Source organism: Pinus tabuliformis, chromosome 3_2, assembly GCF_031772625.1.
Source record: "Pinus tabuliformis cultivar Carrire ecotype Pingquan chromosome 3_2, CPIR1, whole genome shotgun sequence".
NCBI classification, from domain to species: Eukaryota; Viridiplantae; Streptophyta; class Pinopsida; order Pinales; family Pinaceae; genus Pinus; species Pinus tabuliformis.
Genome location: NC_142302.1, coordinates 920,327,971 through 920,400,059, shown reverse-complemented (window position 1 = coordinate 920,400,059; position 72,089 = coordinate 920,327,971).

Here is a 72,089-nt window from a genome sequence, read left to right as displayed (position 1 = left end):
CAATTTAAGTTTAAGAATAAAGGCCAATATTTTCATCTTATATTTAACATATTGTTAAAAAAAATTGGTTTGCAAAATAGGAGTGCTATAGTTATTAATGCACGGGTGTTTGCTGATGTAGAAAGCCCTCAAGGATCTTCTTAGGATCCTCGACAGATAGTCAAATTAGCTGCTTCTGTCACAAAGATACGTGCATATCTATGTTTAACAAACAAATATCAAAGCAAGAAGGAAATATTACCTCGAGTCTTTGCGTGGTGTTGCTAGAGAGTGAAATGCAGCAAGGCGGAAGACCCCTGAGTCGGCTCTAGATCAAAACCTGCACATAGCAAATACAAGCATAATATCACAGTATAAAACCTTGATAAACAAATGCATGAACATATAAAAGATATCTAGTTCCATATAACTAAGCCACTCATGCTAGAAGATATTAGATAAGCATCTAAACAAGTTATACTAACAACATCACAAAGTGAACAACACAAATGCAATTCTATATTGATGTAGAAAGAGTGATTACAACCATCAGTTGCATCACCCTTCCCTTATCCCTCCAGCTCCTCTCTCTCTCTCCCTTCTTAACCTCTTTTGATGCCTTAGTCTGAGACTCTACTTGACAGTCAAATAGGAAATCCTTTCAAATGGTTTCACCTCTTTCACAATGGCTCAAGCCTTGCATATATAACATGTAGGGTTAGGGTTTCCAAGTGCCTCATGAGTTCCCTTAGGCAAAAGAAGTGATGTTTCCATGATTTAGTGCTCCTTCCTATTTGCATACTCCATTAGCAATTAGTAATTCCCCTAAACAGGCCAAGTTATGATGTTTCCCTACTTTTATGAGCTAACATAAGAGAGAATCTAGGGATATTTTCTTTGTCAATACGCTCCATTGACCCATAGAAACTGATGTAGGGTCACTAACATTGTTCCCGAGGTATCAAGTAGAGTTACCCTAGGCACTAACATACCCGTAGGCTTGCTAAGAAGCTTTATAAAGCATGTTGATGGTGTCTATACAATGTTAGCTTGACCACTAGGCCTGTGAACTTGGTCAGTCCTTCAGTCATCATGTGTTTGTCCTCTGAGCTAACGAGGAGGTCATTTTCCTGTATAATAGATGTCCCCTAAAGTGTGAGATCAGAGGCTGCGATGATGGCCAAAATACTTTGTATTTAACTGTCCTTTTCTTTGGAAAAAAGAGAGAGAGGATCGGAGCTTCGGGCTATACAAGAAACCTGATACAACACACACACACACACACACATATATATATAAACAAAAATCATGTCCTGAGTCAGGCATTCCCACGCTCAGTAGCTATTTCAGAGTGATTTCTCAGAAAATAGATATGGTGATGCTCTCCGCTGATAAGTACAATGCGGAGCCTGTGTCATAATAGGGTCATTTTGATGAGTTGTCTCCAAAAAACAATAATCGCAACTTGGGAGAGGAAACAAGGTTGAGTGATGCAAGCCTCTACCCAAGGTCTCGATTTTCGCTTCACTGAACAACATAGATCAATACATGTGAATATTGGTGTTGATGTCGAACATGCAAGAAATTTTCTGATTACCAGTGAATAATGGAGATCGTTAACAGACACGAGGATGGCGACCAATAATGTTGACGGTCTCCAAGATGCACAGTACAATATAGCGAGTGCGAAAAATGTTTTTGTCATCAAACACTCGTAGAATCTTTTAACTAGGAGCCAATAATGAAAATCCCTGATCAAACACAAGGTCACCTACGACTGATGTCTGCAAGTACCAAGGAACTAAATTGTTTTTGGGTATTCTTCCTAGATAGAGTGTTGAAGTCGATAGGAAGAGACTTGTTGGAATGTAGGAAATAAGGTGTCCTACATCAGTCGACACGAAATGGGACAAGAATCATTGTTTTTTGAGGAATACTTTAAGCATTGGGTCAAAGAGACAAAGGGAATGATGGTAGGAAATGCTTGATGGTTTTATGGAGGAAACAAAAGCTAAATGTTTTCCCTTGAGCAATAGAAGGAAAGACAACAATTTTTTACCATGCAACACTAGACTCATGAACACCAAAGAGTGTTAAGATACAGAGATGCAAGAACATCAGGGTATATAAGCTAAACTCATAATATGGTAAGATTCATATTGAGAGGCCATCACAAGGAAGGTTTATATAAGGGAGCGCCATGTTCAAGGGAGTGACTGCTGCCAAAGAACTCTTTCAAAATATGGAACATAACACAGTTTTATTTTCCACTTTCCTCGTCTGATTAGTTTAGTGAGTCAATACGGGTAAAATCATCGACATTTTCATGTTTTAATAGTCTGAAAAGGACCATAAAAAGAGCAACTCTATGCCATATCTGATTAGTTTAATGAGTCCAGTCAGGCAAACTCGTCGATCATTTCATGTTTTAAGAGTCTGAAAAGGATCGTAAAAAGAGCGACTCTATACCTCATCTATGTAATTTAATGAGTCGATATGCGATAACTCGGTGGTATTTTCATATTTAGAGAGTCTGAAAAGATTGTAAAGAACGACTCCATGGTGTTCCCTTTGTCATAGTTTTTAACCAAGTGCGACCAAAGTTTAATAGTATACCCGGAATGGTTCCTTTTCCATGAGTTAATATATTGAGTTTGGATAAAGAGAAAGCTATGCTCAATAGATGTTTGCCTCATTTTGTTATGAGTACGAGGAGACAGAGTAAATTGAATATTCATCATGAAATTTTAATGAGTCACGTGACGACAAACTCAATACCTTCATTGAATTTTAATGAGTCAAATGAAGAAAACTTAGGGTATCTTTTTCAGTTTCGTGAGTGAGGAAAAAGAGGTAAAAGAACTGCTCATTCCTTCTTCATTTTTTTAACAAGCCCAAAGAAGGGAAAAACTTGGGTATTTTTTGAATTAAGAGCAAGAAATAGTCCAAAAAAGAAAGCGCTCATATCTCCGTCGTAAGTGTTTAATGAGCCCAATGAAGAAAACTCGGGGTTTTATCGATTTAACGAGAGAGAAAAGTTCCTAAAAATAATACTCGAAGCTTCTTCATAAGTTTCTAATGATCCTAAAGAAGGAACTTAGGGTTTTTTCAGTTTTATGAGCGGGAAAAAAGTCCTAAAAAATAATGCTCAATTGATCTTTTTCAGTTTAGTGAGCTAGAAAAAGAGGGAAAAAGAGTTGCTTTGACCATTGTCGTAAGTGTTTAACGAGCCTAATGGTGAAAATCTTGGGTATTTTTCAGTTTTAGAGCAAGAAAACTGTAGGTTTTAACCCTGTACAAAAATTACCTGCATACGAATTCTTAAACAAAGAAAATAAACAATGCGAGAGCATAACCCATAAAACACATATGCACAGAGATTTTTTCCTAGATCCCAAAACCAGGACTACCAGCTTGATTTTTCATTATGTTCCTTTCAATGTTACAATACATATTTATACATGCCGAAGCATCCAATACCATGGACCGAAAAACCATCGCGTCGAATACCATGTGAAAAAATCATGCACAAAACCATAGGTAGGTTCACCCAACCTAATATAGGGTCCAAAAAAAAAAAAAATCCTGGGGCGCTGCCCCGGACCCCGTAGAGGGGGGCTACCCGCCCCCCTCAAACCCCCCGGACAGGGGGGGCTGCCGCCCCCCCTGTGACCCCCCCGCTACGTAATCGGCGCAACGAAGGGGGGCTACCACCCCCCTCTAACCCCCCATTCAACTACGTAGGTTAGTCGTGGAAAGAATATAACACAACCCAACAATCTCCCACTTGTTGTTTTCTTTCCACAGGGGGCCACAAGAGAGCCTACTCATTTTTCCAGCCCTGAAACACCCATTGTTTCTCTACACCAAGAGAACTTCTCAGAGCTCATAGATTTTGTCAATGCATCTGCAGTATTCTTCAAAGTGTCCACCTTTACCAGCAACACCTTTTTGTCTTCTATCATATCCCTCACAAAGTGATACTGAACATCAATGTGCTTTGTCTTTGAATGATAAGCAGGGTCCTTTGCCAAGAAAATTGCACTTTGGCTGTCACAGTCTATTCTTATAGCTCCTTGTACTAACCCCATACTTGAACACAATCTCTGCAACCAAACCGCTTCCTTGCTTGCATGAGTGGCTGCCATGTATTCTGCCTCTGTAGTTGATAGTGCCACTACAGATTGTTTCTTACTCATCCAACTGACTGCACCTCCAAATAGGTTAAACACATACCCACTTGTAGATCTTCTCTGACCCAGATCTCCAGCCCAGTCTGCATCAACAAAACCATGAATATCCAACACTCTATCCAATCCTGGTCTTCCTTGGTAGCACAAACCATAATCACTAGTGCCACGCAAATACCTGAAAACCCGCTTCACTGCTGTCCAGTGCTCCTTCCCAGGTTTTGACATAAACCTGCTCAATACTCCCACTGCATGTGCAATGTCTGGTCTAGTACAGACCATTGCATACATCAGGCTACCGACTGCACTTGCATATGGAACACGGGACATGTCCTCTTCCTCTTCTTGTGTCTTGGGACACTGTTCAGCAGATAACCTCAGACCTACAGGAATAGGAACCTTCACCGATTTACTATCCTGCATATTAAACCTCTGCAGTATTGTCTCGACATACTTCCTCTGGTTTAACCAGAGCTTCCTCTTTGCCCGATCTCTTTTAATTTCCATGCCCAAAATATAGTTTGCAGCACCAAGATCTTTCATGTCAAATTTGGAGGACAATTGGGTCTTCAAATCTTGGATAATTTCTTTGTCATTTCCAACTAGAAACATATCATCCACATACAAGACCAGATAAATAACATGGTCACCAATTAATTTGAAATACACACAATGATCTGCTTTGCTTCTGGTGAAGCCAAGTCCCCGTATAAATGTATCAAATTTCTGATACCACATCCTTGGTGACTTTTTTAACCCATACAGAGACTTCTTTAACTTGCATACCAGTTCTTTCTTACCCTTCACCGCAAAGCCTTCAGGTTGCCTCATGTAGATTTCCTCTTCCAAATCCCCGTGAAGAAATGTTGTCTTCACATCCATCTGTTCTACCTCAAAATCAAAAGCAGCAGCAACAGATAAAAGTAATCTAATAGAAGCTACCTTGGCAACAGGAGAAAAAATATCACCAAAATCAATTCCCGGCACCTGGGAATAACCTTTTGCTACTAACCGAGATTTGTATTTCTCCACCTTTCCTTCTGCATTAGTCTTCTTCTTGAACACCCATTTGCTGCCAATGGGTTTCCTTCCAGCCGGCAAATCTACCAGATCCCAAGCCTCATTTTTGTGCAAAGATGCCATTTCATTAACCATGGCCTCTTTCCAGAGTTTTCCATCCTCTGAATCCACTGCTTCCTTCACAGTTCTGGGATCATCATCAGTAACAGACAAAGCAAAATTTGAACTGAAAGCAGATGGACTATACCTTTCTGGCTGCCTTCTTTCTCGACCTGATCTTCTCAGAGCCGGAGTTTGTGGCTCTTCATCTTCTGATTCCTCCTCTGCTGCAGAGTCTGATTCTTCCTCCTTTGGCTCAAACTCTATCTTCTCAAGTTCCTTTGGTTGGACTTCAGATTGAATAACATCTTTTACCTCTCTGAACACCACATCTCGGTTGTACACAACCTTCCGTGTGACTGGGTTCCAAAGCTTATAACCCTTTAAACCATCCTTATACCCAATAAAGATGCACTTTTCAGATTTACTATCCAACTTGGTTCGTTTCTCCTTTGGAACATGTACATATGCATCACATCCAAATACCCTCAGATTTGAAAGAGAGGGTTTCTTACCAGTCCATACTTCTTGTGGAGTCTTATCCTCCAACACTGATGAGGGTGATCTGTTGATCAGGTAACGTGCAGTATCCACCGCCTCTACCCAGAATTCTTGTCCTAACCCGACACCACTGAGCATGCTTCTTGCCCTTTCCATCAACGTCTTGTTCATTCTTTCTGCGACTCCATTTTACTGAGGTGTATATGGAGTATTCTTCTGCCGTGCTATACCACACTTCTTACAAAATTCTTCAAATTCCTTGCTGCAAAATTCTCCACCATTATCTGTCCTCAGCACCTTTATCTTCTTCTCTGTCTGATTTTCCACCAGAGCCTTAAATTCTTTAAACTTGTCAAAGACTTCAGATTTCTTCTTAAGGAAATATATCCATGTATTCCTTGAGAAGTCGTTTATGAATGATACATAGTACACAGACTTACCCAGTGATGGAACCTTCACAGGTCCAAACACATCACTGTGCACAAGCTCTAATATTTGTTTCGTCCTCTTACCACAAGAGGGGAAACTCACTCGATTCTGCTTCCCATACACACAATTTTCACAGAAATCAAAATCCAGATAGCTATCATTCATACCTTCTACCATACCTTTACCATGAAGTATTCGAAGGCCCTTCTCTCCAATATGTCCAAGCCTTTGATGCCACAACATGGTCTTCTCTCCAGAGACCACTAGATTTTCTACTCCATTTTCAGGAACCATAGAACTATTGCACCCATCAACAATAGTGCTACCATGCAGCTTGTACAGAGTTCCAATCCGAACTCCCCGCATCAATATTAGTGCTCCTCGAACCATCTTGCAGGTATCTTTCTCGAACACCGTCTTTACACCTGCATCATCCAACTTGCTTACAGAAATCAGATTTCTGCCCAATGCAGGAATATGTAGAACACCCGGAAGTGTTCTAACCCTTCCACCTTGCAACTTCAACTTTACTTTTCCCCGACCAATGATTCTAGCCTTCCTATCATCTCCTAAGAAGACATCACCACCATCGTATTTCTCATACTCGCAGAACCACTCTCTATGGGGAGTGAAGTGAAAGGATGCACATGAGTCAATCAACCATGCCTCATGATCTACATGTGTACTTGAAGAAGCCAAGTACACATCCCCACCTTCATTTGAGGTGGTTTTCGCCTCTGCAGAAGGAGCATCATCAGATCCCTTTCCTTTATCAGGAGCTTTAGATTTACAATCCCTTCTGAAGTGCCCTTCCTTTCCGCATTTCCAGCACACCACCTTTGTAGGTTTTCCTGGAGATTTAGATCTCCCTCTAGATTTAGATCTCCCACTCGATGACTTATTTTTGTTTCTGTTCTGGGACCGTCCTCGTACAGACAAGGCATCACCATTCTGGTTGTCCATATTCTTCCATCTCATCTCCTCCGTCAGCAAGGCTGAGAATATTTCATCAAACTGCAAAGCAGTTGCATTGCTACCTATTGCAATAACCAGACTATCCCACGAATCTGGTAGAGAACACAATAGACTGATGCACTTATCTTCATCTGAAATTTTAATATCAACAGATAATAATTGACTTACCATAGTATTAAACGCATTCAGATGCTCTATCACTGAGTCTCCATCTTTCATCCTCAGGTTATACAGCTTTTTTCGTAGGAACAATTTATTCACCAGAGACTTAGATTGGTACAAAGTCCCTAACTTGACCCACAAAGCCTTTGCCGTAGCTTCCCCTGATACATTTAGCAATACTGAATCTGAGACACACAATCGTATTGTGCTCTTTGCCTTCCGATCCAATTTCTTCCATTCTTCATCGGTCACTCCCGATGGTTTAGTACCCGGATCTACCGCGATCCACTGATCTTTATCGACCAACAGATCCTCCATCTTGAGTTTCCGCAACTCAAAACTCTGACCATTGAACTTCTCAATCTCGATCTTTCCACTGCTCGCCATCTTCTTTCACCACCAGAATCGATCTCGCAGATCTCCCACTGAACAGGGTCTACCACAGGCCTGAGCGAAACCCCTCAGCAACAAAGGCGTCCCCTTGAAGCCAAAACAGCTCTGATACCAAATGTAGGTTTTAACCCTATACAGAAATTACATGCATACGAATTCTTAAACAAAGAAAATAAACAATGCGAGAGCATAACCCATAAAACACATATGCACAGAGATTTTTCCCTGGATCCCAAAACTGGGACTACCAGCTTGATTTTTCATTATGTTCCTTTCAATGTTACAATACATATTTATACATGCCGAAGCATCCAATACCATGGACCGAAAAACCATCGCGTCCAATACCATGTGCAAAACTCATGCACAAAACCGTAGGTAGGTTCGCCCCTCTAACCCCCCGTTAAACTACGTAGGTTAGTCGTGGAAAGAATATAACACAACCCAACAAAAACATCCCATAAAAGCAAGTGCTCATATCTTCTTTGTAGTAGTTTAACGAACCTAAAGAACGAGACTCGAGGTTTTTCAGATTAAAGGAAAGAAAAATACCATAAAAATAATGCTTGATCTTCTTCGTGGTAGTTTAACGAGCCCGAAGAAGGAAAATCAAGGTTTTTTCAAATTAACAAGCAAGAAAATTACCATAAAAGAATGCTCAATCTTATTCGTGGTAGTTTAACGAGCCTGAAGAAGGGGACTCGAGGATTTTTTGGATTATCAAGCAAGATAAATACCATAAAAAGTAGGCTCGATTTTTCGTGATCTCATGCTTGAAAATAGAAGGGTCTATTCCATGCATGTCCTCATAAGACCAAGGGAAAACATTGCAGAAGTCCTTAAAAGGGTAGTTGAAGCTCGTAGTTTCCCCAGGATTACGATTAGCTCCAATCTGTATATTTTCCATGATGCCTGTCTTGACTGAAATATCGATGAGCAATGCCTTGGAAATATTGCCCATGTTCCCTCTCGGATCTAAATTTTGGATAGTCTTATAAGGTGAGGGAACGATTTCACGTGTGTCATAAGACAGGATTTGAATGGGCATCATGTCCAAATAAGATATCGAGACATGATGGTGAGAGTCCTCCCAAAGTCACTCTTCAAAACACATGATCTCCCGAATAGCTTCATCCGTAGGTAGGAATTGATTGAGGAGATCAAGAGAAGGAGCATTTATGGGAGGGGCAGTGGTACCGTTGGCCGTGACCAAAGTGACCAGAGATTCAGATACAGATTAAATAGCCTGGTAGGCCAATTCAGCTGGTGACAGTGGCATTTGTTCTCCGTAAGTGTCAATGTTTAAAGGGGCCAGTAGGATCCAAGAATTGGTCAGTTCATCAAGAATGGATGAAACCATATTGACTGTTTATGGAACCGTGGGCAGTGGAGGAGGGAAAAAACCCATCAGGGAAGATCCCTTCAATAGACCGGTACTGATACTGACATAAGAGTTAGGTACACCACCCACTAAGGGTACAGAGCTGCTGGGTAACGAGGAATAATCAAGGGTGCAAAAGGACAGCTGGTCCAATGTGACTATATTTCCATCCAATGGAAATAGGATGATGTGAAAGATATTAGAAACAATGGTGGTCATGGCGTAAGTCCAACTGTGACCCAACAATAGATTATAGTCGAGCTTTCTATCTACAACTTCGATGTCCATTGTTACCATTTTCCCATTCAAGGTGTTGGGGTAGCTATCTAGGTAACCTTTTGGGATGAAAGTGTGGCCATCGAAAGCTTTAAGGGAATTCGATGTCGGGGATAGGGTTGGAGAACCCAAAGCGAGCCAACATGAAGCCAACATGACGCAGGTTGAAGCACCTTCGTCAATGACAGTTCTATGTATAACTCGCCCTTTCGAATATATTTTCACCTAAAATGCAATCTGGTGTGAAATGGGAGGTTTACATTTGTCCATGTCAAAAATTGCAAGCATGGAATCTTGAGGGTCGATACCACCAATTGCGAAAACCAAAACTTTCCTTTACGCTAGAAAGGTTTGTAATACTTCAAGCATCGACATAGCAAACGACGCTTGTGCCAAATCTTCTACAATACTGTAGTTTTGGGTAGCACTTGTAGATGTATTATGAATTGTGCGACGAAGTTCCCCTTTTGGGGGGCGAATTACAAGATCAGCAACTGGCCTTTAGATATGAAGATCATCAGGCGGTAGTGGGTTTTGACTTGAGGAGGCTTCCTTGGTATCAACAACTGGAGTTCCATACAATTTGGCTCTAGTTTTTAGATCTATTGTTTCAAAGGTGTAAATAGTAAATGGCTCTTCACCAGCTGAAGGATGTTGTGAACTGCCATTTCCCCCTTGGGAGGTTTGGGGTTGGTTTTCAATAAGATGCTTCTACTGCTGAGTAGGGAAAGGATTATTCAGGATAACCAAGTTCATTCCAGTGTCTTTTTTAGAAATGAAATTTGTGCATTCCTGAAGACGCGGACAACGATATGTCATGTCATCTTTGGCACAAATTTTGCAAGGGAATCTGGAGGGTTTATCTTTTCCATCATTAGAGGACGCAAAAACTTTCGTCTTTGGGTTGTGCTTCTTTGTTGGCTGCTCTTCAGAAGGAGTGGTATTTTTCTTATTCTTCTTGTTCTTACCAATGGGTTTTTGTGTAGACTGCACAGAGTTTATCGTGGTGTTAGGAAGAGTAGTCAATTTAGTAGAGGGGTCAACTGACATTTGGGAAATGTGACCAGTAATTTGTTTTACAGCAACCATGGAGGTTGCGCCGATAATCCCATCAGCATGTGCTCCAGGTTGCTGAGTAGAGGGAGCATTGGAGTTGCGAGGGGAATTGGGAATTATATCGTATAGAGTGCCAGAGTGTGAATATATCAAATCTAAGTGCTAGGGACAATGAATGGATTGGTCTTCTATGACCGTACCACCTAAGGCGACATATTTAGCAATTTGGGGGAGTAAAGACTTGCAGAACCAATCTGCTAATAGAAAACCTAGGAGGGGAGCCTTGAATAGCCTCCGCTTACGTCTCCATTCATGTATATGATCAGATATGTGGGTGGTGGTATCCTTACGTAATGAAGTTAGGATTTCTGTCCCAGTTTCATAGCGGATGGGTATCTAGAAGTGCTTTAAGAATTCAATCACTAAAACGTCGAAGGTATTGACTGACGCACGTGGTAACTCGATGTACCACTTGGCTGCATTTCCAGTAAGGGTGTTGGGAAAGAGACATAGCCGATACTAGCATCCACCATGGAGTTAGAAACACACTATAGATGATAAGTGGTGATGTGTGTACCCGGATCCTCCCTTTTTTCCCTTCAAGCATCGGGATCTCTGTTGATGCTTTATGTGGGATTGGTGGCCAAGGTAAGTTATGGTAGATGGGGTTATTTGTAAGTTTGTACAAGTTGGGGATATCAAGTGTTGCCAAGAAAGGAAAGGTGTTTGATGCCCCCGAATTGGACCAAGGCGGTGACATATGAGTTGAGGATCCTTGCGGTCCTCCCATTGTGTTGTTTCCAATATTATACACAAGTTGCATGGTATAGTAAGTGCCTTGGGATATGGTATTGTTTTGTGGGTTTCCATAGAGATTGTTAGGTTGGGGGATGGAAGTGCCCCCAGGATAAGGAGTGCCCGCTTGAATCATTGAGGTTGTGAGTAGGGTGCCCCTATGGATTGATTGGGACCTTGTTGAGGGTTCTTTCTCACTGCATAACTAACCATAGCTCCTTAACTGACATAAGGATGGTTCATTTCAATCAATGATTGACCATGCATACCTGAAAACAAAGGTGGAATTGTGATGCTCCCGGCTGGTATATGCATATTGGGAACAATGCCACTAGATACTTGAATCTGGGAGTTAGAACTACATAATGGATGCCAACCATATTGCTGGTTGAAGGGACTTGTGCTAACCATGCTATATTGAGCGTTATAAGGAGCGCTATATGTAGCACTTGTTGAAGATCCTGGGGCTGACACAAAAGGGGCGGAACCTGGAATGTACTGGGTTCCACTCGTGGTGGGTGTCACCATAGGGTTTGAACATGGGATAGATGGGATAGCGGAGCTCGCCATCAGAAGTGTGGTACTGACTATTGACTGGGGAGGCAGTGGTGGACCAAAAGTGTCCACAAAATCCCATGACCTGTTAGTCATCAACAGAATGGGTGGAAATTGTCCAACTGAAGATAACAAAGGTACAAATGCAACAGGAACTAAGAGTGGTCCCAACAGATTCGTGATCGGAGGATTGTATGGAGGAAGAAATTCTCCAATAAAGAAATCCTCTAGTAATCTTGAATCATGGGATGTCCAAACTGATTTTGTGTTAGATCTCGGAGACTGGTTTCCCAAAGACGAGGTATCCAGTTCACTGGAGCTCGGTGGATCCTCCACATTGAGTGGGGGAAGTGTAGAAATTCCCACTGTAGATCACCTGATAATGCAATGTACTAAAGAAAAATACTTGATCTACTTCTAAAACAAACTTTGCGAAAGCTTAATAAGTTTGAGTAAGATCAAATAGAACACATATAACAGAGAATGAGAAATCAATCACACATGAACACAGAAGAATACTCTGGGGAAAGCCTCAACTAAAAACCCCGATCTCTGTATTATCATACAAGTGGAAATATCTCTGGATTACACAAAGCTTTAGCTCACAAGCTATCCACCTCTCAATACAATCCCCTGAATACAGTTCATAGACTAAATAGACACAACATATGTCTTCCCTCAGTCCTCCAAGTCTCCTATTTCCTTGTGCAATTTTTCCTGGGGTCCAATGATGCCACCTGTGTGAAGTTTGGCCTCACACAACTCACTAAACTTAGAAATAACTGTGCAATCCTCAAGGAATGAATTCCTTCTGCATGCAAGAGATATCCTCAATGGAATATTCCTGCAACTGATAGTATACTATCCCACCATTTGATCTCAACTGGGTCTCTGACATAACTAACATGCATGAGTTATTTATGAGAGAATATTTAGTTATCTGAAGTGCAGTAGTTACATGCATGCATGCATTAACTAACTGAACTCACAATCAGTTCCTCCAACCATTGGAACTAATCTAACTAGACTTAACTCAGCTAAACTGAGCTAACTATTACAACTCAAATTAAAACTCATCCTTATTTCTTTAACTAAGGGATAAATTCCTCGATCAAAGGAATAACTGTTGCATGTCCTGACATAGACTTCATGTTTGATTTTCTCCAACTAATTAAATCAAGATGAATTAATTAATTATTTTTCAAACAATTGCCAAGATCAAATTCAAATTTTAATTCTCAATTCTATTTCAAGGACTAACTAAAATTGGAATGTATCTTGAAATGCTATTTATAGCAATGCTATTTTTAGCACTTATATATTTATCATTTCTTGTTACTATTTTCAACTCTCCCTCTCAACAAGAAAGGTATTATCAGTTACCCCAATCCTGTCTCTGTGGAACTTGAACTTGCATTTTGACAATGCCTTAGTCAAAATATCTGCATCCTACTCCTCGATCGAAACATACAGCAACAACATAATCCTCTTCACCACACAGTCTCGAAGATGATGGTACTGGATATCTTTGTGATTGGACCTATCATGAAATATTGGATTCTCTAAGAGTTTGATACAACTCTAATTATCACAATAGATCACTGTTGGATCCATCCTCTAACCAAACAATCCAATTAGAATCTTCTGCATCCAAATGGCCTCACATGCTGCCTGACTGGTAGAGATGTATTCAACCTCTACTGGGTTAAGTGCAACTAACCTATGTTTCGTGCTGTACCAGTAAACTACACCTGAACCAAGGTTGAAGATTCCTCCAGAAGTGCTCTTACGGTCTGATGAACTCCCTGCCCAATCAACATCTGTGAAGCTCTGAAGCTTCACTCCCTCTGTCCGTTTGTACCACAATCCATACTGAGATGTGCCTCTAAGGTATTAGCACATGCTTCGCTGCCTTCCAAAATAACTTGGTAGGCTAAACCATAGCTTGACGCATTTGGTTCACCGCAAAGAACATGGTCATGTGTTCACTAGATATATCAATGAACCCATAAGCTTCTGATAAACAATAGCAGCTACTACCTCACCTGAAATAGCATCCTCCTTCCTCCAGTTACCAGCGAGAGGAGTCTGCATGGGCCTGCACTTCTCCATATAGTATCGCCTGAGTATCTCATTGGCATACTTGCCTTAAGACACAAACACTTCCCTATCCTTTTGCCACACTTACGTGCCTAGAAAGTAGTGCATAAAACCCATGTCTTTCATATCAAAATCTCTTTTAAGGTCCTCCTTGCAAGACTTGATCAACTGATCATCACTTGTCAAAATCAGATCATCAACATAAAGTACAATGATCAATGGCTTCCCTTCTACCATGATGTGGTAAAGGTTCTCATCTACTTCACTCTTTGTGAAGCCCAACCCAGTGAAATAGTTGTCGATCTGGGTGTACCAAGCACGAGGTGCTTTCCTCAGCCCATACAAAGCTCTCTCAAGTCAACACACATGCGACTCACGATCGAAGGTCTCAATTCCTTCCGACTGCTCAATGTACACCTCTTCCTCAATATTACCATTGAGGAACGCAGTCTTCACATCCATCTGATGGATCTTCCAACCCATCTGAGCTGATAGTGCCAACATCGATCTGATAGATGAGTACCTTTCTATAGGAGAAAAATTCTCATCGTATTGAATCCCCTCGACCTATGAGAAACCACGGGCAAAAAACCTTGCCTTATGTTTCTCAACACTACCATTAGCTGCCTACTTTACCTTGTAAAGCCACTTGGAACTTACCACTGACTTGTCCTCTGGTCTTGGGACAACATCCCACACACTGTTTCAAATGATAGATTCGTACTCCTCTACCATAGCATCAACTCAAACTGGTTTCTGCACTTCTTCCTTGAAAGAAGAAGGTTCGGTCGCTACACACTCCCCAAGCAGGGTCATGTAACTAGTGTACCACTCGGGTGATCTCCTTTGTCTGTGTTGAGAGGATGGTTGTCCCACATTCTCTCTCACATTCACATGGGAATAAATCGATGATCCAAATATCCTGAAGTGACTCACATCTGGTTGCTTCCCGGAAAAGGCTACCATTGGTGTCTTCATCCCCAGTATACGGTGCCGGCTTCTGTTCTGCAAGTATATTGCTTTATTGCATGCCTCAACCCACAAATGAAGTGGTAGGCTTTGGTCACGCAACATCGCTCAAGTTGCTCCCACAATCAATTTGTTCTTCCTTTCGGCCACCCCATTCTATTGTGGGTTATGCGGTGCTGTCAACTCCTGTTTAATTCCTTCTACTGTGCAAAGTCCTTAAACTATTGGGAGACATACTATGCACCATTGTCACTTCACAAGGCCCTTATTTTATTTCCAGATTCTTTCTCTGCTAAGGCTTTGAACTCACAAAACCTTAATAAGGTCTGATCCTTATTTTTCATAAAGTAGATCCAACATCTATGAGAAAAATAATCAATAAAAATAACATAGTACCTGTGTTTAGTGGTGGAGGCTATAGAGAATGGTCCAAACACATCTGTGTGAACTCGCTCTAGGATTGCTCCAGCTCTACTGTCTCGATCCTGAAAGGAATATTTTTCATACTTACCCAAGGTGCAACCTTTGCATGTATCCTCTTGCTCCAATTTTCCCTTGGGTAGTCCGGTAGAAATCTGTTGCATGATCTTCAAGGGCCCATGGTGCAAGTGGCCCAGTCTTCTATGCCATAGCTCACCAACATCTTGGCTTTGCACCAACTCTGCTTTGGAACTAAATGCAACACAATTGTCTACTTCTAGATTGTAGATATTATTCACTCGAATCCCAATTCTCTTGGTCTGTCCAGTATCGATATGCCTCAAGAATACCTATCCTTTACTAAAGACTACATCATAGCCTTTATCTTCCAACATAGCAATGGACACAAGATTCTTCTTTAGACCTGGTACATACTTTACATTAGTGAGGGTGAGAGGATCTCCATGCTCCCTCTGAAACATAACCGTAGCTTCACCTGAAACACAATACTTTCCATCATTGCCCAGCTCGATGCACATCTAGAGATCCTTCTCCTCCAAGGTGCTGAAAAGATTATTGTTGCCAGACATGTGGAATGAGGCTCATCTGTCCAAGTACCAAACACATCCCACCATGGATGAAACCATGCATGTGATGAGAGAGAAATCTAATTCGAACTTTGAGGCCAGTGCCTCACCATCTGATCCCTTCGAGGATCCCTTCTTGGATTTCTTCTGTGGACAATTTGTAGCATAATGGCCCACCTCATGACAATGAAAGCATCGCACTTGCGATTTGTCAAACTTCTTCCCACCATGGGAAGAACTCAATTTGTAATGGGACACCTTCCATTTCCCTTTCCTAGCCTTACTCGCTAAGGCTAGATTTTCTTCATCATCTTGCTTTGATGAAGATGAATCTCTGGTGCTTCTTCTTATCTCCTTTTGCATCAGATATGACCAAAGTCATTCCCAATCTGGTAGTTTCTCTCTTCCATTTACTGAGTCTTGGTAGCTATGCCAGCACTTAGGAAGACCGAGGAGAGCAAGACTCACCATGTCATCATCGACTGTCATGATCCCTACACTTCCAAGCTCATCCCTGCAGGTGGTGAGCTTGTTCAGATATGTAGAGATCATGTCACCCTTTTCACACTTGATTTTCCAAAGCTTGTTTTTCAGCGCCTACTCCCTCTGGTCATTGTTGTTCTGATATAGATCCTTCAATGTTTTCAACATTGAAAATGGTGTCTCCTTCCCATGTAGGCTCGAGACAATGTGGTCTCGAACTCCCTTCAGGAGGATTCTCCTCGCTCTAGCCACACATTTCTTCCATTCTGCCAATTCTTGGGCATTAGCTGTTGCAGGCTTGGGGACTTCTTGATCAATGAAGTAATTCAAACTGTTGTCCTCTAATACCACTTCCATGCAATCCTTCCAGGCTATATAATTCGAGTTGCCATGAAGGGCATACTCGAGTCTCAAACCAGTGAATGCCATTGGTGAAATTGAGATGTGATAAGAACTCGATTTCTATAATGAGGAACTTCAAACTTCAAACTTCTCCCTTGTTTGTATAATGTTCTTCGCTTTGATCACCTATGCTCTGATACCATGTAGAAATTCCCACTATAGATCACTTGATAATGCAATGTACTAAAGAAAAATACTTGATCTACTTCTACAACAAACTTTGTAGAAGCTTAATCAATTTGAGAAAGATCAAATAGAACACATATAACAGAGAAGGAGAAATCAATCACACATGAACACAGAAGAATACTCTGGGGAAAGCCTCAGCTAAAAACCCTAATCTCTATATTATCATACAAGTAGAAATATCTCTGGATTAGACACAGCTTTAGCTCACAAGCTAGCCAGCTCTCTGTACAATCCCTCGAAGACAACTCACAAACTAAATAGACACAACATATGCCTTCCCTCAGTCCTCCAAGCCTCCTATTTCCTTGCGCAGTTTTTCCTGGGGTCCAATGATGCCACGTATGTGAAGTGTGGCCTCACACAACTCACTAAACTCAAAAATAACTGCACAATCCTCAAGGAATGAATTACTTCTGCATGCAAGAGGTATCCTCAATGGAATATTCTTGCAACTGATAGTACATTTTCCCACCATCTAATCTCAACTGGGTCTCTGAAAAAACTGACATGCATGAGTTATTTATGAGAGAATATCTAGTTATCTGAAGTGCAGTAGTTACATGAATGCATGCATTAACTAACTGAACTCACAATCAGTTCCTCCAACTGTTGGAACTAATCTAACTAGACTTAACTCAGTTAAACTAAGCTAACTAATTACAACTCAAATTACAACTCATCCTTATTTCTTTAACTAAGGGATAAATTCCTCAATCAAAGGAATAATTGTTGCATGTCCTCACATAGACTTCATGATTTTCTCCAACTAATTAACTCAAGATGGAATAATTATTTATTTTTCAAACAACTCCTCAGATCAAATTCGAATTTTAATTCTCAATTTTAGTTCAGGGACTAACTAAAATTGGAATGTATATGGAAATGCTATTTTTAGCACTTCTATATTTAGCATTTCTTGTTGATATTTTCAACAGGAAGTCCTAAACACAACCGTCTAGATTGACAACAAGGGTCGGATGTGGCCACAATGGCTGATAATTTTTATCATTAAATTTTACAGTGATGTTTATTAAAGTCTCAGTGATAACACTCTAGCACTTAAAAAATAAAAAATACACTAAGGAAATCAATCAAAAAGAAGATGGAAATGACCCTTTCTGACAAGCATCGATCACTAGAGATGAAACTTAATATCACAATGAATAACAAAGAGAGCTGGCCAAATGTATAGTTACAATTACTCTTGAGCTTCACCGAAACCTTATATTAAGGGGCCAAGTACTCTCGTGAAGATGAGTACCCTCCCAAAAACTGAAGACATAATAGGTTTGTATTTGTTAGGTACCAGGGCAGCTCGCCCCAGTCACCTTGTGTTCATCCCTAAAAGTATTGCCACTAAGGATACCTCAAATCATAGACACTACTGAGGGGGACATAGTCGCAGGAAATACGTTGTGTGGGTAGGATACTTGAGTCCCCGACTCAGCTCCGATATCCCCGAAGGGATCTTTGATACACATAATACTTAAAGGAGATGTAATCAAAGGAGGGCTACCTTCACTTACAATCTGATGTTGTCTCATATTTAGCTCCACTTTTACTGGAGTGATCCTAGATAGTATAAGCACAAAAGGATTTCTCTCTTTAATGACACTAGTTTCAGTGTATGATCTTGGGCAGTTAACTCACACTGCCTATCCCAAGATCCTAGCCTAAACTAAATAATGTTTACTCAAAAATGTGTTGTTGATTGATTTTATTTGGTTGATTTTAAATGTACTTCATTAGAGTCTTCGGTAGGGGTGTTGACGTATGAAATTATATGGGACTCTGACTCAAATCATGCAAAACCAATCCTTGTAAATTTTCGCTTTCGATGAATAAGATGCTTCTACAAAGGGAGAGTCATTCATACATCAATATATATATATATATATATATATATATATATCAATATAAACACTATCATAACCGACACAACTTCAATGCTCACTAACAACTATTGAAACCAAATAATGCAGATCTAACCAGCTAAGTAGAAAACAATAAAAAATTTGTATTTTTTCTTTAATGAAAAAAAAAACTTTAAGTACTAAAGCTATTTTCTAAAAAAAAAGGTTTGTTCAGGATACAGACCAATCAAAAAAGTGTAGCTACAGATCCCTGATCAGTCTACAAGTAGATTTTCCAACCCATGAGTTTATAGGGTAAGTTGTTTATCAAGAAATGGTTGACTAACACTTTGTACTATAGGCTATAGAGAGTTAGTTTCAGCACTAATGCTCTGTTTGTGAGGGAAAAATGCTTTATAAAGCACCTTTTTCACTGGTAACCTGCATTAATGAGGGAAAGTACTCAAAAAGTGGGTTGTGGAGATCAGATCTAGGGTTGTGCAATGAGAGAAGGGTGTTGTATGGTCCTGAGTGGTTGGAAAGGGAATGAAGAAATACAAGAAGGCTTGGAAGAAAGAGAGTTATAAGAACTTTCTAGGAAAACAGGAAACTAAGTGTAGTCCCTAGTGGAGTCACTAATTTTGCTATAGGGATTAATACACGGGTGTTTGGTGATGTAGAAAACCCTCAAGGATCTTCTCGACATCCTCAGAAGACAATCAGATTAGCTACAACTGTCACAAAGATACATGCATACCTATGTTTACCAAACAAATATCAAAGCGAGAAGAAATTATTACCTCGAGTCTTAGTGTGGTGTTGCTAGAGAGCATAATGCACCTAGGTGGAAGATTCCTAAGCCAACTCTAGATAAAAACCTAAACATAGCAAAGGCAAGCGTAGTATCACATTATAAAACCTTGATAAACAAATGAATTAACATATAAAAGATATCTAGTTGCATATAAATAAGCCACTCATGCTAGAATATATTAGATAAGCATATAAACAAGTTGTACTATGAACATCACGGAGTGGAAAACACAACTTCAGTTCTATATTGATTTAGAAAGAGTGATTACAACCATCAGTTGAATTAGCCTTCTCTTACCCCTCTAGCTCCTCTCTCTCTCTCCCTTTGATCCAAAATGGATCCAGTTTTGCATCCATCTCAAAGTTTTCAAATTCAGTTGAAAGTAGGATCAAGTTGAAGTGCTCATCGATATGATTCCAATGGTGTGAAGGACACGTAAATCTGAGTCTGGGTGAAGAAGTTAGAGCCAGTAAAAGTTTTTCGAAAAATTAGGGAAAAAGTCAAAAAGTCAAAGGTCAATGGTCAACCAGGTCAATGCCTATGTCAACAAGGACACGTGTCAACCCGAGAATGAGCCACGGGTTCTGGATGATGTCAGCAAAGGAGGTGACATGGCAGATTCTGATTGGTTGATATGGGCCAATTTGGCACTGACACGTGGTAGCCCAGATTTTACCCAATATCACCTATTTTCCAAAATTTTTGGGATCAGGGAGGATCGAACCCCTGACCTCCTCGAAGAATGGGTTTTCGCTAGAGGGGCTGGACCGGATAGGCTACAGTAATTCTTGATAAGGTTGCACATTATGTTATATTTATGGTTTTACGGAAGGGTTTCCAGAATAAAAGGCTAACGACCGGGGTCAACCCACTGGCCATCGGTCGTCTTGGTGAGTTATAGCACATGAAATAGAAATTATTAATCGACGTACCATATATATCATAACAGAACCATATATCAGCAATAGCAAGCGAAACTATATCAGGCTGAACCATAGTCTATGCATATCCGATGTAAAACAGCGGTAAGGTCGAGCAATGGATTCGACCCGCCGACCTCCTGTTTATACAAACAATTTCACACAAGGTCTCTTTTCAATGCGCTAAGCTAGATGGACTTGTCAACAAGCTGTCACAAACACATTTTAAATTTTGTTGCAAGTACAATCTGCCAAAAGAAGCGAACATGTTTCCGAGGTGGTTTTTCCTCCACAGAGGAGGTTTTATGCAGGAGAAAGGTGGTTTTTCCTAGATAGAGGTGCTTTTGGACTTTCCAGGGGGTCTAGAAGTCATAGAGGCTGAATATGGTCAATTTTATACTCGTTTGACTCGAAATTTTGAGCTGAACGCGATGGTCAGATATTTTTTCTCATTTGAGTCTTTGTTTTTGAGCTCATGTCTATAAAAGAATTTTGACGACTAATAAAGCAATCACACTGGAAGCTAAGGACCCGTAGAGGTAGCTAGGAAGCCTGGTGAACTTCGTTATCAAATTTTTGCTATGTTGATGCATATGTTTATGTTTCAATTTGCTTATTTGTTTATGTTATTCGCAATGTTTTTGATCCATTGCACTAAGTAACATAAGAAAACTTCACATAAAGTCTATAATACCTTATTCATTAATGGATCAAGTGGTATCAGAGCAGCAAGGCTTTTAAGGTCTGACAAGATTGTGTGAAGATTTGAATGCTTACTAGATTAAGGCTCGAATGAGGTGAAGGTGAACTTGTTGATGCGAATCCAGAGATTGGAAGGGTCTTTTCACAAAGAAGGATGACAGATGAAACCCCACTTGGGTCAGAATCTCAATTTCTAGATAGTTTCATGATGATACGCAGAATGGTGGAAGAGATGTATCGCGAGTCTAAGAAGAACAAAGAATAAGGCACTTCATCACCTAAAGACCAAGAAGATAAGGGAAAGGGAGAAATGCCTCCTCCACCATCTCCTCCATCATCATGATCATCGTCATGATCATCATCATCTTCCTCTCATAAATCTAGTCCTTCTAAGAAGAAAAACAAGAAATCCTCTTTGATCAAATTAGATGTAAAATTTGATTTACCAATTTATGATGGAGAACTTAATGCTAAAAAGCTTGATAATTGGATAAGACAAATTGAAGTGTATTGTAGGGTACAAAATGTTTTTTCAGAAAGGAAGAAGATCCAGCTTCTTAGCCTTCGACTTGGAGGAACAACACTTGTATGGTGGGAAGGTAAGACATAAGCAGATCTAAAAAAGCATGGTAAAATCATTTCAAGTTGGAATGAATTTGTTTCTGCTATTAAAAATCAATTTTATACTTTGGCTTATATGCAATAAGAAATGATGAGGTTGAAAATACTACGTCAATTAAAAGGTCAAAGTGTTCAAAGTTATACTCAGGAATTCCGTAAAAGAGCTTTAACATTAGGCATATCATTGGACTCACCAGAGACAGTGTTGAAATACGTAGGTGGCCTACATAGTTATTTGAGGCATACTATACTTATGTTTAATCCAACTAGCATAGATGATGTATCAGTACAAAAACTCATCTAGAAGCTAGAGGAAAAAATGTAACCCATGATGTTGGGAAATCATCCAAACCTATTGAAAGCATGAATAAAGAAAAGAAGAAATTAAATGAAAAAAAATGAAAATGAACACTGTGAAGAAACATAAACCTTCATGCACTCATTGTAAGAAGGAAGGCAACGATGAGGCACATTGTTGGTCATTGCATCCGGAATTGAAGCCTAAGAATTTTGGGAGTAAGGAGCAGAAGAATGATGCTGCTATTCAAAAGGACTTGGGATCAGATTCAGGTGATGAGACAACAGTTACAGCTACAGGTATAAAAGGTAAAGATTCTAAAGAATCTACAAGTTCTTCTTCACAATCTGTTGATAATGATAATGATGAGAGGAAAAGAAATGAGCTATTTCACGTTAGAGTCATTTCCAAGCATACTAAAATTGATACTTTATTTGATAGTGGTTCACAAGTTAATTTGATTTTTGAAACAATGGTAAAGAAGTTGAGTCTAGAAACAAAACCTCATAAAAATCCATATCCATTAGGTTGGGTGTGTGATAAAGCTAAGCTACAAGTTACGAAACAATGTAAACTTCATTTTATTATTGGGTCAAAGTTTGTAGATGAGGTTGAGTTAGACATAGTACCATTGGACATATGTCGAATTGTATTAGGATGTCCATACTTGTACGATAGAAATCCTATCTTCTATCGAACTGAAAATAAGTATCAACTCACCAAGGATGGAATTGAATATATTGTAAAGGCTCATAAACTCAAAGATAACTTCTCTCTCATAAATTCAGGACAGATGAAAAGAATTGTAAATTCAAGTAAACAATTTTTACTTATGATTGTACAAGCAAAGGATGTTGATAAATCCGTTGCTTTACAAGGTTGTAATCCTAAACAGAAAGCATATATAGTTAAAATTGTTTTCGATTATGATATTCTATTTCAAGAGCCTAAAGGGCTTCCACCCAAGCAAGTGGTAGAACATAAGATTTATTTGGAGAAAGATGCTCCACTACCTAACATTGGAATGTATAGGTTATCAGCTCTAGAGAATGTAGAAATAAAGAAGAAGGTACAAGAGTTGCTCGATCAATGGTTTATTCGACCAAGGACATCACCGTGTGGATCACCTATTTTGTTAGTGCGAAAGAAAGACGATTCATGGAGAATGTGAATTGATTTTAGAGCATTAAATAAAATCACAATAAAGAATCATTATCCTCTTCCTCGTATTGATGATTTGTTAGATTAGTTAAAAGATGTAATTTACTTCTCTAAATTAGACTTGCGAAGCGGCTACCATCAGATCAAAGTTGAAGAAAAGGATGTATGGAAGACTTCTTTCAAAACAAAGCAAGGACTCTATGAATGGATGGTTATGCCTTTTGGCTTAACTAACACTCCAACTACATTCATGTGAGTCATGAATGATGTATTTAGACCATTCATTGATCATTTTTTAATAGTTTATTTAGATGATATTCTTGTTTTCAGTAGAACATGGGACGAACATGTAAACGATGTAAAGCAGGTTTTAGATGCTTTGCAAAGAGAAAATCTCTATGTAAACTGTCAAAAATGTGAATTTGGCAGGACATCTTTGAATTATTTTGGTTATATTGTATGGGGTGGTGAATTGAAGATAGATCCCTCTAAGGTCGAAGTCATTGTAAATTGGCCTAAGCCCAATATTGCTACAGAATTTAGAAGTTTCTTAGGGGCAGAAAAATATTGGAGAAAGTTTATTGCTAACTTTTCTTTGATTGTAGCTCCCTTACATGCTTTGACAAGTGTGAAACAAGTGTTTCAGTGGGGAGGAAAACAAAAAAAAGCCTTTAATAGATTGAAAGAAAGGATCAATGCAACGCTAGTAGTAGCATTGTCAAATCTTCAACATCCATTTGAGATTGAGACATATGGTAGTGAATAAGCCGTGGGGGCAGTGTTGATGCAACACAGAAAACCTATATGCTTTCATTATGAGACATTCACATCAGCAGTAGTTAACTATCCTACATATGATAAAGAATTCTATGAATTAGTTCAAAGTGTTAAAAAGTGGAAACATTACATAATGGGTAAAGAAACAATCATACACATAGATCATCAACCACTACAAAGCTTACACTCACAAACTAAATTGAAACAATCAAGACATTATAGGTGGATGGGGTTTCTACAACAATTTCATCTTGTTATCAGATATAAGAAGGGCATACATAATAAGGTTGCAAATATGTTATCAAGACCAATTATAAATTTATCCACAATACTTAAGCATAATTCAATAATTCAGGAAAGTTACATTGAACAATATGCTCAAGACACAATTTTTAAGGATGTATATGCAACTTTAAGTCATGGTAAGAAGGTAGAAGAATTGGATTATTTCATAAAGGACAAACTCTTATATCATTTGGGAAAGTTATGTATTCCAAAAAATGAAAGAGTTAATATAATTCGAGAAGCACATACTTCTCTCATATTAGGTCATTTTGGTGTAAGTAAAACAGTTTCACAATTACAAAGATTGTGCTATTGGCCATGAATGAATGAGACAATTTCTAGATATATTAAAGGATGTACTATGAGTGCTACAAGAAAGCCAAGTAATAGAAAATTAGGCTTGTATACTCCACTTTTGTATGTAGTTGTGGATAGGTTTAGTAAGATGTGTATTTTGACACCATGTAATAAATAGGTCACAACTGAAGAAATTGCAAAGTTGTTCTTTCAAAATATATGGGCTCATTTTGGATTACCCACTTCTATTGTATCTGATCAATATTCTTGATTTGTCGGGAAATTTTTGTCAAGTCGATGGGAGTTAATGGACACAAAGTTAAATAAGAACATGACATTTCATCCGAACACATATGGTCAAATAGAAGTGGTCAACAAAACAGTGATACAGTTGCTTCGAGGATATTGCAGCAAGCATCCCAAACTTTGGGTTGAGAATTTTTGTTATGTGCAGCATGCTTACAACCATGAAAAACATTCTTCTACTTAGAGATCTCCTTTTGAGACTTTTTTTGTTTTTATACCAAAGTCTCTGTTGGATTTTGTCTTTGGTAAAGACATAGCAATTGATGGACACAGTGATGTGGACAAAGAAAATAAGTTCATTGAAAAAATCCAAGAAATTTACCAGGTAGTACAGGAACAATTGGAAAGAAGGCAATCAAGGTATAAGGTGTGACATAAAAAGCATCAAGTTGAGCATAGTTTTCAAGTTGGTGATCAAAACTAGTTGTACATCAGCAAAGAAATATTGGAAGGGGAAGGTAAGAAGTTTAAACCAATTAGATATGGTCCTTTCAAAATACTTGCCAAAACTGGTGAAAATGCTTTCCGCCTAGATCTACTAGCTTATATGCAGATCTATTCCATCGTAAATGTTGAAAACTTGCGATTGTATGAGCCTGCATTGATTGAATATCCCGAAGAGCAAGGTTAGTTACCTTCCGTTGAATATTTTTTGCCCATGTATCTCAATAAGCTACAAGAGGATACTGTTCTTGATAAGAGGATAAGGACTTCATGACGAGGAAATGTTGAGTATCTTCGAGTGGGACTCAAAGGTACAAATCCAGGTAAAGAATGATGGATAGAGATTGGAAAAGTGAGGGAATCATATCCTCACATTTTCAACAATTAAAACCAACTTTTGGTGGTTCAAAATACTCTAGTGGGGAGGAGTGATCCAAAATGGATCTAGTTTTGTGTCGATATAAAAGTATTCAAATGCAGTTGAAAGTAGAATAAAGTCGAATTTCTCATCAATACGATTCCAACGGTGCAAACAGTGCGTAGATCTGAGTTCGGATGAAGAATTTAGAGCGAGTCAAAGTTTTTGTGAAAACTAGGGCAAAAGTCAAAAAATCAAAGGTCAATAGTCAACAGTCAACTAGGTCAACACCTATGTCAGCAAGGACATGTGTCATCCCATCCCAGGAATCATCCATGGGTCCTGGATGATGTCAATAGAGGAGGTGACGTGGAAGATTCTGATTGGTTGATATGGGCCAATCTGGTGCTAACACATGGCAGCCCAGATTTTGCCCAATATCACCTATTTCCAAAATTATGCGGATCAGGGAGGATCGAACCCCTGACCTCCCGGAAGACTGAGATTTTTCTAGAGGGGCTGCACTGGATGGGCTACGGTAATTCTTGATAAGGTTGTGGATTGTGTTATATTTATGGTTTTACGAAAGGGTTGTCGAAATAAAAGGCCGACAACGGAGGTCAACCCACCGGCTGCCGATCCTCTTGGCGATTTATCCCACATGCAATGGAAAGTATTAACCTACATACCATATATATCATAACGAAACCATATATCAGAAAAACAAGTGGAACTATATCAGGCCAAACCATAGTCTATGTATATCCAATGTAAAACAACAGTAAGGTCGGGCGGTGGATTCGACCCACCAACCTCCCATTTCTACAAACGACTTCACACAAGGCCTCTCACCAATGTGCCAAGCGAGATAGACTTGTTAACAAGCTGTCACAAACACATTTTAAATTTTGTTGTAGGTACAGTCAGGCCAAAGGAGCACGCACGTTTTCCGAAGTGGTTTTTCCTCCACAGAGGCAGTTTTGTGTAGGAGAAAGGTGGTTTTTCCTAGACATAGGTGGTTTTGGACTTTCCAGGGGGCTTGGAAGTCACAGAGGCCAAATATGGTCAAGTTTATACTCATTTGACTCAAAATTTGGAGCTGGACGCAATGGTGAGATCATTTTTCTCATTTGAGTCTCTGTTTTTGAGCTCATGTACGTAAAAGCATTTTGAAGAATAATAAAGTGGTCACACTGGAAGCTAAGGACCCAGAGAGGTAGGTAGGAAGTTTGGTGAACTCCATTATCAAATTTTCGTTGTGTTGATGCATATGTTTATGTTTCAATTTTTGTATGTGTTTATGTTATTCACAATCTTGTCGATCCATTTCACTAAGTAACATAAGAAAACTTCACATAAACTCTATAATACCTTTCTCATTAATGGATCACCCTTCTTAACCTCTTCTGATGCCTTAGTCTGAGACTTTGCTTGACAGTCAAATATGAAATCCTTTCAAATGTTTCAACCTCTTTCACAATGGCCCAAGCCTTGCATATATAGCATGTATGATTAGGGTTGCCAAGTCCTTCATGAGTTCCCATAGGAAAAAGCAATGATTTTTCCATGCTTTAGTTATCTTTCCCATTTGCATACTCCATTAAGAATTAGTAATTCCCCCAAACAGGTTGAGTGATGATGTTTCCCTACTTTTATGAGCTGACATAGGAGAGAATACAGGTATATTTTCTCAGTCAATTCGCTCCTTTGACCCATAGAAACTGATGTAGGGTCACTAACACTATTCCCAAGGTAGAAAGTAGAGTTACCCTAGGCACTAATGCACTCTTAGGCTTTCTAAGAAGCTTTATAAAGTAGGTTGATAGTGTCTAGACAACATTAGCTTGAAAACTGGGCCTGTGAACTTGGTCAGTCCTCAATCATCATGTCTTTGTCCTCTGATTTGATGAGGAGGTCATTTTCTTGTATAACAAGGAGGCCATGTTTGACATGAAACCCATGAAACAAGAGTGCAATGGAGGACTCCATGACATAAAGAGCCATAAATTAGAAACATATCTTAAATATTGTTGAATGGATAAGTAGCCAGCTAAAATGCTACAAATTAAACTAGCATAAATATTAATGAAAATGTATGTATGAGGTAATGAATTTGGGTATTCATATGTGGATTTAAGTGTATGAAATGGATACCTAAAGGTAACCTTGAGTACTTTTTCTAACGCATAGAATGGATGGATGGACGTTGGCATGACTCTTGTCGTATGGTCACAGATGAAAGTAGATCTTGATACAATTGAAATCCAATTATGTTGTATATTAAACCTATTTTAATATATCCATACCTGAAGTTAACCTTGAGTACCCTTTCTAATTAATAGAATGGATACACGGTCAATGGAATGAGATATGGTCTAAGGATGGATAAGGAAGTAGAGCTTGCTATAATTGAAATATAATTATGTTGTATAGTAATGCTATTTTAAGAATCATACCTCATTAAGAAGATAATATCCTTGGATATGGAAGGTACAATAATGTACTTTATAAGTGAAAGAGAATTTCATGTACATGGTAGGTTTTGTAGAAGAAGTGAAAATTATAGGCATGTCAAGATTTTCATTGGAGCAATAGTAAAAGAACTGAAAGCTGAACTTCTTTTTGTTATGTATGTGATAAGGCTATGAGAATTATTTTATTTCTATTTGAAGAATTGATTCGATAAGATATTGATCATCCCTAATAAGAGGAAGAAGCTTAAAATTGTAGAGTTGATAAATTCTTTTGTAGGTGTAAGATTTGTACATAAATGATCATGATGACCAAAATAATAAGTGTTAGTCAGGATACATATTAAGTTCATTGATCTTGCTAGATTAAAAAGAGTGAAATATGGGGGCTATGTTTCAAATAGTCATTTGGATGGAACATAAGAATAATTTGTCATGTGAATAAGGATGTGAAGGAAAGGTTAGCATATGCATTTTAGCATGCCAAAGGTAGTTGCATCATTTAAACATTGGTTAAAATAGTGTGTATTCATATGAGTACAAAGGGGATGGATCCTCTAGATCCTTATAAAAGGAAATTTTGGCTCATAATCACATTAAGAAAAGAATATAAACAATATCCATAAATTCGAGTGCACATATTAATATTTTGATGTTTTCAGTGAACTTGTAAAATTTCCCTTGTTGAGTTGAATGTGGGCCTGCATGAAAAGGATGGATTATCCCCTTAGATTTGGAGGAAAATTTCATGATGAGGAGAGAAATTTTGATTCCAAAAAATGACCAAACATAGAGTAGCAACAAGAAAGATTCTCAACTTCTCACAAATATCTTTCAAAATAGTTGCATTTAGAGGGGAAAGGTATGTCAAATTATTGTTGATAGTAGTAGTAGTTAGAATATGGTTTGCATAGAGATGGTAGATAAAGTTAACCTACATAGTGATAAACATACCCATGCATACCTAATTGTATGGTTTAAAAATGGGAATTAAGAGAGTGTTGAAAAAAGGTGTTTTATCTAGTTTTCTATAGGAAAGGCTAAGTACAAAGATGAAATATGGTGTGATTTGATTCCAATGGATGCATGCCACATGTTGTTGGGGAGGCCATGCAATTATAATGAAGAATTGATGCATGATGGCGAGTAGAATACATTTACATTTTGGAAGGATGGATCTAAAGGCATCTTACCACCGCTTCAGGATGAAGGGAAACCTCGAAAATATGTTATCTAATTTAGACAACTTGTTAAGTGAAGGTAACATGATTCTTCTACATGTCAATGATGGAAAGAAAAGAATAAAAAGACATACCAATACCTACTAAAGCTGCGAAGGTACCAAAATAATATGTTAATTTTACACCAAATGAGTTACCTAATGGTCCTCCACCAAAGTAGGATATTCAACATCATATTAACCTAATCCCAGTAGCATCTCTACCTAATCAAGGAATATAAACAATGCGCCCTACACAACATGTAGAGTTGAAAAGACAAGTGACATTAATATGGCTCATTTGTCTCATAAATATATGTTAATATATTTTGTCTAAAATTCTTTACATAATTCTCCTGAAAGAAAAGGGTAAACCTTTTGTTTTTAGTTTTTACCATATATCACATGATATATGTTAACTAAAAAATATTAAATCATGTTTTGGGTAAATTTAATTCATCATTGTTGTGTTATGAAGCATCATGTAAATCATGGTATTCAAGGATGCAAATCATGGGATTCAAGGATGAAATTCGTGGTGGATCAAACCAACAAGAAAAAAATAAAAATATATTTTAAAAAATTCATATATTTTAAATTTACATATAATATATAAATAAATAAAAACATTTGAACCTCATTATAATAAAAAATTTAACTATAAAATATAAATAATCTTTGAAAATACTATTTAATTTAATTTTCATTAATAATAAATATTAAATTATTATTTTAAGAATATTTTTTTGTATTATAATAAAATAATATTATAAATAATAAAAGTGATTTCAAAATTATTATTGAAAAGGACCATCTCAACCATTAGGTTTATAATCAATTCACAGTGACAATCATGTAACACAAACAACAAATGCTAACATTGATGGATGATTCTATGGAACTATTTAGTGTTACATGAGCTAGAAACTTGACTTAAGATTACACTAGTTCGAACTCCCATTGCTTAGGCCAGTGTAATAATCATTTTGTATACAATATTGTAAGTATAAATATAATTCTTAAGATGCATTTTCATCAAAAGGAGGGACAGAGATATTGATAGATATGGAGTGAGAGAGAGTGTTTGTTTTTGGGGGTGAGATAGAGAGACGAAGAAGGAGAGATGGAGGGAAATATAGATATAGATGGGGGGGGATATGGAATAAGATTTCTTGCACTAGATGCATTGATTTTAGTGTATATGGTGATTTCTAATCCTATTTGATTGCTTCAACAAGATGCATTGATTTTAGTGTGGATGTTTATTTCTAATGATACTTGATTAATTGCACTAAATGCATTGATTTTAATGTAGATGGTGACTTCTAATCCTATTTGATTGCTTGCACTAGATGCATTAATTTCAATGTAGATGTTGATTTCTAATTATATTTGATTGCTTGCACTATATGCATTTTTTTAGTGTAGATGGTGATTACTAACCTTATTTGATTGCTTGCACTAGATGCAATGATTTTAGTGTCGATGTTGGTTTCTAATCATATTTACTGACTTGCACTAGATGCATTGATTTCAGTGTAGATGTTGATTTCTAATCCTATTAGATTAATTGCATTAGATGCATTGATTTCAGTGTAGATGTTGTTTTGTAATCCTATTTGATTCCTTCCACTAGATGCATTAATTTCAATGTAGATGTTGATTACTAAATATATTTGATTGCTTGCACTTGATGCCTTGATTTCAATGTAGATGATTTCTAATCGTATTTGTTTGCTTGCACTAATCGCATTGGTTTTAGAGTATATTGTGATTTATAATCCTATTTTATTACTTGTACTATATGCATTGATTTCAGCATAGATGTTGGTTTCTAATCCTTTTTTCTTACTTGCACTAGATGCACTAATTTGAGTGTAGACGTTGATTTGTAATCCTATTTGATTACTTGCATTAGATTCATTGAATTTAATGTAGATGTTGTTTTCTAATTCAACGTATTAATATTCAAGTGCAAGAGAGACAATAAATTATGTTTACTATAACAACTCAAAGTAAATATTTAAATGGTTTACAATTTCAATGATATAGTCGATATGGAAATATGACAGAACTAACAAGGGAGACAATAAGAATAGTATAAGAAAATAGTTTGATATTGACCATGATGAAGACTATTTCTATTTGAATAGATTCTTATTATTGACATTTTCAAACATTCAACACTATTACATTGTCACTTTGCATTCAAAATTTTCATTTCATAAATTTTCATAATTAAAGTTATTAACAATATTTATCATCTCAACAAACTGAGGTAACTAAGAAAATTTAAAATTAAAACGACTAGATAAATTTCCAACATATTTATCATAATTAAAATTATTATATTAATATTAGATGTATTTACATACTATTGATAAAATTAATCATATGTTTGATAGATTTTCCTTGGCCGCACACAACTGGAACCAGCCTAGATCCATCTTAACTCTGGATCTATCAAGTTCTGGAAGGGATTAGATCTCTCGAGGTACAAACCTTTCCTTAAGTTTTTCACTCAAAAAATAGTTTTTCACCTCGAGAGATCTGATCCCTACTAGCACTTGATAGATCTGTAGTTAATATGGATAATGTTTTGTAGTGTTATGAAGTGTCATGTAAATCATGGGTTTCAAGGTTTAAATTCCTAGTGGATCAAGCAAACAATAAAATACCAAAAATATATTTCAAACAATTTATATTTTTTCAATTTACATAATATAGATTTGTTAAAATTATATATTTCTAATGGATAAATCAAAACATTTGAACCGCATTATAATAAACAATTTAAGTGTAAAATATAAATAATATTTGAAAATACTATTTAATTTAATCTTAATGAATAATAAATATTAAATTATTATCTTCAGAATATCTTTTAGTATTATAATAAGACAATATTATAAATAATAAAAGTGATTTCAAAAATGATTATTTAAAAGGACCATCTCAACCATTATTTTTATAATCAATTAATAATCACAATCATGTATTACAAACATCAAATCCTTACATTGATGAAGGATCTATTCAACTATTTAGTGTTACATGAGTGAGAAACTTGACTTAAGATTACACTAGTTCAAACTCACATTGCTTAGGCCAGTGTAAGAATAATTTTGTATAAATTATTGTAAATATAAATATAATTCTTAAGATTCATTTTAATTAAAAGGAAGAAAAGGTTAAAAACAAAATCTTGATTTTTTAAGACTTTTTTATTAAAAAACAAGCCTAGATCCATCTTAACTTTGGATCTCTCCTTAAGTGAAAGGGATCAAATCTCTCGAGGTGCAAACCTCTTTTTTGAGTGAAAATCTTGAGGAAAGGTTTGCACCTCGAGAGATTTGATCCCTCCCGGTGCTTGATAGATCCAAAGTTAAGATGCATCTAGGCTAGTTTGAGTCATGTGCGGCTAAGTAAAACCTATTGAACATATGATTAATTTTATCAATAATATATAAATACATCTAATATTAATATAATCATTTTAAATACGCTAAATATGCTAAATATTTCTATGATGAAATACAATTGTTGAATGCAAAGTGACAATGTAAGAATTTGGGTCTCCTTTTTCTCATTTGAGTCTCTGTTTTTGAGCTCATGTCTGTAAAATCATTTTGAAGACTAATAAAGTGGTGACACTAGAATCTAAGGACCCAGTGAGGTAGCCAAGAAGTCTAGTGAACTCTGTTATTGAATTGTCATTGTGTTGATGAATATGTTTATGTTTCAATTTGCTTATGTGTTTATGTTATTCACAGTCTTTTTGATCCATTGCACTACGTAACATAAGCAAACTTCACATAAAGTCTATAATACCTTTTTCATTATAGGATCACCCTTCTTAACCTCTTCTGATGCCTTAATTTGAGACTCTGCTTGACAGTAAAATAGGAAATTCTTTCAAATTGTTCGACCTATTTCAAAATGGCCCAAGCCTTGCATATATAACATGTAGGGTTAGGGTTTCCAAGTCCTTGATGAGTTCCCTTAGGAAAAAGAAGTGATGTTTCCATGCTTTAGTGCTCTTTCCCATTTGCATACTACATTAGGAATTAGTAATTCCCCCAAACAAGTCAAGTTCTGATGTTTCCCTTCTTTTATGAGCTCACATAGAAGAGAATCTGGGGATATTTTCTCAGTCAATTCACTCCTTTGATCCATATAAACTGACGTACGGTCACTAATGCTATTCCTGAGGTAGCAAGTAGAGTTACCCTAGGCACTAATGCACCCTTAGGCTTGCTGAGAAGGTTTATAAAGTAGGTTGATAGTGTCTAGACAACATTAGCTTGAAAACTGGGCCTGTGAACTTGGTCAGTCCTCAGTCATCATGTCTTTGTCCTCTGAGTTGATGAGGAGGTCATTTTCCTATATAAAAGGATGCCATGTTTGACATGAAACCTATGAAACAGGAGTGCGATGGAGGACTCCATGACATGGAGAGCCATAAATTGGAAACATATCTTAAATATTGTTGAATGGATAAGTAGCTAGCTAAAATGCTACAAATTAAACTAGCATAAATTTTAATGAAAATGTATGTATGAGGTAATGAATTTGGGTATTCATATGTGGATTTAAATATAAGAAATGGATACCTAAAGGTAACCTTCAGTACTTTTTCTAACTCATAGAGTGGATGCATGGTTGTTGACATGACTGTTGTTGTATGGACGTAGATGAAAGTAGATCTTGATATAATTGAAATCCAATTATGTTGTATACTAAACCTACTTTAATAAATCCATACCTAAAGTTAACCATGAGTACATTTTCTAATTAATATAATGGATACATGGTCAATGGCATGAGATATGGTGTAAGGATGGATAAGTAAGTAGAGCTTTCTATAATTGAAATATAATTATGTTGTATGGTAACGCTATTTTAAGAATCATACCTCTTTAAGAAGATGATATACTTGGATATGGAAGGTACAAGAATGTACTTTCTAAGTGAAAGAGAATGTCATGTACATGGTAGGTTTTGTAGAAGAAGTGAAAAGCCTACACATGTCATGACTTTCATTGGAGCAATAGTAAAAGCACTCAAAGCCGAACTACTTTTTGTTATGTATGTGACAAGGCTATGAGAATTTTTTTATTTGCATTAGAAGAATTGATTCAAAGGGATATTGATTATCCCTAATAAGAGGAAGAAGCTTAAAATTGTAGAGTTGATAAATTCTTTTGTAGGTGTAAGAGTTGTACATAAATGATCATGACGACCAAAATAATAAGTGTTAGTCAAGGTACAGATTAAGTTCATTGATCTTGCTAGATTAAAAAGAGTGAAATATGAGGGCTATGTTTCAAGTAGTCATTTGGATGGAACATAAGAATAATTTGTCATGTGAATAGAGCTGTGAAGGATAGTTAAGCATACGTGTTTTAGCATGCCAAATGTAGTTGCGTCATTTAAACATTGGCTAAAATAGTGTGTATGCATAGAAGTACAAAGGGAATGGATCCCCTAGATCCTTATAAAAGGAAATTTTGGCTCATAATCACATTAAGAAAAAAATATAAACAATATCCATAAATTCGAGTGCACATATTAATATTTTGATGTTTTCAGTAAACTTGTAAAATTTCCCTTGTTGAGCTGAATGTGGGCTTGCATGAAATGGATGGATTATCCCCATAGATTTGGAGGAAAATTTCATGGCGAGGAGAGAAATTGTGATTCCAAAAAATAAGCAAACATAGAGTAGCAACAAGAAATATTCTCGACTTCTCAAAAATATTTTCAAAATGGTTACATTTAGAGGAGAAAGGTATGTCAAATTATTGTTGATAGTAGTAGTAGTTACAATATGGTTTCCATAGAGATGGTAGATAAAGTTAACCTAGGTAGTGATAAACATACCCATGCATACCTAACTGTATGGTTTAAAAAGGGGAATGAAGAGAGTGTTGAAAAAACGTGTTTGATCAAGTTTTCTATAGGAAAGGGTGAGTACAAAGATGAAATATGGTGTGATTTGATTCCAATGGATGCATGTCAAATGTTGTTGGGGAGGCCATGGAATTATGATAAAAAATTGATGCATGATGGTGAGCAGAATACATTTACATTTTGGAAGGATGGATCTAAAGGCATCTTACCACCCCTTCAGGATGAAGGGAAACCTCAAAATATGTTATCTAATTTAGACAACTTGTTAAGTGAAGGTAACAAGATTCTTCTACATGTCAATGGTGGAAAGAAAAGAATAGAAAGACATACCAATACCTACTAAAGTTGTAAAGGTAACAGAAGAATATGCTAATGTTATACCAAATGAGTTACCTAATGGTCCTCCACCAAAGTAGGATATTCAACATCATATTAACCTAATCCCAGTGGCATCTCTACCTAATCAAGGAATATGTACAATGACCCCTACACAAACATGTAGAGCTGAAAAAAAAAGTGACATTAATATAGCTCATTTGTCTTGTAAATATATGTTAATATATTTTGGCTAAAATTCTTTACATAACTCTCCTGAAAGAAAAGGGTAAACCTTTTGTTTTTAACTATTACCATATATCACATGATATATGTTAACCAAAAAATATTAAATCATGTTTTGGGCAAATTTAATTCATCATTGTTGTGTTATGAAGCATCATGTAAATCATGGGATTCAAGGATGAAATTCATGGTGGATGAAACCAGCAAGAAAAAAATAAAAATATAGCTTAAAAAATTCATATATATATATATATATATATATATATATATATATATATATATATATATATATATATATATATATATATATATATATATATATATATATATATATATATATATATATATATATATATATATATATATATATATATTGTGGTAGGTTAACCCGATAATGCAATATAAATCAAAGCAGAATACTATAACCTACTTCTACTATCAATTTGCGGAAGATTAAAGATTGAGCTAAAAAATATAACCAGAAGAAGAAGAATCAATGGCACAATACACATGAAAATACTTTGGGGAAAGCCTCAGCTAAAAACCCCACACTATTGTATTATCATACATGGTGGAAATACATAGAAATTATACAAAGCCTTAGCTCTCACACCTAGCCAACTCTCAATACAATACTTATAGATGTTCACAGGAAATCTTTGCATCTCTCCAGCCTTCCCCTTTGCCCTCCAAGCTCCTATTTCCTTACTTTTTCCTTGTGGATGATTCTCTTGTTACCAAGTGGAAAAATTCTTTCCAAAACTGCGCAATCCTCAAGGATTAAATCCTTGACTACATGCATGAGTTTTGTCCATGAGAAAACACATGCAACTCATAATACATTATCCTTGACATTAATCTCAGCTGGGTCTTTCTCAAAATAGACATGCATGAGTTTCTGATGAGGGAATTTTTAGTTAACTGGAGTAGCACCAGTTGAATGCATTAATGCATCAACTGAATGTTAACTCACTATTAGCTCCTCAAACAATTTGGAACTAATTTAACTCGACTTAACTCAGCAAACTGAGTTAACTAATTACAACTCAAATATAACTCAATATTATCTCCTTAATTTAAGGGATAACTCTTTGTTAACGGGAAAAGTGTCTATTCAGAATGACCCTATCCCACTGAGGTGTGACAGTGACCTCAGAAACAAACAGGGAAAACTACTTTCGTATTCTTCTTTATGAACTATAAACGAAGAGGAATAGGATGAACCAACCTGTGTCTTGCGCTAGTCCTTTGATCCAATCTCTCTCCTCTTTGACAGCTTCCAGCTACCTGCTCCCTTACTTGCCCAGCGTCACCAAGTTCCTGCAAGATCACAGAAGAAGGAAACTACACAAAGACATGGATTTATATTCATAAATAGCTTAGGATCATATTTAAGCTAAACATACAAATGTAACAAACATCAATGATACACAAGCATGTAGGAGAAACTCAAATAGTTTTATTGATAAAACAAGAAGATCCAGTAGGAGTTACAACTGATGATTCCTGATCCAGCATCAACCTCCCAGCATAGAATCCCCTCTTCACCTCCAACAAAGCATAAATCACCCAATACTCTGATATCTATCTCAAAACCAACAACAATTCTCTGCAATGTACAAAATTCCAGCCTCTGGATCTCTTGGTGAGGGACCCATATATAGATGTATGCAAAGAGGCTGAGTTAGCTCATGAATTGATTAGTGGCTTCTCTCTGTCAGTTCTTGCTTCCACTTGGAGACTGAGAGCCTCTTACTCATCACTGGTCGAATTCAGTGAGGCAAGTGTCATTGGGGAAGATTCTGGAAGCTTCTATTGTCTCTCCACCTCGTGGAATGACTCTGCCATTTGTCATTTCCCGTTCAACGCACCTTGGTAGTGCATTTAGGTGCGTTGCAACACACCTAGCTAGTGTATTTGGGTGCTTTGCAATGCAGCTAGCTAGTGGAGCAACTGAAATGATCCTGATTTGACTAGTTCTGAGAAGTTTCTGGTGGAGAACTTCTGGGAGAAGCTGTAATTTGTTGACCTTGATTCTTTAGGAGCTGGAACAACACTTTTAGGGACTTAGGATCCCTTGGTTTATGGACATTTCATGCCTGGAGCTGTAAGGCACAAAAATGTCTATAACAGTTGCCCCCTAAAGTATGAGGCCGTTTATCGGGTGAAATGATTTATTAGGAGGATCCGAAGTTCTTTCAATGCTGGGAGGAGACCTGTAATAAGATACAATACAATACATTATCTTCATAATATTTTCATGATCTAACTGAGGCGGGCATTCCCATGCTCAGCTTTATAAATTCATTTTCATGTACATAGGACAGACAATCGTCTGATGGTAGACTGATGATTCTGATGGAGTCATCATCCTTTTGGTAGGATGATTATCTGTGCTGCAATGTTGTACAATTCAATCTGTTTATTTTTCCTGAATATATATCGCAGCCCGGATGGATGAAACCAGATCCAGGGTCTTCAATATCATCCAATTTTCACTCGAAGTACAAGTCGATCCATGTGAGAAATGTTTTGAAGTCGAACATAGAAAGACATCGCTTGATTACCAGTCAATGATGTAAACTGTTAACGAGCGCGAGAGGAATCACCGATAATGATAATGACCCTCAAGGTACTGCAGTACAATTCACGTGGTGTGAATAAAGGACTTGACATCGAACACCACGCAAAATCTTTCGGTCGAGGGTCATTGATGTATACCTGTCGCCAGAAGTGAGAAACTTGCCATTGAGGCATGCAAGCTTCAAAGTACTGAATGGGGTGTTCCTAGATCAACTTCTTGGATAATGAGCTGATGTCGAAAAGAAGCGATCCGTCAAAGGAGGGCCTTAATGAATCCCACATCAATGACATGGAACGGAGCAAATGATTTTGATGGAGGTGAAAACGATCTGATGATATATGGTTCAGGGTGGCGGTCATGAAAGAATGAAGTATAATGTATGGTAGTGGATGGGACACAGGTGACTTCTCTGGATGACTTCTCTTGAACATGTCGGCGACACTTATATGATGGATTGGTAGCATTTACCCCAAATATGGATGGTGTGGTGTGACCATGGTGATGTGACCAGTGAATGAAACAACCCAACCCGACTCGGGCATGGAGTGGAAGTGTCATGTTCAAGAGCGACTTGCTACCAATAAAGTTTCTTTAAGTTTTCTTCCCAATTTTTCCCCAATCATTGCTGACCAGTACCTCTTTATTTTTGTCAAGCTTGAGGAGGATAACATATGCTTGTTCTATAATTTGCCCTTTGGGCAAACCCATCGCTATGTTTTAACAAGCCTAGTGATAGTGAAACTCGTTCTCGCCTAAAGACAAGTTTGTCGCTATTAATCTTTTTAACGAGTCTAACGACAAAGGTAACTCGGTCCTTTTCATTTTTAGAGAGTCTGAAAAGGTACGTAAAGGTAACTCCGAAGTTCCTTTTTCATCATCTAATCCCTTAAGTCCGAAAAAGTATAAAACAATACAGAAGGGATGAGTTTTCAATAGTTTTAACGAGCCGAACAAAACAAGCGCTCGATCTTTTTGTGCAATAATCCGTCAGGTCCTAAAAGATTAAAATCTAGAGGAGGGATAGCACTTCCTGTCGCTTTAACGAGCTGGAAGGCAAAAACTCGGCAATCTTTTCATATTTTACGAGTCAGTTGAAAAGAGCTTAAAGAATGCTCGTCCTTTGAGGAACGAGTGATAGAAAAGGGTAGCAGCTGATTCCAGGTAAGGTTTGGAATTTTCCAATCACGGCAGTGTCACAAGGATGGCTAGTGAAATCACTCTTCGCAGCTGTTCCTCAAAATGGGTAAACAATCAAATGGAGGTGAATGATCGACCAATGGAAAAGTGGAGGTGACGGTGCAAACATGACCAAGGCTTTAATGGCTGAAAATGCTTCATTCACGGTGGTTATTTACTGGGGGGATAGTTCATTTTTTAACGAGCTTAAACGCGGGTGGAAACATTTGCTCGGTCTTATGTTTATTTTTTAACGAGCTTGAACTATGCGCTAAAACTGCTCGATTAATCCAGTCATATGATAAGAATGTCTCATATAAAAACGACAAACTTTTAGATTTTCGCCCCACATCCTTTCTTAATGCAAGTTAGGAAACGACTAATCCAAAAAACGGATAAATAATCGCTCTTTTCTTGCACGCCAAAAGGTTTGCATGCCCCCATGTATAAAACAGAGTTTCGAGGTCTCCCTCTATTCGAGCTGACAAAATATTCGTTTTATCAGGAAGGGTCACCCTTTATTCGAGCTGACAAAACATTTGTTTTATCAGGAAGGGTACTACCTCTTACAGGTTACCCAAAGATTGTTCTATTTACGGTGTAAACAAAACACTTCTTCGGCGATGTCTACCGAGATAAACAAAGGTGAGCGACGATGCCCGCCAACTCACATAACTTTGACAAGAGAATCTTATTCTAGAATAACCCCTCTTCCAATCACGGACAGGGTACAGACTAGTCATATTCTCCTACGGAAACCTACTCTATATCCGAAGTTTTCCTGCCGAAGCAGACCAGGATGCATGCCCCCTAGATTTTAGTCATATCCCTCCGAATTACTCGCGCTCATCGGGAGGACGGACTGGGGATTGAGACATTTCTTGCGTGAAGAGACCATTTAGGGACGGTATATGACTATTTGCTATGCGTGATCTGGGAAATGAAAGCTGGTCCACGAGCTTGACCACTCTTCCTTCGTGCGGAAAACACATTACTCTAAAGAGTGAGGAGACGATGGTTCCCATGCAATAAATATAGTCTCGTCCAAGGAGTAGGTTATAATCCAAGGGTCCTTGAATGACCATGACGTTCATGCGAACTGTCTTCCCCCTCAATGTTATGGGCACATCGGGAAGGATCCCTAAAGGTCGACTGGTTCCTTTATCAAAGCCTGTCAGATTTCTCATTTCAGGCAACAGCGATGGCGAACCAAGCGCTTTCCAAGCAATAGAGGAAAGGATACTCACAGAAGCCCCCTCATCTATGATGGTACCAGCCATGACCATTCTATATATTTGAACGATAATTCGGAATGGTATGCTTGCTGGCAAACGGGGTCTGCCTAGTTGATTCCAGTCGAAGGATACAACTAGGTTGCTTGGAGGTGGGACCGAGTAGATGGCTGGGTATGGATCTGACAAACTTCCTTCCTATGGTAAAGGAATGGGTGGATTGCCCCCATGTTCGTCGGAGTCTGTGTTGATGAAGAGAATTTGGACGTTGTCATCCTTGTTTTCTTCAGTGACTGTATCATCCGAAGATAAAACCTCTGAAGGCAAGACCGGGTCAACTGCCGCCTCGACCTTTTGACTTTCGTCTGGTATGGATTCAGTTGGTTTATCTTCAATGACAGGTGCTTCAGCCGACCACCTGAGTAGGCCAGTTGGGTTCTCAACTAGTGACGGACTCGGCAAGAGTTTTTTATATCCAGGAGGAAGTCGTAACGCTGAAACCAGACGATCATCCAAAACTCTTTTAGTCTCGTCTAAGAAGGGACAACGGTGGAGGGCATGGTCGCCTTCACACAGTTTACAAGGAAATCTAGCTTTCCTTTTTTGTCCCGGGGCTTCACTTTCACTAGTTGACGGTGTGCTTTCAACATGATCTCCAGAGGTTGATGACACTGGATTGTGCAAACGAGGAGACCAGTCCCTTAGTATCCGGGGGATGCAAGGACAATCTCTGTGAAAGTGGTCTCCTCTGCAAATGACACATGGCAATTTAGGCCTGGTCGGTGCTGTGTGTGGATTTTTGTTAGACGACACTCGTTTTCCCCCATTCGCCTTTGGCTCCTTCTTCTTTTTCTCTTTCTTCTTCTTTTCCTTCTTCTCCTTAGGAACTTGGCTTTTAGCTTTACCAGTCCCGTCAAGCGAAGAGGAAGGAGGAGAGGAAGAATTAGAGGAAGTAGAAGGCTGGTGGGTAACTCTGGACTCGTCTAATTGCTGATTCGATTGTTCAGGAATAGTGGTGTTCTGAACGACATTGGTTGAGAAGAGCCATACTGGCAAGCCAATTGTCAGTCCTGGAAGCGACAATGTGGCCATATGGGGTGCACCAACATCTCCCCAAGAGGAGAAGGGACTAGGATTTCCACCAAGGGGAATTCCTTGGTTGGTAGGCTCCATTTTCTCAACCCAAAGATCAACGTAGGAAAAGGGGATGAATATTCCGTTTAAAATAAATTTTAACATGCTTTGACACAACTTGTTTTTTCAGTTTTAAAGAGTCGAGAAAAAACAAAAGATGACTCTAGTCTCCTTCGATTTTTAATGAGCCTGAAGTGATAAGTGCTCAGATGGACGTTTTCCGTTAAGGAGTCTGAAAAGGAACTAAAGGGACTGCTCTGGAGGTCTAGGTAGAGGGAGTACCAAACCAATCACAAAACTGCAGAATACTTTTTACGGTATGGCAGTCAATCTTCCCGAATGCTGTGTTCGGTGCATTGCGATCAGTAGAGCGGCCGACACGACTTCCTATGGATAAAGGTTTTATGCCTATAGGGGTCTCCCAATATATACTCGACGGTACGTGGGAGCACAAGTTCGTACTGGCACTTATCGTCTCAAAGTGGAGAATCACCCAACCATCAGTGAGGACAACAGTTACCAGGCTTTACGATGCCGGAATACGTCTCTAGCCTAGACCTCTAAATGTTGTGCATTAAGTTACAAAGCGTTGTTAAGTTCATTGAATTTATTTTAGGTTGATCTTTCTTATGAAGTTTTCCTTTTGGGTTCACCACGAGATGTAGATGTAATTCCTAAAATGCAATCTAAAGATGATAAGCAAGCTTTTATCTCTTTGCAGCAATGAAAATCCTAGCTACAAGGGGAAAAGAAAGACACAATCTTTTCTCAAAGAGCAAAGAGCACACTGTAAATGCATTTTTCCTAAATCAAGCCAAACAGATTGTCAATATGCAAATGCACATGTGCATGTATTTTTTTTTCACTTTATTCATATTGATGCCTAAAAAGAAAGTTGTTGTACAAATTTGAATTCGTTTTCAAGTGAAAAACACAAACAAGCTTCTTTTCGAAATCAAAAGGCAGAGACGATTACGACACTTTATGATTTTGAAATAAACACTTGTTTCGACACTAGAAATTCACAAATTCAAGCCAAAGGCAAAAGTAAAAGCATAATCAACTGTCAAACAACAAATAAACTTTCTCCTAAGATCAAAATCGACACTTACAACAGATCTAAGTCAAAGGACGACAATATGGCTATTCTACTTTTGCAATGGGAAACTGTAAATGACACAACAAACACACAAAAACACATACAGTTTCTTTTATACAACTGAGGCGGAATTAAGGCAAAGAAAAGGGGCTTTTAAATAGACACACACAGTGATCACAGGCTGCAAAAATTAGAGACAAAACTGAAAAAATTGAGCAAAGAACCTCAGCTGCACAAGGCTAGGCTGATCAACGCACCTGCTACGCAGAGAAACTGGATTGCAACGCAGGTAGCCCTCTCGGGAACTGCGTTGAAATGTAGAATCTCTTCACAGAGCCTGCGCTGGGGCAGAAACGAGAATTCTATCCGGGTTCTGGGTCACGGTTTGTAGTTTAATCTATGGTTTTTGGCCGAGTAAAAGCAATCAGTAATGCACAATCAGAGGGTTGATTTAAAAGAGGTTTAAGAGCTATCACTAAGGGTAATCAGATCATTTGTGAATCAGCTATTGAAATCATAAACAGATTCAATGAATGGATTGAAGCAGCAGATGTCTACTTTGCATTTGTTAATGGCAAATGCAGTCTGATTCGCTACTTCTAAGTTTATGAAACAAACAACAAGAGAAACACAGACAAACTAACTAGACACGATCCCCAGTGTAGTCGCCATTTTGTTAACGAGAAAAGTGTCTATTCAGAATGACCCGATCCCACTGAGGTGTGACAGTGACCTCAGAAACAAACAGGGAAAACTACTTTCGTATTCTTCTTTATGAACTATAAACGAAGAGGAATAGGATGAACCAACCTGTGTCTTGCGCTAGTCCTTTGATCCAATCTCTCTCCTCTTTGACAACTTCTAGCTACCTGCTCCCTTACTTGCCCAGCGTCACCAAGTTCCTGCAAGATCACAAAAGCAGGAAACTACACAAATACATGGATTTATATTCATAAATAGCTTAGGATCAGATTTAAGCTAAACATACAAATGTAACAAACATCAATGATACACAAGCATGTAGGAGAAACTCAAATAGTTTTATTGATAAAACAAGAAGATCCAGGAGGAGTTACAACCGATGATTCCTGATCCAGCATCAACCTCCCAACATAGAATCCCCTCTTCACCTCCAACAAAGCATAAATCACCCAATACTCTGATATCTATCTCAAAACCAACAGCAATTCTCTGCAATGTACAAAATTCCAGCCTCTGGATCTCTTGGTGAGGGATCCATATATAGATGTATGCAAAGAGGATGAGTCAACTCATGAATTAATTAGTGGCTTCTCTCTGTCAGTTCTTGCTTCCACTTGGAGACTGAGAGCCTCTTACTCATCACTGGTCGAATTCAATGAGGCAAGTGTCATTGGGGAAGATTCTGGAAGCTTCCATTGTCTCTCCACCTCGTGGAATGACTGCCACTTGTCATTTCCTGCTCAACGCACCTTGGTAGTGCATTTAGGTGCATTGCAATGCACCTAGCTAGTGTATTTGGGTGCTTTGCAACGCAGCTAGCTAGTGGAGCAGCTGAAATGATCCTGATTTGACTAGTTCTTAGCAGTTTCTGGTGGAGAACTTCTGGGAGAAGCTGTAATTTGTTGACCTTGTTTCTTTAGGAGCTGGAACAACACTTTTATGGACTTAGGACCCCTTGGTTTATGGACATTTCATGCTTAGAGCTGTAAGGCACAAAAATGTCTATAACACTCTTGCATGACTTCAGAAAGACTGCTAACTTGAATTTCTTCAACTAATTAATTTAAAATAAATTAATTAATCATTTCCAAGTAGTTGTTAAAGTAAATTCGATTTTAATTCACAATTTAATTCAAGGACAAATTAAATTGGAATATCCTTGTTGCCATATTTCAACATATATTTTAAATTATATATTTCTAATCGATAAATAAAAACATTTCAACCTCATTATAATAAAAAAATTAACTATAAAATATAAATAATCTTTGAAAATACTATTTATTTTATTTTTCATTAATAATAAATATTAAATTATTATTTTAAGAATATTTTTTAGTATTATAATAAAATAATATTATAAATAATAAAAGTGATTTCAAAATTATTATTGAAAAGGACCATCTCGACCATTAGGTTTATAATCAACTCATAGTCACAATCATGTAACACAAACAACAAATGCTAACATTGATGGAGGATTCTATGGAACTATTTAGTGTTACATGAGCTAGAAACTTGACTTAAGATTACATTAGTTCGAACTCCCATTGCTTAGGCCAGTGTAATAATCATTTTTTATACAATATTGTAAGTATAAATATAATTCTTAAGATGCATTTTCATCAAAAGGAGGGATAGAGATATTGATAGATATGGAGTGAGAGAGCGTATGTGTTTGGGGGGGTGAGATAGAGAGACAAAGAATGAGAGGTGGAGTGAAATATAGGTATATATGAGGGGGGAGATGGAAGAAGATTTCTTGCACTAGATGCATTGATTTTAGTGTATATGGTGATTTCTAATCCTATTTTATTTCTTCAACAAGATGCATTGATTTTAGTGTAGATCTTTATTTCTAATGATACTTGATTACTTGCACTAAATGCATTGATTTTAATGTAGATGGTGATTTCTAATCCTATTTGATTTGTTGCACTATATACATTAATTTCTTTTCTTTTGTTTGGTTGATAAGTGGGTGAATCCTAAAAATCACACTTACCCTGTGGCTGAGAGGCCACAACTCAGAGGCATCTAAACCGTCAAAGTCACCCGGGGATCGCACCCGGCCTGAGCCGCACCAGCGGAAACCATGCTGGATTTTTGGTATCGGTGAGACTAGAACCGGTGACCTTTGGTTACAGAGCACCTTAACAGTGCGCTCCTTCACCGACTGTTCTAAATCTCTTTGATCACTAGATACATTAATTTCAATGTAGATGTGATTTCTAATTATATTTGACTGCTTGCACTATATGCATTTCTTTTAGTGTAGATGGTGGTTCCTAATCTTATTTGATTGCTTGCACTAGATGCATTGATTTTAGTGTCGATGTTGGTTTCCAATCATATTTACTTACTTGCACTAGATGCATTGATTTGAGCGTAGATGTTGATTTCTAATCCTATTTGATTAATTGCATTGGATGCATTGATTTTACTGTAGATTTTGTTTCATAATCCCATTTGATTGCTTACACTAGATGTATTAATTTCAATGTAGATGTTTATTACTAAATATATTTGATTGCTTGCACTTGATGCATTGATTTCAATGCAGATGATTTCTAATACTATTTGTTTGCTTGCACTAAATGCATTGATTTTAGTGTAGATTGTGATTTATAATCCTATTTTATTGCTTGTACTAGATGCATTAATTTCAGTGTAGATGTTTGTTTCTAATCCTTTTTACTTACTTGCACTAGATGCACTGATTTGAGTGTAGATGTTGATTAGTAATCCTATTTGAGTACTTGCATTAGATGTATTGAATTCAGTGTAGACGTTGTTTTCTAATTCAACCTATTAATATTCGAGTGCAAGAGAGACAATGTATGATGTTTACTATAACAACTCAAACCAAATATTTAAATGGTTTACAATTTCCATTGTCCTTTTGATATAGTCGATATGGAAATATGTCAGAACTAACAAGGGAGACAATAAGAATAGTAGAAGAAAATAGTTTGAGATTGACCACGATGAAGACTATTTGTAATTGAATTGATTCTTATTATTCACATTTTTTGTCATTTAACACTATTACATTGTCACTTTTCATTCAAAATTTTCATTCCATAAATTTTCATCATTAAATTTATTAACAAAATTTATCATCTCAACAAACTGAGGTAACTAAGAAAATTTAAAATTAAAATGACTAGATAAATCTCCGACATATTTATCATACTTAAAATTATTATATTAATATTAGATGTATTTACATATTATTGATAAAATTAATCATATGTTCAATAGATTTACCTTTGCCACACACAACTGCAACCAGCCTAGATCCATCTCAACTTTGGATCTACCAAGTTCTAAGAGGGATCAAATCTCTCTAGGTGCAAACCTTTCCTCTAGTTTTTCACTCAAAAAATAGTTTTGCACCTTGAGAGATTTGATCCCTCTCAGCGCTTGATAGATCTCGAGTTAATATGGATAATGTTTTGGGGAAATTTAATTCATCATTGTTGTGTTATGAAGTTTCGTGTAAATCATGGGTTTCAAGGTTTAAACTCCTGGTGGATCAAACCAACAATAAAATACCAAAAATATATTTCAAATAATTTATATTTTTTCAATTTACATAATATAGATTTTTTAAAATTATATAATTCTAATGGATAAATCAAAACATTTGAACCACATTACAATAAACAATTTAACTCTAAAATGTAAAAAATATTTGAAAATACTATTTAATTTAATCTTAACTAATAATAAATATTAAATTATTATCTTCAGAATATTTTTTAGTATTATAATAAATCAATAATATAAATAATAAAAGTGATTTAAAAAATTATTGTTTAAAAGGACCATCTCAACCATTATGTTTATAATCAATTAACAATCACAATCATGTACTACAAACAACAAATATGTGCATTGATGAAGGATCCATTCAACTATTTAGTGTTACATGAGCGAGAAACTTGACTTAAGATTACACTAGTTCGAACTCACATTTCTTAGGCCACTGTAATAAAAATTTTGTATACATTATTGTAAATATAAATATAATTTTTAAGATGCATTTTAATTAAAAGGAATAAAAGGTTAAAAACAAAGTCTTGATTTTTTAAGACTTTTTTTAATTAAAAAACCAGCCTAGATCCATCTTAACTCTGGATCTCTCAAGTAGTGAAAGGGATCAAATATCTCGAGGGGAAAACCTCTTTTTTGAGTGAAAAACTTGAGGAAAGGTTTGCACCTTGAGAGATTTGATCCCTCTTGGTGCTTGATAGATTCAAAGTTAAGATGCATCTAGGCTAGTTTCAGTCATGTGCGGCTAAGGAAAATCTATCAAACATATGATTAATTTTATCAATAATATATAAATACATTTAATATTAATATAATAATTTTAAATATGCTAAATATGTCTAATATTTATCTTGTCATTTTAATTATAAATTTTCTTAGTTACTTCTGTTTCTTGAGATGGTAAACATTGTTAATAGCTTTACTTATGAAAAATGATGAAATAAAATTTTTGAATGCAAAGTGACAATGTAGTAGTGTTGGGTGATAGAAAATGTGAATAATAAGAATGTATCCAATTATAGATAGTATTCATTATGACCAATTTCAAAGTATTTTCTTCTATTATTCTTATTGTCACCCTTGTTATTTTTTCCATATTTCCATATCGAATATATAAAGAGGGCAGTGCAAATCGTAAACCATTTAAAGATTTAGCTCGAGTTGTTGTATTAAACATCATACCTTGTCCTACTAAAATTCGTTTCTGTATTCTTAGTAGATATTGAATTAGGAAGGTTCAACTATAGGGATTGGATTGACCCTAGCTGCACCGGCTGTAGGCGATCCTCCTTCCCGCGTCCGTCTGGTCGCGCTCCCCAGGCTCTGCCTGGCAGGTTCTTGCCCTGCTGCCTCCCTCCAGCACGCTCCGCTCTCTTGCTCAGGCCTCCTGCCCAGCTCCACGCTGGGGCCCATCCCTGTTCTCGCCCTCCTGAAGCTGGCTTCTCAGTCTTGAATGGCTGGGAACCCCCCCCCCCCCCCCCCTGATCCTGAGAACCATGCAGAGCTCTTCGCCTCCCTGATCCCCGATTCCGCCTCTGCAAAGTCTCGTCCCTCTGCCTCTAAATTTATCAAGAAACTGGATGAAATCCCCGAGGTATCTCTTCCTCCCTCTTTGCCAAGGAAATCTGCAATCGCCCTCGCTGAAAGAGGCCTCGTAGGTCAGTTCACTGGCCTCTGGCCTTCCCCAAGATCTGTTCAAAAATGGGTGGAGCACAAATGGGCTGCAATGACACAAGGGAAAATAGCCATCAGGTTTTGCGTAAGGGGCTATTATACATTCATCTTCGAATCAAAAGAGGACAGGAACATCATATTTAGAAACGGCCCCTACTTCATGGACTCGAGAGGCCTGTATTTGAACAGATGGACTCCAGATTTTGATCCGGAGATGGACATCCCAAACGCAGTCCCGGTCTGGGTCTGCCTACCTCACCTGCCACTCCACTGTTGGGGAGATGAATCAGTAAAGGCAATACGGAATGCGGTCGGCAAATACATTGATAGATCTGAGCCAAGGGAGAACATGCATGCGTGTGCCAGGATCTGTGTAGAGGTAGATCTCGGGAAAGGCCTGCCAGAAGCAATGAAGATCAAGGTCGACCAATGGACGCACATCCAACAGCTGGAACACGAGCAACTACCCTTCAAATGCAAGGTATGTCACGAATACGGTCATTTTGCAAATAGATGTAGTAAATCAAAACCAAATGAATCCACTGAAAATGAAGAACCTTCGGATGGTCAATGGGAACAAGTAAAAAAAAAAAATCCTCTGTCTCTCAAGGGCCTAGCTCTAAGCCCCCCCTGGAAACCCCCCCCCCCCCTTCCCCCCCTCCCCCTCCCATCTCAGCTCCTTCTTTTCCCTCTACCTCCAATCCCTTTGAATCCTTGGAAGTTGAAGATCCCTCCTCTCCTCCTCCTTCCCCTCGCACCAACTCTCTAGTTGTCATCTCTTCACCTTCAATCCCTCTGCCCTCCCCTCCCCCAACAACAGAGAGAATACTCACCAGAAATAAACTGAAAGAATCCAGCCTCCCCTTAGATCCCCCAAAAAAGGCAGGAAGAAAGTCAAACAAGGAACTTAGGGACGAGGCTGCAGCAAAAGAAATGGCTACTGGAGCACAGCAACCAATGGATTCATATCTAGATAGTCAAAAAGGGAGCAGAGACAAAGCCAAGGAAAGAAATGGGACTCACCCAAAAAATGGTAAATGATGAATCTGGTCTCTTGGAATTGTAGGGGGATGGGCTCCTCCTCAAAAATAAATTCAGTCCGGGACTTAATAAACTAGGAGCAGCCAGACATTGTCCTCATCCAAGAGACCAAAATCTCAGATCCAGATTTCCAAAAGCAAGTAAAACGATTCAAAAATTTTGAAGGTCACTCAATAGGATCAGAAGGAGCATCAGGAGGTATAGGAACACTCTGGAACAAGAATAAATGGATGCACACCAACCTTCAATCTTGCAATTGGTGGATAAAAACAGATCTCAGAAACAAAGCCTCTCAAGAAGTCTACAGCATATACAACATCTATGCCCCAAACCATTACAGGGACAAATCAACGTGCTGGGACTCTCTAACTTTAGAATTACAGTCCTCCCACGATAGCAACATAATTCTGGGAGGAGATCTGAATCTCATTAGAAATGTGGATGAAAAGCTAGGAGGAAATTTTCATTCGGACCCCTCAAGAGAAGCGCTGGAGGTGATAATCCAGTCTCATAATCTGCTTGATATACCCCCCTTCAACGGGACATACACATGGAGTAACAAAAGGACAGGCTGCCACAATATCAAGGAAAGGTTAGATAGATTTCTAGTGCAGGAAATAATCGCAGCAAGCTTCTCTACCATCAAGAGCAAAATCATTCAAGCCTCGGCCTTTGATCACAAACCGGTGGTGATGAGTATGGAGAAAGGGAGAAATTTGGGGCCCCTCCCCTTCAAATACAACAAAGTATGGGATTACAAAGAAGACTTTCGCTCTCTCGTCCAAAATCAGTTGGAAAAGGAATTGTGGGGATCGCCTCACTACGTTTGGGAAACCAAATTAAAATCTCTAAGAACAGTCATTAAACAATGGGCCAAGGAATATGCAGCAAAGGAGAAGAGGAACAAAATGGATTTGCAACATCAAATGGAACAGTGGAACAAAGACAAGGAGAACAGCCAATCTACAAACGAAGATATAATCCACGAGAATCAAATGTACAGGGAGCTATATAGACAAAACCGAGCCGAGGAAGAAGAACAAAGGCAAAAATCAAGGTGCTTATGGCTGAGGGCGGGCGATAAAAATACCTCCTTCTTCCACAAAAGCATTAAGCTTAGGTGCGTAGGGAATCAGATAGATAAAACTGAGGCAGAAGGGCATGTTTACAGTGACCAAGAAGAAATTAAGGAGGCGGCCTTCAACCACTTTAAATCTCTTCTAGCAGTAGTCCCGCAGCAGTCAGATAGCTCTGACTTCCTTAGCGTTGTCGAGAACAAAGTCTCAGAACATCAAAACATAGAGCTAGATCAGGAGGTTACAGAAGAGGAAATCAGGGAGGCAGTATTTAGTATGCAACAGGACAAGGCTCCGGGCCCAGACGGTTTCACGGTGGTTTTTTACCGAAACCACTGGGACTCCATCAAAAAAGACTTGGTGCGGATGGTCAAAAATGTTTTCAGAAACCACAAGATGGGAGACAACACAAAATCCTCTCATTTAGCTCTCATCCCTAAGGAAGTCAACCCTCGTTCTTTTGACCGCTTCCGGCCCATATCCCTCTGCAATGTATCCTATAAGATAGTAACCAAAATTCTAGCCAGTAGGCTCAAAAAGCTCCTCCCCTATTTAATATCAGAGAATCAAGTGGGATTTGTTCCACAAAGGCAAATCACAGATAATGTCATACTTATCCAAGAGGCAATTCACAGCAGCATCAGCAGGAAGGAAAGAGGAATGATAATCAAACTTGATATGGCAAACGCTTTCGACAGAGTCGACCACCACTTCTTAACTGCAGTTCTCAAAAAGTTCGGGATTTCAAACAACTTCATAAGCATTATCTTCGGTTACATCTCCAGCCCTTGGACTGCCCCTCTGATCAACGGTCACCCAAGAAGGTATTTTAGAAGCACCAGGGGATTGAGGCAAGGCCGCCCTCTCTCCCCATTCCTATACATCATAATGGCAGAAACTCTGAGTATACACTTAGAAAAACTCCGCAAACAAAAATATATCACTGGAATTGGTATAGGAAGAGGGACTAAAGAGATCAATCATTCGCTTTTTGCGGATGATATCCTCCTCATTGGGGGAGCTTCAAGCCTTATGGAAAAAAGATTCAAGAAAGTTTTGGATGCCTTCCTAGTGGCCTCTGGAGGGATGCTGAACAACAAAAAATGCAAGATCTATACCTGGAATGTCCCTGAACAAATAAGGCAAAGAATCTCTCTGATCCTGGATATCCCAATGCAGAGGAACTGGAGTTGTTTCTCTTACCTTGGTCTGCCTTTAGCCAAGGAAACATTTAAGGCTGAGATATGGGCCAAACACATAGAAAAGATGAGAGGTCTCCTCCAAAGTTGGGGAGTTTCATGGCTAAATCTGGCTAGCAGATTGACCCTAATAAAGGTTGTTCTCTCTGCTCTCCCTATCTATCAATATGCGGTCACATTGGCTCCCGCCGGCATACACAAGCACATGGAATCTCTAATGAGAAGTTTTCTCTGGCAGGGGGAAAAGCAAGAAACCAAGAAATTCAGCCTTTTCAAATGGGAACAAGTCATCCTTCCCTATGACAAAGGCGGGCTCGCCATCAAAATTCCGAGCTTCGCCAACAGGGCTATGGGATTTAAACTAATTTGGAGAATCCTCACTGGAAAAGGCTCCTGGTGGGTGGAAGTATTAAAGAGGAAATATTTGAATGGACCAAATTTTAACATTCATTCTGAAACAATAGTTGAAAGACCATGCACCCCTATTTGGAAGCTAATTAAAAAAGTTCTCCCTCAGTTCAGAGAGAACATCTCCAAAGTGCCTGGAAGTGGCCAAGAGGTCAGCATCTGGACTGACAAAATCATGGGCACCAGACCAAGAATTCACATCCAAAACCTCAGGCCTCTGTGCATATGGATGGAAGCTAAAAAATTAACCTACTTGTATGACATTTCAACTTGGGACCGGAACACATGGCAGGGCTGGAAGGACCTGCAAATGCCTAATGAACTCAGAAAACTATGGGACAATCTCAAAGTCTCCCTCACAGGTTCAACACCCACCATCAGAGGGGCTGAAGACAGGTATATATGGGACCCAAGTGGTGGGGAATTCACTGTCAGAGATGGCTACAAATTCCTCCAGGCATCCACTTCGACAGCCAAATGGAACCTCTTCACAACAGTATGGAAATCTGAATGCATCCCAAAGGTCAAACACTTTAATTAGACCCTCCTCAAAGGAAAGGTGCTTACCGCTGAAAACCTAAGGAAAAGAGGGATCTTGGGGCCTTCTATTTGCTGCCTTTGTCGCACAGAGGAGGAGAGCAGCCATCATCTATTCTACCATTGCCCCATCGCTCAAAGATGTTGGACTCAGATAGTCAGCCCAATGAAAATTGATGAGACTTTTGAACAGCTTCCCTCCCTTCAAAAAAATTGCGCAAAGTGTTACCCCTATCCTAAGAAAGGAAAAAACATTATTACCCATTTGTGGAAATGCATCCCAGCTACCCTCAGTTGGCAAATCTGGTTAACAAGGAACAACAGTATCTTTAACGACAAGAAGCCCAACCTTGTCCGCATATTGGCAAAAACAATAGCGCTCATATCTGAATCAGTAAGCGCAAATGGGGTAGCTTCTCCAGACCAATAAAGCTGGCACAAAGAAGAGGTTGAATGGTATAACAAATTCAGCATCAATCATAGCAACAACCAACCAGCACACCCCAAAGTTGGCAAGAGAAGTATAAACTGGAAGCTCAGAGGCACAAGGGAAGAAGTAAGCCAATGGATCCTTGATCAGAATCACCCTACTTTGCACTTCAACGGGGTCTCCAAAAATAACCCGGGAGAAGCTGGAGTAGGGGGCATCATAAAGGATAGCCATGGCAAAACTCTGGTCAGATACGAATGGGGTTTGGGCCAAATTTCCAATAACCTGGCCGAAGCTTACAGCCTCTACCTAGGCACCCTCATTCTGAACCGACTAAGAATCAGGAATCCAATAATAGTAGGAGACTTAGCCATCGTTATTGCAGCTATGGTGGCGGGAACAAAATTTAAAAAAGAGGCACTTAATAATGTAAAGCTCAGGATCGAGGAAAATTTCAAAGAAATGGGAGACATGACTTTCAAACATGTATTAAGAGACAACAACACTGAAGCGGACCATTACGCCACCAAGGCAGCTAGCAAGCAGATCAGCCAAGTCGAAGAAAATGATCGCACAAATGAAAATCCCGTCCCGTAACAGGCTTAGCTGCCTCCAAAAATCTCTGATCATTTGTTCCAGTATCGTTTCAACCTCCTGTCATATCACTCCCCACCCTCATTCTTGTGATCCCTGGCCTCAACCAGTCCCGTCGCACGCTGCTCGTCAGGTATGGAATTTCGATCCTCCCTCTCCCATCACTCATTCTTCTTGGTCAGATCTTAGGATCTTGAATTCCCAGTTATCTCGTGACTATCACATGAAGTTTATAGTTTGTATTCATATCGTGATCTCCTTATACTGCTGCAAAGATCTCAAGCTGGCGGTCAATCCTAGCCAAACCACAGTGTTTATGTCGCTCCCTCGTTTCGCTCAGCCTCCCTCCGTGCTATATATTCTCATCTATCCCCCTCCTTCCGAGCACATCAAAAACTTGTTTCATTCTCCGCAAGAGAGTAATGGTTCTTTTCCAGGCATCCAGATAAGGAAGGTTGGCATCAAAAGAGGCCAACACCAGTGCAGACCTGCTGTAAGATCTTCCTCGAACGCCCCCAGGGACGTTAGCAATCTCAAAGAACGGAACTACGCCTTCAGTTTAGCCGCTCCTTTCCTCCTCGACCGTCTGGTAAATCTCTGTGCCTAGCTCCCTTCTTTAACTGTGTTTTTCTCCCTACTCTGTATCTCTGTGGCTTGTCTCCTTCCTCTTCTCCCTAGCCCCTTTCTCCTGTTCCCGATCAGCACCCAAATTAGCCCCTTGGCAATGGCAGAGATCCCTGAAAACAGAGAACAAACTGAGGCCCAAGAAAACCGTGAGCTACTCGAGAATCCTCTAGACAGAGTGCTGGGAAACGCCAATTGCACATTGTGCAAGGCCCATTGCTTTATGATTGCAAGGTTCGTTAAACATTTTAATGAGCTCAAAGAGGACTTCCAGGCAGACAGCAGATCAAAGAGAAAGAAACTGGAAAAACACAAGGCTAAGATGGAAAGCCTAAAGGAGAAATGCAAACATATGGAGGAGGCAGTCGCCCACATCAAAGCCATCACTCAAAGTATGCAAGCCGAGACTTCAACCAGAGCAAGCATCAAGAAAGAACCCAAAATTGATGATTCTGTCAACGAGTTCTAGTAAACCTTCTAATGACTAGTAAATTTTGTCTCCTCGCAGGTCTGTTTGTAAGGCTTTACAGCTGTTTTCTTTTTCAATCTACACTTCTCAAGTTTGTCTATAAGAAGTCAGGGTCTGCGAACCCATTTTGGACTTCTCCTCACCTATTTTCATCCACTTATGTAATTGGATTTGGCTTCAAGCAGTTTTATAATATATAAGTATCCGACCATGTTAAAAAAGAACATCATACCTTGTCTCTGTTGCTCTCCAATATTAATAGGTTGAATTAGAAAAAAAATATACACTTGAATCAATGCATATAATGCAGTGATCAAATATGATTAAAAATGAACATCTACACTCAAATCAATACATCTAGTGCAAGTAAGGAAATAAGATTAGAAACCAACATTTACACTGAAATCAATGCATATAGTGCAAGCAATTAATAAGATTAGAAATCACCATCTACAATAAAATGAATGCATTTAGTGCAAGCAATCAAATAGGACTAGAAATCATATACATTGAAATTAATGCATCCAATGAATGCAATCAAATAGGATTAGATTACAACATGTACACTAAAATCAATGCATCTAATGAAAATAATCAAATACGATTAGAAATAAACATTTTCACTCAAATCAATGCATCTAGTGCAAGTAAGAAAATAAGATTAGAAACCAACACTAAAACCAATGCATCTAGTGCAAGCAATCCAATAGGATTAGAAATTACCATCTACACTAAAATCAATGCATCTTGTGCAAGAAATCAAATATAATTAGAAATCAACATCTACATTGAGATTAATGCACTTAGTGAAAGCAATCAAATAGGATTAGAAATCACCATCTACACTGAAATCAATGAATTTAGTTCAAGAAATCAAATAGGATTAGAAATCATCTACATTGAAATCAACGCATCTAGTGTAATTAATCAAATATCATTAGAAATCAACATCTACACTAAAATCAATGCATCTAGTTCAAGAAATAAAAAAGGATTAGAAATCACCATCTACACTAAAATCAATGCATATAGTGCAAGAAATATTCTTCCCTCTCTCTCCCCTCCATATATTTCTATATCTCCCTCCATTTCTCCTTATTTGTATCTCTATCTCACCCCCCCAAACACACATCCTCTCTCATTCCATATCTATGAATATCTCTATCCCTCCCACCATGTCTCCATCTCTCCCTTCTTTCTCTTCACCATCCATCTATATATTTCTCTCCCCTTGTTTGTCTATATCACCCCAAAACATATGCTCTCCTTCTCCAATATATCTATCTATAACTCCCTCTCTGTCTCTTCCCATTCTCTCCCTCTCCCCCGCTTTTATCTCTCTTCCCTCATGTTGTCCTCTCTCCCTCACTCTCCACCTTCCTTATCACTCCCTCTCTCTCTCTCTCCACCTTTATCTCTATATTTCTTTCTTCTTACCTCCCTCAAATATAGGTGGATCTAGACACACTCACTGGTCAAATAGAGCTTATAATAGCTCAAAATTCAAAGTGGTCAGATTGATCTCGAACCAAGACCAGGTTGTAGTGCCCGTTGCCTTGATTTCAATGGTGTGAATGACACTCAAATCAGAGTTTGTATGAAGAAGATAGAGTTGGCTAACGGTTTGTTCAAAGTTGGACAAGTGGCAGGTTTAATGATCCTACAAATTTGCGAAGACCCGACACACAAAATTTGGCCATCCGAACGATCGAATTTTTCGAACCCTTAATTTGTCTAATAACTCCTACTGTTGGCCAAAAACAAACAAAATGATATATTATATATAAAAAATAAAAAAAAATATTTATGGGGTCGCGGGCCACCAACGCGCCACCCCAATGGTCTGCATACCATATATACGGTGGTGGGTGGTCAAATCCCGCCACCATTGGAACTAGATACGGTAAAACCTAACCAACAATGACATATTGTGCTTAACTGACCATTTTCCAAAAAAATCATTAAACGGTCGTGTATTAATATGAAACCATTACAAAAAAATATCAAACTTCCTATATAATAAGGTTGGAGGTCGGCAGGATTTGAACACCCAACCTCCCCATCTCTAACATAATTCCTAACCAATCTGCCAAGGGTGGCGACTTTGTAAAGAGTGCCACCCATCCTCCTTATAAGCTTTGGTTTTGCCATTCAAAGTGGGAGAGAGAGAATAGATGACGAAGGCTAAGGCAATAGTGGCATAAATCTGATCTGGGTAAACTGTGAGTGGGAAAGAGAATGGAACCGTGATTTGTAAGGTTGAGGCGGAACTATGCTAGCACGCTTTTCAAGACATAATTTTTGCAGAGACTCTTGAGATGCTAAAAATATTCCCTGGAAGGTAAAATTTCACATTATCATAATGTTATCAATTTTAGAGTCATTTTTCTCAAATTTTAGCAGGGAGCACGATGGTGACTTCAAATTTTCCATCCGAGAAACAAAATTACAGGTGCTCCACAACAGAGAATCTCTCAAGAATATTGAGGAATCTTTAGATTCCCTTGGAGATTGAAATTTGTTGAAATTCGCCAGAGTCAGAATGCAGCCAAATCTATACTCAAAAATCTCATAATTCCGCAAGGATCACAATGGTGAGATCAAATTTTCCATTTGAAGAGAATATCTCTAGCTAGCACATGGAGCAGAATCTTTGGAGAATAATGGGGAATCTAAAAGATTCCCAAAGGCCCAGATTTTGACAGTGTCAGAATCTCACGAATGGATGGTTGATTTTACATTACGCGACACCAAAAATTCAGTGGTGCAGTCAGTTTTTGTAGTTGAGCCTTTCATTTTTCAGCCAATTTTAGAAGTGAAGGTATATGAAGCAGTCATGTTATGTTTCCTTTCATTATTTCTGAGATGATGTATTATTTTTGAGATCCCTATTTGATACTATGTCAAGGGATCATTATTTCCACATTATGTGAGATTTCGTTAGCTTGTCATGCTATGTATTGTTGTTGAGATCCCTATGTAACTATGTCGAGGGGATACTCATTGCCACATTATGTGAGACCTTGTTAGTTTTTCATGTTGAAGGAAGCCCATTTTGAGTGAGGGTTCTCACATGGAGAACGTCTCGTGGAGTGACAAGACACTCTTGTTGAGGGTGTATGACCTTGTTATGACAAAGAGTCTTCCATTTACATCATCATATTTTCTAGCGTTATATGAAGCGGCCTACACTATCTTGACATCGGTCCCGGAGACGTAGCCCACACTAGGTGAACTCTATTATCAAATGTATCGTGTCCTTGATTTTCTAATCGTTTTCATTTTTCCTCCTATTTAAGCATGAACATGTGGTTTTTTTATGGTCTTTTAAATTCAATTCTAACAACGTCACATAAGTCGAAGATCTTGGATAATTCTAGTAGCTGAAGAAGACCCAAATGAAGTTTTGTATCACGGTGGTCTTATCAATAATGTGAATTGCGAGTGTGAACAATTGAACATGCAACAATGGAGGATGACAAAGAAATGTATGAGGCCTTTCTCAAGATGTGAAAAATGGTGGACATAATGTATGAAGCTTATGAGGAATGGGAGAAAGAGAGAGTAGAGAATGATGCTCCATCCACACTTTCCAATGAACAATCATCACCTTCATCATATTATCATCATTCGAATGAGGAGATCAACAAGAGACTTCAAGCAGATAACGCTAAATTGAAGGTGCTTCTATGAGAAGAGAAAGAGGAAAAGAAACGATTGTAGCTTCATTTGTGATCCATTGAAGAGCCCTTGGAAGGATTGAAGTGCAACGACTAGAGTCTTCAAGCATAGCATACTGAATTAAGGAGGCTTCTACAAGAAGAGAAAGAGGAGAATTAGAGCATGTAGCTTTAGCTACAAGCCACGACAAAGGCCTTGGAGAAGTTGAAGAGAAACTAAGGCTTAGGGAATCCCTCATCACCTCTTTCAAAATTGACAGTTATGGTAAACAATGTTAGTTGTTCTTTAGTTTCATCTACACATGATGTTATTTTGTTGGAAATGTGGAGGTTCTGATCACAAGAACTAGCATGAGACTCATTACCAAGATGATTTACAGAGTAGGAGGACTTAGTGTTAATGTCCAAGGCATGACTCAACCATTGGAGGTCGTGAATGACCTTGATTTTCTGGTTTGGGATACATCGAATGAGAAAGCTCAAATGTGTCAGAAGATTCAAAGACATTGATGAAACCGTTGTTAGATAATCTTTGGCAAAATCACATAATCAATCTTTTGTCGATGCGTTTCGAACCAACCAGTGTGGTTCATCGTTAGGACAAGTTGAAGACTAATCTGGTTAAGCTAGTTTAAATATAGTATGCAGAGATTCCAACGGTTATAAAGCCAACGGCTAATTTTGACCAAAGGTCTTAGTCAAACCACTAATTATATTATTAATATTCTTAGAAACCACTAAAACATATAATTTATTTATAATAGTTTATATACTAAGGGAGTTTGTTTGTTATTTTTGAATATGAATAATATAATATCATTCCAATGTTATTTAGTATTAAATTATTCTTATACTAAAAAATGTTGTTACATTAGGTAAATTGTGTATTAATTTAATAATAATTGTTTAAAGCTAGAAGTCCAGAGGTAAACTCTAATATATTATTTTAATTAATTATATCAAAAGGCCCAATCGAAAGTAAAAATAATAATTAAATCATCTATATAATTGATAATTCCAATATTATTAAATTAGTATTCTTGTTAAATCTTTAATATTTAGTTACAATAGGTAAATACATAATTAAAGAATAAGTTTATTAATAATAGAATATAGTTAAATTGTGTATTAATTCAATATTAATTGTTTAAAGCTAAGGTCCAAAGGTAACCCTTATTATATTATTTTAATTAATTATATCAAATTGGCCCAAAAATAATCTATGTTTATTAAAAGATCTATATAATATATAATTCCAATGTTTTTTTTAAATTAGTATTCTCGTTAAATCTTTATTATTTAGTTACATTAGGTAAATACATAATTAAAGTATACGTTTATTAATAATAGAAAAATGTGTATTAATTTAATATTAATTGTTTAAAGCTAATGGTCCAAAGGTAAACTCTAATATATTATTTTAATTAATTAAATCAAATTGGCCCATTCGAAAATAATTTATGTTTATTAAATAATCTATATAATTTGTAATTCCAATAATTCTAAAATAGTATTCTTGTTAAATCTTTATTATTAAGTTACATTAGGTAAATACATAATTAACGTATGTTTATTAATAATAGAATATAGGTAAATTGTGTATTAATTTAATATTAATTGTTTAAAGCTAATGGTCCAAAGGTAAACTCTAATAAATTATTTTAATTAATCAAATGGCCCATTCGAAAATAAAAATATAATAATTTATGTTTATTAAATAATCTATATAATGTATAACTCCAATATTTTTAATTTAGTATTCTTGTTAAATCTTTATTAATTAGTTACATTAGGTCAATACCATACTTAAAGAATATGTTTATTAATAATAGATTATCCAACAAATATAACTAACTCAAACTCACACACTATTATAGGTATATCATATAATAATATCAAATTATTATATATAAAAATATAATAATTACTTATTTATTATTTGACATAAAGGTCATTTTTCAACTATATCACTTTCTATAATTCATATTTAATAATTATATTCATTAAAAAAGTAATATTAATTCACTAAAAAGATATCTATGTCAATTAGGTAAATAGATTATTACTAATAGTCAAATATATCAGCAATTAGTTAAAGGCAAATTCTAAAGGAATGGGAGAAATAAATAACAATGCATAAAAAATGGAGATAAAAAATCTAATCTAAAGGAAAAATACCTCTTAGAATTAAACGGGATAAGCCCGAATTTGCTAAGTAACTAATAAATAATCCATACATTCCTTAATAATAGGATTAATCCGCCAAAAACACACCTACAGAGATGGAAGACAGAGACCCTAAGACCTAACAAAAGGGGGATGAGGAGGCTAGGAAGACAAGGCTGGGACCCAGCAACTGCTAATCTTCCAGCCATCATCCTTATTAAGATTGTTCGGCCTTTTCTCAATCTCCAGGGCCTCTCTAAACTTGCGATGGTGAAACTGCGCTACTTTGGCAATGACTTGAGCCTCTTCTATACATACATGATGCATAGTCTTCCCCTCATGCTCAGCCAGGGCTGAGGACTTGGTCCTACCATGCCTTAAGTCTGCCGAATGCTCGCTAATCCGTTGTTTGATAGAGCGACCAGCCTCACCAATATAAGGGGTCCCACAGGAACAAGGAATGACATAGACGCCCTTCATGTCCTTAGGATCGATAGGGTCTTTCACAGACCTGAGGGAGCCACGGATAGTGTTGAGATACCTAAAAGTAGCGGGCACATCGTACTTCCTCAGAATCCTTGCAATCCTGTCCGTGGTCCCTTGGATGTAAGGGAGGTTCACACCCGACATATGATCTTTAGGAACCCTTCGGGTTGAAGGCTCCTTCGTGGCCTTGAGGAAGGCTTTTCGACCCAGGTGCCTATTGTAACCATTCTTCTCAAAGACATCCAGGAGATGGGCTTTCTCCGCTTCCAGGTTCTCCTCATCCGAAATTCTAACAGCACGGGTGGCAAGCGTGCTATGAAACCATCGAGGAAAGAGAATGATGGGAACACATCAACATCATCCCATGGTAGTGCACATTACAGAGGAAGATCTGAGGCAAGTTTTCATCACTGTAATTGCACTAGAGATAGGTAGGAAAGGTATAACAAGTCTTAGTATTCTAAAGTTAATTTTCATTACAAGCTTGTTAATGATGAACATAAATCATGGAATAAAATTTTTTTTGGCTTTTGTGGTTTACATAGCCATGTGTTTGTTGACTGCTGGAAGAGAATGGCAGCATGAAAGAGGATGGGGCATGAAAGGCCTTCTCCATAGAAGGGAAGGAAGTTGATCTAGAGGAAGAAGACTTTCTAGAGTCATTGCAACGTAGGTGGTCACCAAAGAGCCACATGTTGGAGGCTCCATCCAGAGCAACCTCAAAAGGACAAAATTCCCGTGCATAAATGAGTCAGTGAAAATGTTCATCAAGCAAATCTACCACATTCATTGTGGTTCACTTTGTTGAGTAAGAAATGGTTTTTCTAGATTGGGTAGCTTATCATGGCCCCACTTCTTAAATCATGTGTTTCATTCTAAATTGTAAAAACAATGATGTGTTTTCCATCACTTGTTGAAGAAACAATGATGTTTTGGCCTTGTATTTATAGTTGGGGCATTGTTTCCATTTTGATGTAAACTTGACCACATAGTGCATTATAAACACATGACAATTATGGGATGCTTGGGTAATAATTGGTCATGTAGTTAAGCATGTAATTTGAAAAATATTGTACTACAAGTTTTCAGAGGATGCAGGTGTCAACTCGTTGCTTATGGATCGAATATCAAAGGTGAAGGAGAAAGAAGGGTGGCCTATCAGGACAATTGCGGTTTAGAAAATGAACACAAAAGTTGTTGATTGTGTTCATGATTTTAGAGGACCAAAAGATCACCAGTGGGGAGGAATGATCCAGGTGTCTCTAGACACACTCAGAGGTCAAAGAGGGCTTATAATAGCTCAGAATTAAAAGTGGTCAAATTTATCTTGAACTAGGATTAGGTTGTAGTGCTCATCGCCCTAATTCAAATGATGTGAATGAAACTCAAATCTGAGTTCGTATGGAGAAGATAAAGTTGGTAAAAGTTGGACAAGTGGTAGGTTTAATGATCCTCCAAATTTGCAGAGACTCTACCCATGGAATCTGGCCATTGGAACAGTAGAATTTTCTAAACCCTTAATTTTTCTAATAACCCTTATTGTTGGCCAAAAACAAACAAAATGATATATATATATATATATATATATATATATATATATATATATATATATATATATATATATATATATATATATATATATATATATATATATATATATATATATATATATATATATATATATATATATATATATATAATAAAAAAATAAAATAAAAAAATTGTGGGGTGGCGGGCCATAAACAATGCCACCCCAATGGTCCTCATACCATATATATGGTGGCGGGTGTTCAAACCCCACCACCACTAGAACCAAATACAGTAAAATGTAACCAACAATGACATATTGTATTTAACTGACCATTTTCCAAAAAAAAAACATTAAACAATCGTGTATTAATATGAAACAAAAATATATCAAACCCGCACTATATACTAAGGTTGGTGGTCGACAAGATTTGAACCCCTGACCTCCCTGCATCAAACAAAATGCCTAACCAATCCAACAAGGGTAGGTGCTTTGTAAAGTTTCCACCCAACCCCTTTATAAGTTTTGGTTTTTCCATTCGACGGGGGAGAGAGAGAACAGATGGAGGCCAAGCCAATGGTGGAGGAACTCTGATTTGGTGGAACCACGAGTGAGTAAGAGAATGGAACCATGATTTTCAGGGGTCAGGTGGAACTATGTTGTCATGCTTTTTGAGACATATTTTTTGTAGAGAACCTTGAGATGCTAAAAAGATTCCCTAGGAGGTAAACTTTCACATTGTTAGAATGTTATCAGGTTTACAATCATTTTTCTCATATTTTCATAGGGAGCGTGATGGTGAATTCATATTTTCTATCTAAGCAGCACAATTGCAGGGTCCCCTTAGCAGGGAATCTCTGAAGAAACTTGAGGAATCTTTAGATTCCCTTGGAGGCTGAAATTTGCCAGAGTAAGAATGTAGCCAACCTTATACTCAAAAGTCTCAGAATTCCACAATGATTGCAATGGTGAGATCAGATTTTACATTTCAATGGAATATCTCCAGTGGTTGCATGGAGAAAAATCTTTAGGGAATCACGGGGAATTTAGAAGATTCCTGAAGGCCTAGATTTTACAGTGTGAAAATTTGACGAATGGATAGTCGATTTTACACTACTCGGCGCCAGAAATTTAGTGGTGCAGTCAGTGTTTGTAACTGAGTTTTTCATTTGTTGGCCAACTTCATAAGTGAAGGTACATGAAGGAGTCATGTTATGTTTCCTTTCATTATTGTTGAGATTATGTATTATTCTTGAGATCCCTGTTTGATACTATGTCAAAGGATCATTATTGCCACATTATGTGAGATGTCATTAGCTTGTCATGCTATGTATTATTGTTGAGATCCCTCTGTAACTATGTTGAGGTGATACTCATTGCCACATTATATGAGATATTTTTAGTTTTTCATGTTGAAGGAAGCCCATTTTGAGTGAGAGTTCTTGTAGGGAGAACATCTCGTGGAGAGGCAAGCCACTATTGTTGAAGGCGTATGACCTTGTTATGAAAAAGAATCTTCCATGTACATCATCACCTTTTCCACCATTATATGAAGATGTCTCCACTATCTTGACACCAGGCGCAAAGACGTAGCCCACACTAGGTGAACTCTGTTATCAAATGTATTGTGTTCTTGATTTGTTTATCGTTGTCATGTTTCCTCTTGTTTAAGCATGCACACGTAATTATTTTATTCTCTTTTAAATGAAATTCTAACAACATCATAGAAATAAAATATCTTTGATAATTCTGGTAGATGAAGAAATTGTGTATCACCATCTCTATCCCCCTCCATCTTCATCTCTCTTTACCTACCTCTCTTCACTCTCTCACATCCTCTCTCTCTTCCTTCCTCTCTCTCCATCTCTATCTCTCTCTCTCTCTCTCTCTCTCTCTCTCTCTCTCTTCACCTTCCAACTCTGTTACAATATGTCTATCTCTCTCTCTTCCCACCCTTCTCTTCATCTCTCCTTCTTTTCCTCTTTGTCTCACCCCCAAACATGCAAATTCTCTCTCCATATCTCCCTTTTTGCTCCATCTCTCTCTCTCCACTTCTCACTCACTATGTATTTGTTCTACCATCCCTCTCTCCCCCTCCAACTCCATCTCTCTATCCCTCCCTCTCCTCCTCACTCTCAAGTCCTCTCTCTCATCCTTCCTCTCTCTCACTCTTTCTATCCTGCCTCCCTCTCTTTTCCCCCATCTCTCTCTCTCTCTCTCTTTTCCCTACAATCCTCTCTCTTGCCCCATTACTCTCTCCCTCTCTCTCAAGTCCTCTATCTCGTCTTTCCTCTCTCTACCTTTCTCTCTTGCCTCCATCTATCTTCCCCCTATGCTCTCTCTCTCTCTCTATCCAACTATATTACTATATCCATTCCTTTCTCTTTCTCTCTCCTTCTCTCCCCCTTGTATCCATCTTTCCTTCTATTTCTATTTATCACAACCCTAAACATAGACACTCCCTCTCCATCTCTCCCTTGTCACTCCTTCTCTCTCCACTTATCACTCTTTATGTATTTCTTCTACCCTCCCTCTCTCCCCCTCCAAATCCATCTCTCTATCCCTACCTCTCTCCTCCACTCTATGAAGTCCTCTCTCTCATCCTTTGTCTCTCTCCCTTTCTTTACTACCTCCCTCCGTCTTCCCCCATATCCCTCTTCCCTCTAATCCTCTCACTATCTCCCTCCCTCTCTCCTTCTCCCTCCCTCCTTCTCTCTCTTCCACCTCCATCTTTAAGTTTCCCTCTCCCTATATTACCCTTCTCTACCTCTCTCACTCCTCTCCCCCTCTCCCCTCTCCTTCAATTTATCTCCATCTCTCCCTTTTCAGTCCCCCTATTTCTCCACCTCTATCACAATATGTCTTTTTTCTTACCTTCCATCTATATATACATACATATATATATATATATATATATATATATATATAGATATATATAATTTAATATTGTATTAATGCAAAGTTATTAAATTTAATAATAATAATGTTAGGGATAATAATGTTATTTTGCATGGTATTAATAATAATTTGTTCCATGGTATTTGGCCCATAGCCTTGTTATATAACAAGCAATGAGAGGAATCATATCTCTTGAGGTGAAAAACTCTTTTTTGAGTGCAAAACTTGAGGAAAGGTTTTCACCTTGAGAGATTTTATCCCTCTTGGTGCTTGATAGATTGGGAGTTAACATGGATCTAGGATGGTTTCAGTCATGTGAGGCCAAAGAAAATCTAACAAATAGATGATTGATTTTATCAATAATATGTAAAATCATCTAATATTAATATAATATTTTAAATATGTCTTAGATTAATTTGGTCATTTTGATTTTAAATTTTCTTAGTTACCTTAGTTTGTTGAGATGATAAATATTGTGAATACCTTTAATGATGAAAAATGATGAAATTAAAATTTTGAATGTAAACTGACAATGTAATAGTGCTGAATGATAGAAAATGTGAATAATAAGAATATAGTAAATTACAAATAGGTGATTAATATCAAACTATTTTCTTCTATGATTTTTATTGTCAACGTTGTTACTTTTGTTGTCTTTTCATATCGATTATATGAAAAGGACAGGTTAAATCATAAACCATTTAAATCTTTAGCTCGAGATATTATAGTAAACATCATACCTTGTCTCTCTTTCTCTCCAATATTAATAGGTTGAATTACTATAACACAAAAATCAATGTACATTGTCAATAATATTTTATGCTTACACTGAAATCAATGTGCAATATTAATCCAATCACTTTAAAATTAATGTACCATCATACATCCAATTACATCAAATCATAAATCAACATCTACATTGAAATCAACGCATCTAATGCAAGAAAATGAATAACATTAGAAAACAATGTTTACACTAAAATCAATGCCTGTAATACAAGCAATCAGATATGATTAGAAATCAACATTTACACTCAAACCAATGCATCTTGTGCAAGTCAGAAAATAGGTTTATAAACCAGCATCTACAATGAAATAAATGCATCTAGTGCAAGTAACGAAATAGGATTATAAATCAACATCTAGACTGAAGTCAATGCCTATAGTGAAAGCAATCCAATAGGATTAGAAATCACCATATACACTAAAATCAATGAATTTAGTGGAAGCAATAAAATAGGAATAGAAATCGTCTACATTGAACCAATGTATCTAGTGCAGGCAATCAAATATTATTAGAAATCAACATCTACATTGAAATCAATGCATTGAGTGTAAGCAATCAAATAGGATTAGAAGCAATCAAATATCATTAGAAATCAACATCTACACTAAAATCAATGCATCTAATGCAAGAAATGAAATAGGATTAGAAATCACCATATAAACTAAAATCAATGCATGTAGTGCAATAAATATTCTTCTCTCTCTCCCCCCTCCATATATATATTTCTTCCTCCATCTCTCCTTCTTTGTCTCTCTATCTCAACCCCCCCAACACACATGGTCTCTCACACGATATCTACCAATCACTTTGTCCCTCCCTCTCTCTCCATCTCTCTCTACTTCCCTCTCTTCACTTTCCATATGTATCTCTATATCCCTTTGTCTCTATATATCACCCCCAAAGAATACATGCTCTTTCTCCAATATATCTATCTATCCCTTCCTCCTCCTCTCCCTCCCTTTCTCTCTCTCTTCCCCTTCTCTCCCTCTCCCCCGCTTCTACCTCTCTTCCCTCTTGTTGTCATCTCTCCCTTTCTATGCATTTTTCTTATCACTCCCTCTCTCTCTCTCCAACTTTCTCTTTGTATTTCTTTATTCTTACCTCCCTCTCCCCCCCTCCAAATCCATCTCTTTCTCCCTCCCTCTCTCGACTCTCTCACATCCTCTCTCTCTCTCTATCTCTTTCTCTCTCTTCACCCTTAAGCTCTGTTACTATATCCTTCCCTCTCTCCTCTCTCATTCTCTCCCCCATTCGCTCCACCTCTCCTTCTTTGTCTCCTTCTCTCACCTCCAAACATACACACTATTTCTCCATCTCTCCCTTGTCACTTCCTCTCTCTCTCCAATTGTCACTCTCTATGCATTTATTCTTCCCTCCCTCTCTCCTCCTCTCTCTCAAGTCTGCTCTCTTGTATATCCTTTCTCTCCCTTTCTATCCTACCTCCCTCTCTCTTCCCCCGTCACTCTCTCTCTTTTCCCTCCAATCCTTTCTCTTCCCCCATCACTCTCCTCCTCTCTCTCAAGTCTTCTCTCTCTCTCTCTCTCTCTCTCTCTCTCTCTCTCTTTCCCTCCAATCCTCCATACCTCTCTCTTTCTTCCCTCCAATCATATCTCTTCCCCCATCACTGTCTCTCTCTCTCTCCAACTATGTTACTATATCCTTTCCTCTCTCCTTCTTTGTCCCCCTTCTCTCTATCTCTCTTTCTTTGTCTCTTTATCTCACTCCTAAGCATACTCTGTCTCTCTCCATCTCTCCCTTGTCACTCCCTCTCTCACCACTTCTCACTCTATATGTATTTCTTCTTCCCTCCCTCTCTCCTCCTCTCTTGCAATTCCTCTCTCTAATCCTTCCTCTCTCTTCGCCCATCTCTCCCTTTTTCTCTCTCTCTCCATCCTCCAATCCTCTCACTATCTCCCTCCCTCTCTCCTTCTCTCTCTCCCCCTCCATCTTTGTGTCTCCCTCTCCCTCTCTTACCCTTCTCTACATCTCTCACTCATCTCGCTCTTGATTTCTCCTCTCCCCTATCCTTAAGTTTATCTCCATCCTTCCCTTGTTACTCCCCCTATCTCTCCACCTCTATCACTCTATGCCTTTGTTCTTCCCTCCCATATATATCTAGAGTTAATATATATCATGATATATTAATATATATTATAATATAACAAATTTAATATTGCATTAATCCAAAGTTATTAAATTTAATAATATTAATACTATAATATATTAATAAGAATATTAGATTTAATAATAATATATATAATATTAATATTAATATTAGGGTTAATAATGTTTTTTTCTGTATGGTATTAATAATTATTTGGCCCATAAGGCTCAGGTAAATAAAACATATTTTTTGAGTTTTAGTAAATATAAAATATAAGAGGCTTTATTTATTTACCATACCTCTAATTTATTTATATTTTTATTTATTTACCATACCTCTAGTTTATTTATATTTTATTTATTTACCATACATCTTTTTTGAGTGTTTGTAAACTTCTATATATTTTTAATTTATATTGTGTTTATACATACGAATAATTAGATTGATTTTTAAATAAGGCATTAAAAATGTTAAATGTTAAACATTATGTTTAAATTTACATTTACATTTACCTTTAATGTGAGATGTACGCCATATTGGGTTGTTTGTATTTACATGTTTATGTTTTTATGTGAGATCTACACCCATACTAGGCTGTAGAGCCCCTCTAGGCGCAATTAGATGTTGATTTCTTATCCTATTTGATATATTTTTATGTATTTACCATACCTCTTTTTTGAGTGTTTGCAAACCTCTTCATATTTTAATTTATATTTTGTTTATACATAATAATAATTAGATCGATTTTTGAATAGGATCCAAATGTTAAATGTTAAAGAGATCTACCCCTATATTGTAGAGCACCTCTAAGGGAAATAGCAAGTTATTTGTCATGAACTTATGTATATTTTTTAAATGAATTGAAAATAAAACAAAATAACAAAAAAATACATAAATGAAATATATAGCTAAATTAATTTGTTTTTGAAAATAAATCTAAATTTAGAACTGACATAAATATTTTTCATCATTTTATTCTTTTCATACTTCCATTTAAAATTTACAAAAACGCAACAAAATTTCTAATTAAAATTATTTTAATATATTACCAGCCATGCAATACAATAATATAAGTGAAGTATTAAACTTCTACAAAATAAATTAAGAATTTATTTTAGCTATGCTTAATAAAATAAAGGGTCAATTTTCACACTATTGTATAGTAATTTGCCAAACTTTTGTCAAGCCAATTTCTATCATTATTTGATAATGTGATCACATCTAATTCAATGCCAATGCATTAATTGTATGGGTATATGCCCATCAAGGCAATACTGCATTTTCCTCCTGGTGTGTTAACGTCTCGTTTAATTCTCATGTATCCATTTTCTCCCCATGTGGTTCCCCAAGAGTTTTTTATTATCCAATATTTTTGTGGGAACCAAAACTTTTTTTCCTTTCCATATCCAACCACTACAACTGCATGGCCAAATTCTTTGCCGCATTTACCATTATATACTCCCTGCTCAACAAACAAAGAAAATTCTGTTAGTTACACTTGCTAGATTATTCATCTCTTTCTTATTTTTTCTCAAAAAAGACAATATAAGGAATCATAACCACTTACACTTTGATAAATTTTGATATCTTTAATATTTTTTAATTTTACCACTACAGCTATAGGTTGACTAGATACTGCTCGTTTGAGAGCGTCTTCAGTAACAGGAGAGGCACGTTGAACACCCCTAATAGCTTGTCCCTGAGGAAGCTATATCAAAACAAAACAAAACAATGATTTAATTGTCTTACAAATTACATGACATTATTATTATAAATAATATATTGTTATTTATAAAAACTAATGATGTGTTTAGTAATTTTTAACAAAATTTCTAAAATATTTTGTTTGTATAGAGTCTATACAATTTAATATTTTGAGTATCAAATATGGTTAGTTGTGAAAACCTCTCATATAAACCATGAACAAAACGACATGAAATGATTCTAATAATTACAATTTAAAATAACTAGAAACTATAAAACCAATCCAAATCCTAACCCATTTAAACTCCATCTCAATGGAATCTAACTATCCAAATCCTAACCCATTTCAACTCCATCTCAACAGGATCTAACTATCTTAATGCACAAATCATTTAACTATCTTAATACACAAACCCATCTTAGTATGTATCATTAAGCCTTATTATTGTACCACTCCATCTCTGCACACACCCTTCACACCAGTGTAAGAATAGTAATACTCAGTAGTTATCCCTCCCCATCTATTTTTGACATAGTTGAAGGCATTGATAATGTTCCCTCCACTGCAGTCGTTTCCTTGGCTAGTGCAGTCAAACAATTGCTACGGCGATAGGGTAAATAATTTTTTTTTTAGATCTGGATGAGCCCCTCTATAGTAGCTACAACTGCAAAGGCCCAACAACTTCCAGTACTTCTATGTTCTGTCAATTGTATCTAAAGGGAACCTGATCACTGATCCTTAGCTACCATTTACCTAAAGTTTCTATCTAGTAATAGTAATATCTTAATTGAAATTATTTCTCTCATCATACATACTGCAAGACCATTGATCCTTCACAAGAGTTACTACTCCCTCCTTTGTCCATTCTTCACTCTACTGTCCCCATTGTCTCTGATATTCTTAAAGAAGGTCATGGCCACATCGAATTCTTGATCAGTCATATCCGCAAACTGATTCAATCCAAGTTGGTACGTAATATTCTTCTTATTCACAGAGTCAATATATATATATATATATATATATATATATATATATATATAGATATATACACACACACACAAATTTTGGTCACTGGGGATGGATCTTGCTTAGGATGCTTAGTTTGCTTGTTGCAGAAAACTGGACAAACTTGGGATAGCCATTGAGGGATGGTGGTTGAAGTGTCTAAGAATTTGGTTTTTAGAATGTATGGATTACACAAAATGATTTACGAACTACACAAAATAGGACACAAGCC